The 71,558-nt window shown below is 35.4% G+C and overlaps 5 protein-coding genes and 2 long non-coding RNA genes across 19 annotated transcripts; 4 read left to right on the forward strand and 3 right to left on the reverse strand.

Annotated features, from left to right (window-relative positions):
* Positions 1-12,075: 12,075 nt before the first annotated feature.
* Positions 12,076-13,035, forward strand: LOC149373227 (uncharacterized). Its single transcript, XM_089597784.1, has one exon. It carries the CDS (start codon positions 12,076-12,078, stop codon positions 13,033-13,035), a length of 960 nt encoding a protein of 319 aa, XP_089453910.1.
* Positions 13,036-16,176: 3,141 nt separating this feature from the next.
* On the forward strand, positions 16,177-20,280 carry LOC149373228 (uncharacterized). 3 transcript variants are annotated; one of them, XR_016293433.1, is made up of 5 exons: positions 16,177-16,681; positions 17,104-17,187; positions 18,720-18,870; positions 19,322-19,438; positions 19,888-20,280. It is a non-coding gene; the product is annotated as an uncharacterized LOC149373228 (long non-coding RNA). The 3 variants fall into 3 exon arrangements; XR_016293434.1 differs by having other exon boundaries at positions 17,110-17,187; XR_016293435.1 differs by lacking the exon at positions 17,104-17,187.
* A 5,959-nt stretch (positions 20,281-26,239) lies between these two features.
* LOC149373229 (uncharacterized) lies at positions 26,240-28,398 on the reverse strand. The gene is made up of 2 exons (XR_016293428.1): positions 28,194-28,398; positions 26,240-26,470 (listed from the first exon to the last, which is right to left on the reverse strand). It is a non-coding gene; the product is annotated as an uncharacterized LOC149373229 (long non-coding RNA).
* Positions 28,399-35,842: 7,444 nt separating this feature from the next.
* Positions 35,843-43,697, forward strand: LOC106644278 (popeye domain-containing protein 3). 8 transcript variants are annotated; one of them, XM_089597670.1, is made up of 11 exons: positions 35,843-35,962; positions 37,284-37,497; positions 37,843-37,939; positions 38,159-38,500; positions 38,609-38,994; positions 39,072-39,229; positions 39,403-39,505; positions 39,622-39,762; positions 40,241-40,406; positions 42,892-42,921; positions 43,610-43,697. In XM_089597670.1, exons 4-11 carry the CDS (start codon positions 38,275-38,277, stop codon positions 43,675-43,677), a joined length of 1,278 nt encoding a protein of 425 aa, XP_089453796.1. In that variant the 5' UTR covers positions 35,843-35,962; positions 37,284-37,497; positions 37,843-37,939; positions 38,159-38,274; the 3' UTR covers positions 43,678-43,697. The 8 variants fall into 8 exon arrangements, with proteins under 8 accessions (XP_089453796.1, XP_089453795.1, XP_014215196.2 ...); XM_089597669.1 differs by lacking the exon at positions 43,610-43,697 and having other exon boundaries at positions 42,892-43,064; XM_014359710.2 differs by lacking the exons at positions 42,892-42,921; positions 43,610-43,697 and adding an exon at positions 41,082-42,757 and having other exon boundaries at positions 35,843-36,072.
* Positions 43,698-47,305: 3,608 nt separating this feature from the next.
* LOC106644272 (uncharacterized) lies at positions 47,306-48,621 on the reverse strand. Its single transcript, XM_089597676.1, has 4 exons — positions 48,218-48,621; positions 47,885-48,072; positions 47,502-47,670; positions 47,306-47,397 (listed from the first exon to the last, which is right to left on the reverse strand). The coding sequence occupies exons 1-4, from the start codon at positions 48,290-48,292 to the stop codon at positions 47,347-47,349; spliced, it is 483 nt and encodes a 160-aa protein (XP_089453802.1). The 5' UTR covers positions 48,293-48,621; the 3' UTR covers positions 47,306-47,346.
* PIG-L (phosphatidylinositol glycan anchor biosynthesis class L) lies at positions 48,607-50,702 on the forward strand. Of its 2 annotated transcripts, XM_089597675.1 has the most exons (7): positions 48,607-48,868; positions 48,982-49,027; positions 49,160-49,502; positions 49,570-49,651; positions 49,727-49,923; positions 50,206-50,336; positions 50,408-50,702. In XM_089597675.1, exons 3-7 carry the CDS (start codon positions 49,205-49,207, stop codon positions 50,549-50,551), a joined length of 852 nt encoding a protein of 283 aa, XP_089453801.1. In that variant the 5' UTR covers positions 48,607-48,868; positions 48,982-49,027; positions 49,160-49,204; the 3' UTR covers positions 50,552-50,702. The 2 variants fall into 2 exon arrangements, with proteins under 2 accessions (XP_089453801.1, XP_014215192.1); XM_014359706.2 differs by lacking the exon at positions 48,607-48,868 and having other exon boundaries at positions 48,875-49,027.
* A 163-nt stretch (positions 50,703-50,865) lies between these two features.
* M6 (neuronal membrane glycoprotein M6) lies at positions 50,866-58,757 on the reverse strand. 3 transcript variants are annotated; one of them, XM_089597674.1, is made up of 5 exons: positions 58,522-58,757; positions 58,264-58,422; positions 54,477-54,796; positions 54,024-54,174; positions 50,866-53,936 (listed from the first exon to the last, which is right to left on the reverse strand). In XM_089597674.1, the coding sequence occupies exons 2-5, from the start codon at positions 58,265-58,267 to the stop codon at positions 53,629-53,631; spliced, it is 783 nt and encodes a 260-aa protein (XP_089453800.1). In that variant the 5' UTR covers positions 58,268-58,422; positions 58,522-58,757; the 3' UTR covers positions 50,866-53,628. The 3 variants fall into 3 exon arrangements, with proteins under 3 accessions (XP_089453800.1, XP_089453799.1, XP_014215188.2); XM_089597673.1 differs by having other exon boundaries at positions 58,264-58,757; XM_014359702.2 differs by lacking the exons at positions 58,264-58,422; positions 58,522-58,757 and adding an exon at positions 56,071-56,222.
* Positions 58,758-71,558: the final 12,801 nt, after the last annotated feature.

The raw sequence follows: 71,558 nt of genomic DNA on the forward strand, positions 1-71,558 counted from the left end.
ATTATAGTCTAAAAAAACAAAATAAAAATACATATCAATGTCAAAGCTACAGTTTTATCGTAAAATATGATTTATGAGAAATAATTTGTTAAAAAATATTGGTAGGCGCACGTTTTAAAAACAAAAAATGTACAAGTGTACCGGGTGTGATAGTAGCTTCAAGTTCCTTTTCTTACAAATTTGTTTAAATTTACTATCATGAAAAATTATTATAATAATAACTTGTTATATCTATATTCGGGTTATACTTATACAAATATTCTACTGTAAAAAAAAGGTAAGTAGTCAAATAAGTTTGTGTAATGCGATTTAAAAACTAAGATTAAAAACTAAGTTTATTTAAGTTAAAATGTCACATAAATGCTTTATGTTGTAAAATGTACAAATTGTAGATAACTCAAACATTTGAGTTATTGGTAATTATTTATGCAAAACCAATGCATTTCTTCGATTTTTGTTGCTAAAAATTAGCTAGAGAAATGAAAAAAAAACTTTTTTTAAATAAAAAAAAATTTTGTTTCTACAAGTTGATTAAAAATGGACTACCTAACAATTTTTATGTTATGCATCTTTAGACATTTAAATGAGGAGTGAAAATATCAAAAGAAAGTTTAAATGTAGCTATTTATACATAAACATAATGAACTCTTGTGTGTGGCCTCTAGTACATACTTACCGCGTAAGCGGGAAATATACCTAACGATGAGGCATTGTTAGATAAAAATCCAATTTAAATCATAAATTGCTCGTTTCATATTATTTTAGTACTATGTTGTATGAAATTTTTAAGCCGTGTTCGATTAAAAAATGTGCATTAATGACTGTGCAATGTATGGTCGAATTTTGTGAAAAAAGCTGTTTTTTGAAACTTCGTGAATTTTTTACTCGTAAACGAAGGGTTTTACGGAAAAATGACAAGTCTACTTTTTGTCTTAAAATTGGCCAAAGAATCTAGGAAATCATAATTTAAAAATTTCTTATTTGTTTATAAAAAATTTTTATAACAATTAATTGGCCAAATTTACAGCCAAGCACCTTTGAGAATCGGATTCAGCGCATCAAAATATATTTTTAAAAAATTGGTGCAGCCATGGGACCTCCATCGGCTACGAAAAATACCCTGGCTCCCGGACTATGGGTTGAGAATGGGGAATAACATACCACAGCACATACGGCGTATTCTGTCAACAGTCACATTATACTGATTCTTATAGGATAGATTCTTTTAGGATAAAATATGAATTTAAATAAAAATTTTCTTTATATATTTCTTATATATTTCTATTTATTTATTCATTTATTGAACTAGGTGTATTGGGATACATCTTATGCATAGGGTTATATTTAAAACATACTAGAGGTTTTCTAGGAACTTGGGCACAGACCTAGTTTACCTTACGAACTCAAAGTAATAAGCTCAAATGACAACAACAAAAATCTTGAAAACTCAAAGTAACAAAAATTTTTAAGTATACGTTGAACAACTTAACAACTCTCGACTAGGGTAGAGTATAATATATGCCATGTTACGTTTTATAAAGTTTAAAATAAGTACAAATCCTTTCAGTGGTACCTTTATAACTTAATCACATCCTACTTATCAAACAAACTTATATTCTCCTACTTTTTTTCGTTATAATTAAATGTATGAACCAATGTGTGTATGAACCAAAAGTAATAAAAACAGTTTTTTTTACATTTAATGAGTTTGAAGTTTATTTCAACTGAGCCATTTTAATATAATTTAAGTAGGTATCTTCAAGTATGAGTAACTCTTCAACAATTCTTTGGCATGACCTTTAACACCATACGTTTTTAGCTCAAACAATAGAATTTTGTGGTTGACCGTATGAAAGTCTTTAGCAAAATCTAAAAATGTACCTGCAATTTTTTGAGTTTCATTTATTTTTTTTACTGTGCTATCATTAAAAAAAAAAAAGAAGCATCCTTTAAACCGACATTTCATCTAAATCCAAACTGTCTCTGTTATATCAAGTCATATCTATCGATAAATTTATACAGTTTGGCGTAAAAAAGTTTTTCAAATAATTTTTCAGCATTTGATATGAGTGAGATAGGTCGGCAATTTGCGGCCAGATTACTGTATATGTACATACATTAAAGATGTGATTTAACATACTGTGTCTAGAAATACTCTTTAATACCATGGCACTAAATTCCGTCAATTCCATCAGCTTTGTTTTATAATTGCTTCATTGTTCTTACATTTTCAGTGGCGATGTGGGGTCGATAAACAGTGAATTTTTGTTGTAATTTGGTAAACTTATGAGTAGTATACTTTTTAGTTTTATTTAAGTAGCTGTTGTTATTTGAATGTGTCTCTTTTACAATGATGTCACAACTCCAGAATGTATCCCTAGAAAAAAAATGTTTTAAATTATTTGTCAAAATAACATTAATAATGAACTAAAATGCGTAATAAATAATTTATTAATATTAAAATAATATAACGTCTTGGTACAGTTATTGTTTTATAATCACCAACAATATTTTACACTAACAAGAGGAGTTGACTAACATTCTTGACAATTCTAAGAATATAATTCAAGCCCAGACTTGGCAAGATTCATTGAAAATCGAAGAAGAAAGACGTAAAATCAAATGTCAAAAGAACGACACGTGATGCGATTTTTCGTGTTTCGTTTCCAAATCACAATTAATCTCACTTAAATCAGGCTTTATACATTCTTTAGAGCATCAAGAATGTATATAACTTTTTTTATTTTTTATTTTTTTATTTTTTTTTGCTTTTTTTCATGAACTGCATCAAAAAATTCTTATTCATTTCTCCCATTAGTTTTTATTAGATTTACCAGCTTTCTACTGACCACAAGGCACAGTAAAAATTTTTTTTGTAAATTTACCAGGGAACTGTAAAAATTCACTATATGAAACCATGTACAAATACCACTGATTAAGTAAAATTATAAAAATTTAGTAAATTTTGCAAAATTTTTGTAATTTTACAACATTTAATATTGGAAATAAATGCGACCCATATTAAATGCAGTTGATTTACATATGAGGTTGTAATTATATTTTACAAGTGACGTAGTAATTATGACACCTTGCAATAGTAAGTTTACGTTTCATGTCGTAAAAGTGCTACAGTGTATATGGTATAGTTGTGTGTTGCACAATATAACCGCACATTCCCCGCGAAAAAAAGATGGACTGCGTCAAAGGCGAAGACACGAGGGAGTTCATCTTTTATTTTCCAGTGGAAGGCTTCTTTTAATGGTTCACTAGCTGAGCCAAGTCTCTGTTTCAAATCAATTGTTTCTCGTGTTGGGTAAGTAATTTTTTTTTTTTGTACTATCACATATAAGTTGTAATAAACTGGTGTATTTCAAAGTGAGGTTATGGATTGTTCATAAGGCTTTAATATACTTTTGACAACAAACATTGATACTTCACGAAAACCGATATCTGATTATTAGGTTGATTCAATGTTGATTAAATTCATGATGTTTTCTCGGTTTTTCCCATTAGGCTACGAAAACTGTGCTGTATGACATTGCAAATTTTTAGTAAATTTTTAAAAACAAATTAACCAGTATAAGCTAGTTCGTAATCATCTTGTAATACTTATAGATATCCAAGTTATTTTATATCTGGTTAATGCAGTTACCATGATGATCGACTAACACATACTACGTAGTAAGCAAGTATATCAAAAAAAAGCAAAAAAACGATGCATTTTGAAAAAGAAACAAAAATTTTGGAAAACTAATGAACAATGAAAAATACATCATAGCTGATTCTTGAATTTTCCTCTGCAGCAAAGGTAATAATTTATTTTCATTTAAATTAAGTACAAGGGAAAACGAACTACTATGATCAAACATTCATGTACTATTTCTAACTAATAATTTAATGACCATATTAAATAGTTGTATCGTTTAAAATACCTATTTTGTAATATAATAAAGAGTGAAAATGTAAATATCGCTTAAAAAATTACTTGCCACCTAGTCCGAAGAATGTCAACCGAAATGTATCACTATATAAATATACAATTCAGTTAGAACATCTACTACAGCGCTTGTAAGATGTGCCCTCTATGATTTATAACCTTACTATTTACATCTGTTTTTTACTACTGATGTTGTATAAATACAGTATCCAACGCTATAGCTTAGTACGCAAAAATTACAAGCCACCTCGTAAATTTACAAGCGATATTGTAAGGTTACAATTCTATTTGTAAAAATAACATTCGAACACCTTTCTCTTTGGTATTACAAGTCACGTAGTAAATTTACAAAGTATATTGTAATATAACTATTTTTAAACGGTTTTATTTAGCTCACCCCGTTTGTTTTATTCTTGGGTCAAATTAAGTAATTCAAATTTCACTCTCTTCCTGTCAACCGATTAATCTGAAATTTTGTATACACTTTGGATTTTGGTGACAATACAATTTTGTTTATTCATTATCATTATAAATTCAAGATGGCTGCCGCTACAAAATGGCGGATAATTTATGTTTTATTAATCCCATCAATATGGGTATCAAATGAAAGGGCTCAACAAGCAGAATACAATTTATTATGCTATATGAATACAATTTACTATACTATTTATTGAAATCTAAGATGGCCGCCGCTACCAAATGGCTGATAACAATTTTTTATCAATCCCACCAATATGGGTATCAAATAAAAGGGCTTGACAAGAAGAATACAGTGCACTATACAACCTCAATATTTAAGATGGGCGCAGCCACTAAATGGCGTATAATAATAAGATTTAAATTTAGAAATTGAATCTGTAATTTAGGTATCTGATTAATACAGCCTGAATCCACCACCCAAGTCAAGATTTTGTATCGTGTTGAGGACTGTGTGGCGTTAGGGTGGCTAAAAATGATACGTCGTTAGCGGTACACCACCCAAGTTAAACAGAATTAAACAGAATGCGGAAATAAAAACTAAAAACTAGAAAATAAAAATAGGTAAAAAAACTTTTTAAGTTAAACGGTTTTATGTTGAATATTCATTGCAATGTTTAAAATAAATGTACTAAAAACCAAAAAATAATAAAATAGATACAGTCGTGGGAATTATAAACATATGCATAGACTAGACTAAAATAAAACCGTGGGGCACGTCAATTGTCTACAAATTATCGACTTAATGTGCGATAGAAGAATAGTTTAATTCGTCGTTAGGCAGTTGGCCCGCAGACGGTGAGGAAATTACTATTTTCTTGCTCATGGAAATTCCAATAGTTATACACTCCATGTAAATAAAAGAGATGTTTCAACTAGTTTATCGTTGGACATTCACACTGCTGGCTGGCGAGGAATCGTTTCACTGCTCGTAGTTTGTCTTTAATCGACAGAACATATGATAAAAGTACTACTCGCTCACCACTATGAAACCCTAAAACTCGCTTATAATCGAGCTGGCTAGCTTATTTCCACATTCTAGCCCAACTTATCACACGTCCATCGTTGTCGGTTGAACAACTGCCTAATTATAGTGTAACATTACAAAACAAACATTTTAATCAACGATTGTAGACAATTGACGTGCCCCACGGTTTTATTTTAGTCTAGTCTGTGCATATTTTTATAATTCCCACGACTGTATCTATTTTATTATTTTTTGGTTTTTAGTACATTTATCTTAAACATTGCAATGTATGTTTAACATAAAACCGTTTAACTTAAAAAGTTTTTTCACCTATTTTTTTGTAAATTAACTACATTTGATATGGGTCGAAATTATTTCCAATAATAAATGTTGTAAATTTACAAAAAAAAATTTTACTGTGGGTGTCAAGGAATTGTGTGGCAGACAGCTGCCATATTTTTAAATTTATACATAGTGATTTTACGTACAAATGTAAATGTAGCGATTGTCGCCCAATAGGTACGTGTACGCATAGTACACAATTTACATTAAGTACTTACGGAAGCGTCTAGCGCCATCTGCTTGCAAAGTCGGAAGCATGCATATTTTTCTGTAAACAATGGACAAAACGATCGTGTAGTAGTATCCATGATATGTACTAACAACGCACGTTGTGCTCAACCATGAAAGTTTGCTTGTTATAAATTTACGAGAGTTGGACCTTAAAATAATAAATTAAAGTAGTTTTTTACATTTACGATTAAGGTTTGTATCACTATTGACTAAAAAAAGGTCATTTGACTGTAGTTATATATGCAATAAGTATTATAGATTATGTTCAAATGTTTTAGGGTCATTTTCTGATGCCTTACTCTATTATTTATTAAATTAATCAATTACAACATTTAATGGTAATTACACAAATCTAATATAAAATAATATAAAAATTTTTTTTACTAGTTAAAATTTTATTTCTTTTAGAATTTTAAAAACGAACCCATTTATTGTGGGGAAAATAAAAAAATACTTTGTAAAAGGATACTCTCATAAGCTAATATTGCACAAGCACAACAATGTTGTTTTACGTATTTTATTATCACTTACAGGCACATTCATAACTTTATCAACCATACTTAGTTGTACTGTCTTAATTTTCACAGATATGTACAATAAAACATCAATATTTCAGTAATGTAGGCTGCTTTTAACATTCCTTGAGTTTTTACGAAATTTACCTTTTCTAAATCAGCAGCAAGTCTCAGCAATCAAACATCAATAACACATAATAAGCACCAGGATACGTCTTCAGAAAATGTAAACAACCACTACAATATTTGAAAATACCCTATAAAACTTGATTGCATGTATGATTACACTCAAATGAGCTTTTTTCAGTCGACAGTGATACATACCTTAATCGTATAAGCAAAAAATTGCTTTAATTTGTTAATTTAAGGTCCAATTCTCGTAATTTTATAACAAGCAAACTTTCATGGTTGAGCACAACGTGCGTTGTTAGTACATAATATGGATACTATACTACACGATCGTTTTGTGCATTGTTTATAGAAAAATATGCCTGCTTCCGACTTCGCAAGCAGATGGCGCTTAGGCGCTTCCGTAAGTACTCGCTATTAGCTACGTGCATGTGGGGGCTATCCCCTCTCTCTCTCGTCCCGGTCTGGCGTCTTGCACCGCAAGTCAGTTGCGTTTTGGCTCTCTGCCTAGATTGATCTCCGGTATCTTAGTAGACACCACACTGTACGCCTAAATAAAAAGTATTTTCTGTTATGTTAAACATGACTTTTCTCTCAACCTCCCTTCCTCGAAGAGACATGCTAACGGCAGAAGTGGGACTGCCAAATCGACCCGGACAACCGGATCTTGCCCCTTGGGCACTCATCAGCGCTCGGAGACAGAATATTTTTTCCGAGGATGCAAGGTTTAAGTTGGTAACACCTTGCATGAGCGCTCTCAAAAGTGACTGCCAAACTTGCGGGAAATTCAAATTGGCTATATGGAGCAAGATGCAAAACCCCAGATAACTCGACAACATTTCATACACCATAACTTGATAAATTAATCCTAAGCTATTTAACCCAATAACCCAACGCGCCTAAAAGCAGTATCACAAGCTTTAATGATTAATAAAATACAATAAACAATAACGCAAGCACCAATCCCCACACAACCCGGAGCACTTACTAGTTGCTTTGTTAATTAAAATAATAAATAAAATAACACAAGCGTCAATCCCCACGCAACCCGGAGAACTTACTAGTTGCTTTGTTAATTAAAATAATAAATAAAATAACACAAGCGTCAATCCCCACGCAACCCGGGGCGCTTACTGGCCGCTTTGTTTTTTAATGTAATAAATAAAATAACACAAGCGCCAATCACCACACAACCTGGGGCACTTACTGACTGCTTTGTTTATTAATTAAATAAATCAAATAACACAAGCACCGATCACCACACAACCCGGGGCGCTTACTGGCCGCTATGTTTTTTAATGTAATAAATAAAATAACACAAGCGCCAATCACCACACAACCCAGGGCGCTTACTAGTTGCTTTGTTAATTAAAATAATAAATAAAATAACACTAGCGTCAATCCCCACGCAACCCGGGGCGCTTACTGGCCGCTTTGTTTATTGATTAAATAAATAAAATAACACAAGCACCGATCACCACACAACCCGGAGCACTTACAAGTTGCTTTGTTAATTAAAATAATAAATAAAATAACACAAGCATCAATCCCCACGCAACCCGGGGTGCTTACTGGCCGCTTTGTTTATTGATTAAATAAATAAAATAACACAAGCACCGATCACCACACAACCCGGAGCACTTACAAGTTGCTTTGTTAATTAATTAAATAAATAAAATAACACAAGCACCGATCACCACACAACCCGGGGCGCTTACTGGCCGCTTTGTTTTTTAATGTAATAAATAAAATAACACAAGCGCCAATCACCACACAACCCAGGGCGCTTACTAGTTGCTTTGTTAATTAAAATAATAAACAAAATAACACAAGCGTCAATCCCCACGCAACCCGGGGCGCTTACTGGCCGCTTTGTTTTTTAATGTAATAAATAAACTAACACAAGCGCCCATCACCACAGAACCCGGGGCACTTACTGGCTGCTTTGTTTATTAATTAAATAAATAAAATAACACTAGCACCGATCACCACACAATCCGGGGCACTTACTGGCTGCTTTGTTTATTAATTAAATAAATAAAATAACACAAGCGCCAATCACCACACAACCCGGGGCGCTTACTGGCCGCTTTGTGTTTTAATTAAAAAAAATAAAATAACATTTCGGAATGTTATTCCTTATTTTATTTATTCAATTAATAAACAAAGCGGCCAGTAAGCGCCCCGGGTTGTGTGGTGATTGGCGCTTGTGTTATTTTATTTATTCAATTAATAAACAAAGCGGCCAGTAAGCGCCCCGGGTTGCGTGGGGATTGACGCTTGTGTTATTTTATTTATTATTTTAATTAACAAAGCAACTAGTAAGTGCTCCGGGTTGTGTGGGGATTGGCGCTTGTGTTATTTTAGTTATTGTTTTAATTAACAAAGCAACCAGTAAGCGCTCCGGGTTGTGTGGTGATCGGTACTTGTGTTATTTTATTTTTTTTAATGAAAACACAAAGCGGCCAGTAAGCACCCCGGGTTGCGTGGGGATTGACGCTTGTGTTATTTTATTTATTATTTTAATTAACAAAGCAACTAGTAAGTGCTCCGGGTTGTGTGGGGATTGGCGCTTGTGTTATTTTATTTATTGTTTTAATTAACAAAGCAACCAGTAAGCGCTCCGGGTTGTGTGGTGATCGGTACTTGTGTTATTTTATTTTTTTTAATTAAAACACAAAGCGGCCAGTAATCGCCCCGGGTTGTGTGGGGATTGGCGCTTGTGTTATTTTATTTATTATTTTAATAAACAAAGCGGCCACTAAGCGCCCCAGGTTGTGTGGTGATCGGTACTTGTGTTATTTTATTTTTTTTAATTAAAACACAAAGCGGCCAGTAATCGCCCCGGGTTGTGTGGGGATTGGCGCTTGTGTTATTTTATTTATTATTTTAATAAACAAAGCGGCCAGTAAGCGCCCCAGGTTGTGTGGTGATTGGCGCTTGTGTTATTTTATTTATTACATTAAAAAACAAAGCGGCCAGTAAGCGCCCCGGGTTGCGTGGGGATTGACGCTTGTGTTATTTTATTTATTATTTTAATTAACAAAGCAACTAGTAAGTGCTCCGGGTTGCGTGGGGATTGACGCTTGTGTTATTTTATTTATTATTTTAATTAACAAAGCAACTAGTAAGTGCTCCGGGTTGTGTGGGGATTGGTGCTTGCGTTATTGTTTATTGTATTTCATTAATCATTAAAGCTTGTGATACTGCTTTTAGGCGCGTTGGGTTATTGGGTTAAATAGCTTAGGATTAATTTATCAAGTTATGGTGTATGAAATGTTGTCGAGTTATCTGGGGTTTTGCGTCTTGCTCCATATAGCCAATTTGAATTTCCCGCAAGTTTGGCAGTCACTTTTGAGAGCGCTCATGCAAGGTGCTACCAACTTAAACCTTGCATCTTCAGAAAAAATATTTTGTCTCCGAGCGCTGGCACTCATCCCCACATGCACAAGCTGAAAAAGCGATCGCAGCAATACCTGTGCTAATATGTGAAACTAAACGATATGTTTGTCTTCTGCTAGCAGACTGCTAAGCATTACTATCATCAGAAAGTTATGTGTTTATACTCTGTCTTGACTACATTGCAAACTAATAAAACGTATCTCGTATCACACAGTACACGGACTTGTGTTGAAGTGATACTCAAGCGCTTATAGTGCTTGTAGTACAAATTTTGTCTTTAGTTATTCACATAGGATTGTACCACTTGAGACATTGTATTAATTCTTGATATAATAAAACACAGAACCTTTCGTGTATCTATCGCGGTGCTGTGTTCCTATTCGCTATGCGCCTATGTCAGGTGGCGCCATTGAGTGAGAGAAATTGTCCCTCGCTAAGATCGCCAGAATGCATGGAGTCTTATAGAAAAATTTTTAAATAAATTAAAACGAAGGTCATTAAGAGTGAATGGACCAAATGAATCAGTGATTTGAGTGTGTCTTGTGTTAGTGTACAGTAATAAATTTTGTTTGGTGCTGCCATGTGTACTACAAGATTGGAAAAAATGAAAATATGGATTGCGACTATGAAAACACAGCATATTTGAGTGCATATACATGCTTACACTTGTGTAAAGCTAAAAAAATACAAGTAATCCATGGAAACGTAGTATAAATGTGTAAAAGTTAACCTAACCTGTCATTAGTATTAATTTTTATTGAACACTGTGTTGTGAGAAATAGATAAATGTAAGCAGTATATGTTTCTCAAGCTCCATACAAGTGCAAGCATGTATATAATATACTCCTATATGTTGTGTTAGCACAGTCACAAAACAATTCGTGTTTTTATTTTTTCCAATCTTGTAGTACATATGACAACACCAACCAAAACTTATTACTGTACATTAACATAGTACACACTTAAATCACTGATTCATTTGGTCAATCCATTCTTAATAAACTTTTTTTTAACTTATTAAAAAGTTTTCCTATAAGGCTCCATGCATTCTGGCGATTTTAGCGAGGGACAATTTCTCTCACTCGACGGCGCCACCTGACATAGGCACATAGCGAATAGGTATGTCAAGCACATATCGTGATATCGCGAATATTGCCTTCTGCTGTGCCACACCAATATAGTTCTCGTTTTTCCTTCGGTGGCGCTGCTTCAAAATTGTGCACGTAGCGAATAGGAATGTGGCCCCACCGACCAAAGACACGGGGAACAAACGAAATCAACGCAAGCAACAGCTAGTCCCACGTCAAGTCTTCGCAGCAGCACCACCGTGCAGTGCTGCCACCACCGCACACTCCAACTACTACGTTTCTCTCAGCCACCTAAGTGTGGCGTACTAGCGTGTTCTCGCTAGTAACGCACAATCCTCTACACGAGACACACGCGCTCCTAGTCAGCGACACAATAGTCGCTTGTACATTTGAGACTAATAAAGGTTCCTATTCTTGTAATTACTCCGGCGAGTCATCATTTCTCGCCCTACAAACTCCTCCGGCCTCCTCAACTAAGGATAGCTCCCCAGCTAGTTCCAAATTGGTGACCCCGACGTGATCTTCTTGAACAAGGAGACGCCGCGAGGTAAGCTAGTGCGCGCGACAGAAAAAGAGGCTCAGCAATAGCCTTCAGTGACATTGGTGCCAGTGTGAGTGCGTAGACATTTTTACTCTTTATCCGTCGCTGCCCCGCGAGTGCCGTCCATACACACTCGCGACATAACATTGCATCAGCCCGACGTGGCATTTTCTTCTCTTCCGAGAATCGACCACGTGCTAGACAGTGCATACTTCGAGCGTTTTCCTTTTTTTTTCTGTCTCTCTTGCACGCTACCGTCGCTTAGCCTTTGTCCATCAAACGGTCTTTCCTTTTGGTCCGCGCCCCACTAACTCGAAGAAGCGAACAGTGCGGGCCCATACGTTATCTCCGTCTCATTCTCGCAACAGTTAAGTGCAAGTGATACAGCGAGTGCCAGAGAAAATTCTGCTTGTCTCGACTTTTTCTTTCTTGCTCTGTGCTCCACTATGACAGGCGCAGACAGCGGAGAGCCAAAAGGCGCCTCGGGCTCAGGCCTCAACAACAAAAATGGCCTTGGTGCTAGCGGAAATGACCCAGGCAAACAAATTCCACAAGTCACAGATGATGAATCGGAATACGAAGACGCCGCAAACCCACGTAACAGGAGAAAAACGCCGTCTCTACATCTGCCGCCCTTCTGGAAAATGAACCCCAAGGTGTGGTTTGTGCGCGTTGAATCGGCCTTCAACAATAACGGCATCCGGGCAGACACAGCTAAGTTCGACTACGTCGTCGCGGCTTTGGATGACACGACAGTCCAAGAGATCTCGGATGTTTTGCTCAACCCCCCGAATACAGGCAAGTACGTTTATCCAAAGGAGGAGATATTAAAGCGCCTGACGGATACACAGGATCAGCAGCTACATAAACTGTTCACACAACTCGAGCTTGGCGACAAAAAGCCGTCGCAGTTGCTCCGTCACATGAAAACCCTGGGGGGAGCGGCAGTCTCTGACGAGGCTATTCGAGTCAAGTGGCTCGACTTGTTGCCAGCCTCCGTTGCCCGTCACATCAGGGTCCTGAAGACCTCGCCTCTCAACGAGCTGGCCACTTTGGCGGACGAGCTCATCCTAGACTACCCCACCACAGCAGCCGTCCAACACCAACTTCCACTGGCCCAACAGATAACCCAGCACCAGGCACCACCTGCAGTGGCAGCAGTTCAAGCGCCTACGGTGGAATCGCTATCCGCGGAGATGGCAGCTATGCGTCTCTCCATGGCCCAGCTCCTTTCGCTCACTCGGTCCCAGGGGGAAAATCGACGACGCTCTAGGTCGAGGAGCAGGTCACACAGCAGAGGTCCGGACACCAGCGACTGGTGTTGGTACCACGCTAACTTCGGCGAAGGTGCGAGCAGATGTAAGAAGCCCTGCTCGTACCCAGCCCAGTCCTCGGGAAACCAGTAAGGCCGCCTCCTGTCCAGACGGTGGAGGGCGGCATGACACTGCCCGCGGAAAACCGTCTACACATCTTTGACAGATCATCAAAACTCAAGTTCTTGGTCGACACAGGTTCGGTAATCTCCCTGCTTCCCAAGTCGCAGGTCAAGACCAACCTGCAACGCCGACCCCTCACACTTTCTGCAGCCAACGCTTCGGCCATCGCCACCTATGGCTCGCACAGCCTGCAGCTCGATCTACGCCTCCGTCGGGCCTTTGAGTGGACCTTCACCGTGGCGGACGTCGAGACTCCAATTCTCGGCGCAGACTTCCTGGCCCACTACGACCTTCTGGTGGACCTGCGCAACAAGCTGCTGGTCGATGCAGCCACTCGACTGACGTCCAGAGCTTTCACATTGCCGACATCACTTCACAGTGTGTCAGTCGTCACCACTTCCAACGTACCAGCTGGCGATCTTGGTCGCCGCTACCAACAGCTGCTGGACGAATTCCAGGATATCACCAAGGCAGATGGCTCGGCAGCGGAGCTGCCGGATCTGCCGGTATACCACCAGATTCACACAACTGGCCCTCCAGTCTTCGACCGACCACGCCGACTCACCGGTTCACGTCTCGAAGCAGCCAAAAAGGAGTTCCAACGTCTCCTCGACCAGGATATCATCAGGCCATCGTCCAGCCAGTGGGCGAGCCCATTACATCTAGTGCCAAAGGAAGACGGAAGCTGGCGTGTGACAGGCGATTATAGGCGCCTCAACGCTTGCACCGTACCTGACCGCTACCCGCTGCCCATCGTCGAGGACCTGCTCCAGGAAGCCAAGGGCAACGTTTTTTCTGTTGTAGATCTCAGGAAGGCATTCTACCAGATCCGTATAGCAGACGACGACATCCCGAAGACAGCTGTCACCACGCCTTTTGGGTTGTACGAATTCACCCGGTCTTCGATGGGTCAACGTAATGCGGCACAATCTCTCCAACGCACTGTAGATCATCTTCTTCGAGGCTTGCCTTTCGCAAGAGGTTACCTGGATGATATCCTTATCACTTCCGATAACCACGAACAACACTTCATACATCTGCGACAGCTGTTCGAGGTCCTGCGGGCGGCTAAGTTGCGCATAAACCCGGACAAATGCGTGCTAGGTCATCAACAAGTAATCTACCTGGGGTTCTTGGTTTCGGCGGACGGTTTCAAGCCCCCGCCGCACAAGATCCAAGCTATCACCGATTTTCCTCGCCCGGAAAACTCTACGGAGCTTCGCCGTTTCCTTGGACTTTTCAACTACTACCGACGCTGCGTGCCTATGGCAGCCAGGATTCTAGCGCCTTTGAACGATCTCTTAAAGGAGCTACCGCCCAAGCAGAAGAAGGCCGACCTCACGTGGACTCCGCAAGCAGACGCCGCTTTCACGGCAAGCAAACTCGCCATCGTTGATGCCACGATGTCGTCCTTCCTTCGTGCTGGCGCTCATTTGGCTCTACGCACCGACGCATCGGACTCCGCTATTGGAGCAGCTCTAGAACAACAGGATGATGATGGCAACTGGAAGCCCCTAGCCTTTTTTTCGAGGAAGCTCACCAGTACTGAGAGACGTTACAGCGTCTACGACCGTGAGCTCCTCGCCATCTACTCAGCCATTAAGGACTTCAAGCGTATCCTGGAGGGTAGGGACTTTACGGTCTACACAGACCACAAGCCCCTCATTTACGCAGCCAAACAGCCTTCTGACAAGGCCTCATCTAGACAGGCGCGCCACATGGACTTCATCCTTCAACACAACGCCAACCTCGTTTACGTTAAGGGAGAAGACAACCCAGTCGCCGATGCGCTTTCTCGAATTTTTACTGTCTCTATGCCCACGGAATTGGATGCAGAGACCATCGCCATAGCCCAAGCCACAGACGAAGAGCTGCAGCACCTGGAGGAAAACACTAGCCTGGTCCTGCAGAGTTTGCCCGTCGACGGCCACAACGTCTTCTGCGACACTTCCACAGGAGCAGTAAGGCCTTATCTGCCTACAGCCCTGCGTCGCAAGGCATTCGAGATCCTTCACAATCTTTCTCACCCAAGTGTCAAGGCCACGACACGTCTCGTCGCTTCCAAGTTTGTCTGGCCCGGGATGCGGAAGGAGATCACTCATTGGGCGCAAACCTGTGAAGCCTGTCAACGCGCTAAGGTGCATCGGCATAATCGGTCAGCATTGGGGAACTTCGAGGAGCCAGAAGCGCGCTTCGAACACCTCCATATCGACCTCATCAAATTACCCATCTGTCAGGGGTTCCAGTACTGCCTGACCATCATAGATCGTTTCACCAGATGGCCAGAAGCAATTCCTATCCCTGACCAGCAAGCAACAACGGTGGCCAGAGCCCTCATCGACAGGTGGATTTCCCTGTACGGGACCCCACTCACCATCACTACCGACCAAGGTGCTCAATTTGAGTCAGCATTGTTCACCGAGCTTGCAAAACTCCTGGGTATCTCCAGGATCCGAACGACTCCGTACCATCCCCAATCGAACGGGATGATTGAACGCAACCACCGGACAATCAAAGCGGCCCTTATGTGCCGACCAGATCAGCCATGGCCTCAGACACTGCCACTGGTCCTGCTTGGCTTACGCACCTCTTACAAAGAAGACCTGCAAGCATCTCCAGCCGAGATGCTGTATGGCACTACGCTTCGGGTACCAGGAGAGTTTTTTACAACCCAAAGTCATCCTGACGCATGCCCAACGACCTTCGTTGAGAAACTCCGGAGCCTGACTCAGTCGATGAAGGCAACACCAGCTTCCAGACACACAGCGGAAAACGCACCGTTTTTCCACAAAGATCTCAGGACGTGCTCTCACGTCTTTAAACGCGTGGACTCCATCCGGAAACCTTTGCAGGCACCATACACGGGTCCTCACCAGGTCATCAGGCGAGTAGACGACCGAACATATGTAGTCAATGTTAACGGCAGACATCTCACCGTCTCCACCGACGCCCTAAAACCGGCCTACATGGAAGTAGCCGACTCACCATCCGACGCAGCCGGTACCGAGGTGACGCCTAAACAGACGCCTACCTCGGCTATACCCGCCTCTTCACTACGACCAACGGCGCCAGAGTTCAACATGCGACCGGCGCCTACAGTTTCGCCGCCTCCAGCCCAGTCAAATCCTGCGAAACGGCCTACACCACCCTCATCGTCCACGCGGCTTTCACCGCCTGTACGAGCCACCCCAAAGAAGACGGTATCGTTCAGCTCGCCTCCTGCGAGCTACACTGGAGGGAGAGTGGATGTGGCCCCACCGTCCAAAGACACGGGGAACAAACGAAATCAACGCAAGCAACAGCTAGTCCCACGTCAAGTCTTCGCAGCAGCACCACCGTGCAGTGCTGCCACCACCGCACACTCCAACTACTACGTTTCTCTCAGCCACCTAAGTGTGGCGTACTAGCGTGTTCTCGCTAGTAACGCACAATCCTCTACACGAGACACACGCGCTCCTAGTCAGCGACACAATAGTCGCTTGTACATTTGAGACTAATAAAGGTTCCTATTCTTGTAATTACTCCGGCGAGTCATCATTTCTCGCCCTACAAACTCCTCCGGCCTCCTCAACTAAGGATAGCTCCCCAGCTAGTTCCAAAGGAATACCTATACACGGTAAAATCGCTTAGACATGGCGCAGCCAATCAGAACTGCGCTTCACTGTCCGCCACACCTATTCATTTTAAATCCTCGTTTTATTGAATTCTCAGCGATATGTCTTCTCTGCATGTATCAACTGTTTTTCTTAACTCATTATAGAAACACACACTCAAAATTCTCGTTATGTATGACCATTAGCACTAATGTCATTAGTGATATCTCTCTAGCTTATCACTGACAAAGCTTAGGAAACTATTTTAGAAGTGATACGTGGTATATGTACTTACGTTTTGCTCGTAAAAAGTAGATTTGAAAAATTTTACTTTTAGTGTTCCTACAGTACAATTAACATCTTCTGTTCTACGATCAATCCTAGTATCCAATATTGCTCTTATTTTTCCTTAAACAGTGAATCTTGAAGTAAAATAGACATAAAGATTAAGTGTTTTAGCAAAACCGTACAGCTCTCGGATTTCTTCTACATTAATGTGCAATACATGAAATTTTGAATACGTAATCAGGTTAGTTTTTATTTTCTAAGATAAATATTTACAGTTTATTCATTCACATGGATAATTTATAAAGAACAATTTAAAATATAGTATAATACGAAGTATCCATATAGTCTACAAAGTAATATATGCATAACTCATTGTTTGAATCACTGATTGGCCACCATCTTTGGCTTGGTCAGTAATTGGCTATACGAGCAATAATAGCCCTTACGGCATCAAACGTTTTTTAAAAATTTTATAATTATTTTGTTATGGACGAAAGAGTATCTAAGAAGCTCTCAATAACATTCCGAAAGTTTCTCTTGATAATTTTAAAAATTTCTTCAAGTAGGAAGGTGTAAAAGCAGCTCAAAAACATATTTTATGAATTTTTGTTAGTTTATTATTATTGGTTTGCATTATTCACATTCAGTGCCAAAAGTGGCTCATTATAAAATTAAAATATTTTTAGTATGAATAAAATTTGCAAGAATCATACTTGAATGTCAAGTAAATCATCTTACGAAATTTCAAACCTTGTTGCCAGGTAACTTTTTTCAAAAAGAATCACTTGAAAATTTATGTTTAACGTGGGCTCTTAAAGGAGGCCATTCAATCTTGATAACATTTAATATAATATCTTCCAAATTAAACTCTTAAAACTATAATGTACTCAAAAAATATATATTACCTCTTTTACTGTTTCATGGTTTTGGCTACATTTTCATAGCCCTTTTCAAACTAAATAAATCAAAATAATGTGTGTGTAATTGCACTTGAATTATAAATATAATAAAGTAAAATTGTAAATCTGATTAACAATAAAAAATCATGATTTAAATCATTGCAAGTATTACCAACTAGATTTAGTTATCATTGTAACTTCATCTACAGTTTCTCAAATGTGTCACTGTTATATTCATGTATTAGGATTTAAGGAAAATTATGCCACTCAGCGTTTTTCAACACCTACTTGTGTAGCAGTTGATCATTGATTTTTCAAATAATCATTGTTGTTTATCGTCAAGTGATTCCTCGGTAATTTAATAAGCTTCTAAACCACAAAACTGACAAAAATTGATCGATAATATTAATAATAAAGAACAAAAGATTGAAAACAATTTCACAGCTATAAAGATATACTAAAAGCAAAGTAAATCATTAAAAACTTGAGATCTGCTTAGAACGGCACCCGATATATTGATGACAGTTCTAAGTTATGTTTCTCGTATTGAAGTCATTGCTTGAAATGATTGTAAGAAAATTTTTAAAGTTTTCAACCAGAACAGGTCTTTTTGAACTACTTTTTCATAAGATGTAGTGTTAAAATATGTAAATTTAAAGTCGAATTTCGGCATCAAAATTTAATCATGAATGTATGGGATGTATGGGAGTATCAATAACTCCAACTTTCAACGTTTTCGTAAGAAAGTTGATTTTGGCATGGCCTCCAAGCGTTGAAAAATTATTGTAAAAAGTAAAACGAATTAATTTGAATAGCATTTTTTTTTAATTTATTTTCGTTTCAAACATATTAATGCTTATCTTTTTACTTACAGAAAAATAAGCTTAGGAATAATAACTATCACGAAATTATGGAGAACGTATATTGCGAAATATGTGATCGACCTTTCAAGGATAGAACAACTGCAGACTTTCATATAGTTTCAATCCACGGCTATGGTGGTTTTCCCCCCATCATCACTAGACGTAAGAACTAAGTATTAATCAGACCCTAAGACATAAATCTTGCCTATAAATAAGACCCAAGAACTCCATTTTTTTACTTTTTGAGTTTTAAAATCAGACTAACGTGAGTTCCTTTATTCAAACGAATTGAAAAATAATATTTTAGCTAAACAAATTTAAGTTTGTTTGACTAAAAGTACAATAAAATGATTAATAATCTCTTACATGTTATTTTACATAAATACTCAATAAAGAAAAGATCTGAAAAAAAGAACATTATAAAGTCAAACGTTTTTTTTTTTTAAATTGATGAAACTGAAAATTTAGTGACAAGTTACTAAGAGTTAGTGCATGATATTAATTAATTTTGTAGCAGATTCCTTTGATACGTAATAAAATCAACATTTTCATAAGTACACAGCAACTAATTTGTCCACGATTTGTTTTTTGTCCAAAACAATCAACAATACAGCGGTAAAAATAGCATCAACCAATACTTCGAATGACGGAAGACGGCTGCTTTGCAGTGTATGTGGCTACTTTTTTTCGGACCTTACTAAACTACGTTCACACGGAGGTTGCTCAAAAGGTAACGTTCACAAATTTCAAGCACACCCAGCAATATTTCATTAGTCCTTGTTATGCTACAAGGAGGATTTAGAAACATTTAAAAAGGTGCTGATCACACTCTGTCAAACTATACGCGACTTTAGTATGGTTAATGCCAGGAGTACATAAAAATATGAGTCAAAAATAAGACACTTTCACAAGGATCACACTCATTTTCACACCTATTAGCACTATGGTGTCAGTGACTTGTTAACTTTTGAATTTTCATTTATGTCACACCATCATAACACGACTTGAAGGTCTATTTACTACTTTATGAACTTATTTGTTAGTTTACTCTCAGATGAGTTCTATTTTAAATTTTAGGTAACTTAAGTATTTTTTTCATTTTGAAAAAGTATTTTGATGTAACAAAATATTGTTATTCATTGTATTTGTATTAAACTCGATTTCTTTATCTGGTTTCAGCGAACTGTGCCTAACAACAGAAAGTGACCTTCGAACAGAAAGATGGAAGCTTGTATTCCACGAACATACAAGTTTAAGAAGATTCAATGATAAAATGGAAAGAAACGTAAAAATTAAAATAACAGCAATAGTAAAAAATATGCTACATATAGAAGAATAAACACAGAACATAACGATCTATGTATAACAGTCAAATGGAAAATAATATGATTAGTATAATTGTCACATATAAGTTCATAAAAATGTGTAGAAAAAAACAGTTTTGCAGTAACAAATTGAAGCCTTCTTGTTTTTTTGATTTTCACATCATAATTTTACCAATAACGCCACTTTATTGCCATTTACATTATTCGTAACATCAATATGCTGAAAAATTGTAATAAATCGTCACATATTGTACTTGTTAATAAATAAAATACTACAAAGTACACCACAAAGTATTCAAATCTTTATAAGAGCGCTCTTTTATGAAAATAATGTAGCATCCTCCCTCTCGGCTTTGCCAGAGAGACCTATTGTGTGGAGCACCTTTGTGTTAACAAATGAAAAATGTACTGAGATTATCAAAACTTCAAAGTTTAGCATCGATTGTCAATACTTTTTCATTAAAAAAGTAAATCCAAAAATTATTTCTACTGATAACTTGCTTATAAAACTTTCTAGTCCTTATATAGATTTAAATCGTTTTTTATTTATTTATAATAAATTTTGATTGTTTTTTTTTCCAAATCAAATCTAATTCCTTAAACTACAAAGTAATCGTACCTATGTGATTTAAATAACTTAATTACATATTTAATGAAAAACAAAATCAATTTAACGTGTTATAATATGAGTATAAAAATAGATGTTATTAAAAAACGTTTTAAATTTAGAGACCATGTATATTTTTAACATTTTTTAAATGGTTTATCAGAGTTCTTACAAATCCTGGAGAGCCTTTAAATCCAGAAATCGTCAAGGACTTTTTTTTTTATTCTGGAAACCAAAAAAAAATCATTGAGTTAACTTGGATATTCCGAAAAGACAGTATTATTTTTATTGATTTACATAAGTCGGGTACAAGCGCAAACATAAAACAAAAAAAAATTATGGTAAGTATATCTGTTTGGATCTATACTTCCTGTATCTCAGAAATGCTTGATCCTTAAAACATGCACTTATGGATAATCCTATTGTTTACAATATTTTATGTTATAGTTCATGTATTTTAAATTCATTTCAATCTCTGTGTTGAATCTTGTAAGTCGTTCCCGTTGTGTTTTTATAAGTGATAAGCTCATTATATAAATTTTATTTTTTTGTACTGCAAAATTTGGCCCACAGATTTTTTATAAATTCGTTAGAAAAAAGCCACATGAGATAGTTCATAGTTATTGGAATTTGATGGTCCGATATGACTGTGTACTTAATTATCAGAATTGAACTTATAAAATATATACATAAAAACAATAACTAAGAAAAATGTTTGTAACTCAAATGTTTTCAACAAATGGCGTATATAATCTGAGATTTAAAAACTCAATTATCTCAAAACTTGGGATTATTAAGCCTCTTAACGAGAGGGGCAGTCAACAATATAATTTATTCAATACATTACAGAAAAAAAAACTTAAAAAAAATCCATGTAATCCAAGATTCTTAAAACACCCATTTTTATAAGCTTATTCATGTATACGAATTTAAAAAATCAAAATAACTTAAATTATTACGACCTAAGCTGTCGAACCCCAATACTTTATTTGAAGTTCGTATGAACAATAGATTTACAAAAGTTTAAATTTAAATAGTGAGTGATGTATGCACAAATGTATACATGTAATTCACACATGAATGTACGGTGGGAAAAGGAAGACGCAAACATGCACTGACTAAGGAAAGACATTTTTTAAAGAACCTTTTATCTTCATTTTATTTTAGTGGCCATAAAAAATGCACGCATGTACACTCGGAAATTCAAACCCAGGATTTTTCACGGTTAAAATTGAGTCTTTTGAGCAACGATTCCGCTATAAACGCGAGGACAGAAACCGTCCAGCCGATGTACAAGAAGTAACACACATTATGAAAGATCGATCTGTCGGTGTAGTCAGACTCCTTGGGACTGTGCTTCCACATGCAAGCCCGTTGTTTTCTGTCCCTCTGCACCTTCGAGTTCATGAAAAAGGTGAACAGCGGCTCTATCGTCTCGATGTACGGCGACGCCTTCTCGTAGATGCGGATGAAAACTTGCCCGTGGAACGGCTCCTTGACCATTTTCATCAGCCCATCGCCGGAAGCCGGACCATAGTTTTTCAAAAACGCATCCGACAGATCCATGGGCGCTACGCAAATGACGTTTCTCGTCTTCACCAACTCGTTCAAGCACTTCTCCGAATCTCTCGTCATGACGCTGCGCTCCACTATTTTCTTAATCACGTCGATATCGACGTTGCGAACGCCAGTGTCTGTACATATGGTCATGTTCGAGGCCAAAACGTCCTTGTAAGAGTTCAACTCCTGATGGAGACTTTTTATGTTGGAGTCGGTGACGGTGGAAAACCAATCGACGGATTTGCTCATGCCCAGCCACACCAACACCAGGAATATTGTGCGTTCGGTTGTCGTTTTTGGCTTCGAGTCCGTGCTGCCCAGTATGAGGATGCAAAAAATCCGCAGTGACCCCCAACTTTTTTTTTTAAATCGCAAAAAACGAGTGAGCAGGTGAAACACGCAAACAGTGGCAAGGAGGGTTATCAAAGGGACGATGATTCCGTTGGGTATTTCACTTTTTTTCGAATAACGTATTGGAACGAAAATTCCAAATCTGCGAGTTGAAGTTTCGCCGCCGTTCAATACTTGCCCGTACGATTGGATGACCTTGAAGGGGTAGTACCAAGGTAACATGTTCACTTGGTTGTTCAGCTTTTCGCGCATCGCGGCATACCGAGCGGTCTTGTTGTTTTTCGGTAGATACGTTTCTACGTAGGTTAAACTGAAATTCAATGTTTTCGACAATTCTCTGAATATAAATCCGGGGATCTTGGACAGTTCGACGCCTTGGCCGTTTCTTTTTATCATTTCGAAAACTGGGGGCTGATCGTACGCCAGCACTTTGAACGGGTAACCATGGAAATCGTTTAATTTCGACGGAAAAATATCACAAGCTGATTTTAACGTTCCCGAATCGAATGTTTTCGTGAATGGATTATAATTCAAGTAGTCGATACGTTGATTGTTCATGATTTTTAACGCGCTGATGTTTAGAAATTTCAAAGTCCAAGCGTAAGCTAGTACGTTTTTCAATTCATCACCGAAGATGAGCTTTTCACTTGTGGCTATTATTAAAAATTTAGGCCGAGGTTTGATTGGTAATACTTGCACAATGGCATCCATGGCAGTATAAACATCGTCCAAGTATTTGTCAGCTTCGTTTAAAAAAACAACGTATAACGTTGCTGAGGACAGTTGAGATAAAATGGCATCTAAAGATGAATAAATTGACTCCAAATCAATGGTGTATGTTGGTATTTTACTAGTTAACAACTTGTGATGCATGTCTGTAGTTGATGAAACATTTGTGAACATTACGACGCTATGCGGATCCAGAATGTCTCTTATTATTTTCATCAAATTATTAATACTGTTCTCGTAACATTTTGCAATGATTGGGCACATCATACAAATCAATGCTAATCTTTTTATTGAACACATTTTTGCTGTCGTATGCTCGTTGCTTTTTTAATTTTTACATCTGCAACAAGAACAATCCCATGCAGGTATATACTCACAATTGAAACGTATATTAAACGTGGAAACAAATTTTTACCAAATATAATGGACACTTAATTAATACTTTACATTTACGCGAATACGTGCGTCTACTTCACATTATGAATCTTTTGTATATGGTAGTAATACTCATGAAAACCTGTACAGGTGCACATTTTTACTTAAAGTGATATCGTGTTGGCATTCAAAAAATCACTGAGAGCAACGGAAATTAATGGAACTCTTTTGTCCCTCCCTTAAAAGCTTTTATTTCAATTACTGTTTCGCTTTCATCATTACCACGATGTCGAAGGAATCAAATTGTTTCCTTGTTGAACTTGTGACTTGCTGAATTCAAGTACTTTGAGCGGAAATGAACGGAAGTGGATTGAAAAATTACACGCTTCCAATACGTCATCCTTTGGGAGCACGTATTGAGTTAAACGCCCAGACGAATAACACTGATTAACAAATCATACCCTGACCCTATTTTTACTATAAGTTGCCCATCCGAGAGTTGAAAAAAATGTTCATTTTCAATAATTTTAATCGACAAAATAATGTAATGTCATAGTGTTTCGATAGAATCTATATTTACCTGTTTCTGAGTGAATAATGGAGAGTTATGCAAATGAAATTGAATAAAAAAAATTTTTCCTACCATAAAATGAAAAACAGCAAACGATTTCTTGGTATAAACTTACTCAAACTCATTAACCGATTCTATTTATACTTTACTTTTGAAAAATCATTTGATTTATTAATTTTTGATTAAGAAAAAACACGTTAAATATTTATAAACTAATAATATGCTAATTAATATTTTTTGTGAGAAACATTTTATTTATTTTAGTCAAAAATTATACTTATTCATACTGATCCGATCTTTTTTTGTCAATTTTTTTGTGTAAAAGTTTCTTAAAATATTTATGTGTCCGCAGGCGATAATTGATAATGATTATGTGAAAAATCAATGCTTGGACATTCGGTATATCGGCAGAAGTTTCCGCTTCACCGATCTCCCGATTTCGATAAAATTATTGTTATCATCGATTTACCTAGCTATACTTAAATCCAAAATAACGAGAAAAACCCTCAAGCTACTACTTTGAGGAATCAATCAAGCCCAAATTCAATGCAATTTGTTGCAAATTAGTTGAGAAAAGTTACATTCATGATCATAAAAGAGTGTTTCAATGTACATTATCTCAAAAATGTTACTTTTCTCCAAGAGTGATGCATCGAATGGACTGAAATTTGTACAGGTTATCTCTAAAATAAAAGTACAAATGCGACTCTTCTTATAGTTTTTGTATGTATTGAGTTTCAAATAAGTTTCGCGAATATAGGCTTTGGTTTTTTGTTAATAATAATAATTTTAACGTATAAATCGCAGAAAAAGGGTGTCACCCTCAATAAAACCCATGTTCAAAGGATTTTCCTCGTAGTACCATAATAACATTATTACGAGTAAAGTGAGCTTCTTGGTTTCAAGGGTGTGCCTAGAAAAAATGGGATATTTTTTGACGATTTTCTCATGTACGTCCCCATTAGTTTTTTGTTAAAAAAGTGCCAAAAAATTAGAAAAAATTTTTTCAACCAAAAAACGTAATTTTAAGACTTATTTATAAAAATTTTTAACAACTTTGTTGCGTAGTTTTTCAAGATTCCACCCTCGAAATTCTAATTCAGGAAAGAAAATTATAGTGCTATAAAGGAACCTTGATGGAACCATAGACCTCATAATGTTACGGGAGCCCCCGTGGTGCCTGGACTAAATTTGGAGGTTTTGGAATTAAAAGAATTAAGGTGGCTCATTACGAAATCGAAATACCTTAAGTATCAACGAAACTTGGAGGAATTATACTTGAATATGAACCGAATCACCTCTAAAATTTTAAAGCTGTGTTGCCGGGCAATTTTTTAAAAACAAATCTCTTACAAATTTATGTTTAAATTGGGCTCTTGTGGAAGGCCATACAATATTGATTTAAAATGTTACGATATTTTCCAAAATATACCTCAACTCTTTGTATACAATTAGGAATTAAAAGTAGAAGTCGTAAGCTTCTCAATGATATCGAAAAAATTTGGGTGTCCCACGTAATATTTTTGTATTAGCTATCGAAAAGGTGATTATGTCTGAAAAGACACAGGTTACTTGTGCTATGGCAGCGCCATGATCGGATGTTTGTAGGTCTGATGGTCTGATCGTCTGATGTCACGCAATCAGATAGTACACGTGTGATGAGGCCACCTTAAAAGAATGAAATTCTGAGGTGATAGAGTATGAAGTTATAATTAATTTCTAGATAAAACTTTAACAGTTTCAGGTTTGAAAGCTTTTTTTTTTTGTTACTGAGTTTTGAAGTTATGAAGCTATAGAGTTATGAGGTTAACAATATAGAGAAGGAAAGTTATGGAGTTTAATAAGGTTGTCAAGCATTGGTGCTTATTAGTTTTAGCGGTGTTTCCTGTTTGTTTGATTATGAAAAAAATCAGACATGCTTAATTATATCGGATGTTGATCTCAAATTTGACTTGGTATTTTATGTAGTAAAGTAAGATTAGATTAATGGATAAAAAAAAGCTTTCAGTCATCTTATAGTCTCAGCAAAAGTTTTTAATCACCGATTTACGTACATTTTTATAAACTAGCCATTACATAGTCGTTATTAAGTACTACGTGTACTATAGTAGTAATAAAATAAAACTATCCCATAGGTGTGGTGAAAATATTGTTGTTGCTGTTGTTATTGATGTTGGTGTTGCTCGGCTGCTGACTGCAGGGGAAAAAAAAGCATCGGGGACGAATTCCTTGCATGCCTTGATCCTAAAACAAAAATAAGAAAAATATTAAGCTTACAGGTACAAACATTAGTAGTATAATACTATTTTCACATCTATGAACTTTCCGTTTTTTGCACATATTGGAGTCCTGTTGTGACAAATTAACAACGCCCCTTTAAAATAGAATGCACTAAAAATTTCAGATCCAAATATACATAAGTGGTTCTTGTGAGTTTTATTTTTTTTTTGTTCGGGAATGTTTGATAAATTTTTGGAAATAAATTCTTAAAAAACCTTATAAACAAATCAGAGTTGACTTACAGATAGACTTCGGCATAATTATTTTGTAGATTTTTAAACACATAAAAAAAAATTTCCTTTCCTTACGACAAATAACTTTTAATTCGTTACTCCTAAGCAGATGGGCACAATACATTTCAGATACTAAAGTTAAATGTAAAGTATTTCAGAACAAATATCAAAAAACATTTTTAAATAAATTGAATTTCTTTTTTTCTTTAAAATTGCAATGCATTGTTTTCGTAAGAAAAATTTTGTCAAGCACTGTATTACAAGTAGTAATGTAAGGAAAAATTTTTCAACATAAAAAAGCAATACTTTTTTGCAAAAAATTTGATTTAAAAAAAAATTGTAAAAGTATCCATACCCAAGTGTGTTTACAGAAACACAATCGAGTGCGACTGTACAACCAAAGTTTATTCATGGGAATTACACTATTTCAACGCACATGTGTATCACACGTTTCGTACAAAAGTGCAGTACTGTGAAGGTATATTCTGTCACTGGGAGCGTGTCAACTTTATGAAGCGAAAAGAAAAACGTGCCAGGAAAATAATATCCTGACAAGATGTGAAAAATAAAACGTGGCTCCTCAAAATATTGACGGAACGCCTTAGCGATATAAATCTAGCAAGTCTGTAAGTATAATACATATTATTAACTACCACTGTTAGTCAGCTTTCCTCGTAAAAGGGTCAATTCGCTTCATGCAGCAGTTTGAGACAACGCCACCTGAAGCGGAAAATTTGTCGATACTAACTAACAAGAATACACAGCCCTTATGGACAGTAATCTGTATTATAAGCATTTATTTCCACAAAAACGTATCTTTAATAATAAAAATAAGTATTTTTAGTCCGAAGTAGCATATTAGTACCAAAAAATGCTTGTTTTTATAATTTCATGAAAAAAAATTAAGTATGAGTGAGTGTAATAAATATTACATTCTAATGTGCTGACTTGAAAGTACTTTTGAAAATATACTTAACATCTAAAGAAATTATGTCAGCTATTGAAGATATACATTATTGTTGAAATAAACACTTGTAACAGATGATTGTTCATAGGAGGCTGATGTGTATACTTGTTAGTCTACATATTTCCCCCTGAAGGTGGCGCTATTTGAAATTGTTACTCGAAGCGAATATATCGCGTCAGCAGTTCCCATTTTATATACATATAATGGCATGAAACTCGAACACATATTATTATAAGTTATCAACAAAAATGACAAAAGCTTGGGCAGTATCAATGACCCCCTACATATTGTGAACTTCTGAATTTCCAGAAACATACTTTACGGCCGTTTGTACCGGCAAATTAGTTCTCTTATCTTTACTCTGGTGAACTCTGGACAATAAATGTACTTTTCTACGTACAGTGAGTTGGAAAGAAAAAAAAAACCATAGTTGCCATTTAATATAATAGTTTTACAATGTTTTGATAAATTCATTGAAATGTATTACCGAAGACGATGACGACGAAGAAGTTGACACGGAAGATGAGACACTATCATCGGCCAAAGGGGCCGTTTCTTCATCGGTTCTTTGACCGAAGCTTAGCAATACTTGCACGGAAAAAAGAACAAGGACGATATAGAACGAGACTACTGCGTGGGATCGCATGGTTTTCTCTATTTTTTATTCCCTAGGTAGAAAATCACTTGCAGCAGTCGATACTGTAGAAGTAATCGAAGGATTCACGCGACCAAGTACTTATATATTTGCGCGAAAAAATATGCCGTAAAAGATAAAATAGGTTAATTATGCGTCGCGACGTTAGAATTTTATCTGTTGGATTTGCAATTGAAAAATTGTCTTTTTTCAAAGTGAAAAATCGGTGAACTACTATTTCAAGGTTTCGTTTGCTTAATGCTTGTGCTTGGTATTTTTTTGATAAATTGAAGATAAAACAAATCGTTTTGAGGTCATGTTTTGCATCTCTTTTATAGTTATAGTTACAGTAGTAGATTATACACAACCAATACTTGACGATCTACTTCAAAATTAATTGGCATATACACTTTTTATGTTACTTAATAGACTTTTTGTGTTCATTACAATAAAAGTACAAAATTTTAAAAAACATGACTAAAGACATGTAGAAAACAAAATTTATCCACCGGTTACTTTAGACTAAGATATTTTTTTAATAATAATTTTATTACATTTTTCAGACCCTTTTTATCCATAATACTAACGATTTCAGTTATTGGTGTGATAATTAAAGCTGTTGCAATCAACGTTTTTTAAAAAATTGAATTTTATTCTAGGTACTAGCCAGACCCTGCGATAAATTGAAAAAAATGTCCACATTTTTGAGTGTTAACTTGAAGAAAAAAAAATAATAATAAATTGTTCAATTGGTTCCCTAGTTCTAATATTATATATGTTACCTGGTGGGAGTAAGTTTTGATTATACTCCAATCTTTTCCTACTAATGTGTAACAATCTATGTTGTTGCGATACATTCATATTTATTAACTAAACACAATACAAAAATTTTTTAGAAGGGATTTAAAACAAAACATTTTGTCATTGAGAATTCAAAAAATAGTTAACTTTTTGCAGCTCCTAGCATAATCTTTTAAAATCCAAATTTTTTTCACTAAAAGAAAAAATATCTTTTTTTCATACAAGTTAAACAAAACACTAAATATTGATAATCAAGTGATACGTCCAAATAATTAAAAACAACGTCTTATGGTGGTACTGTCATATTTTTGCATTAATTAAAAAACAAAAACAACGTTTCAGCTGTTTGAACAACGTCACAGCTCTCATCAGGTACAAAAAGCTCTGACTCTTACCAAAGGGATGTAAAATCGTAATGTTTTTTTTACGCGCATCACGATTTTACATCCCTTTCGTAAGGGTCACAGCTTCAAATTTTTAGAGGTGATTCGGTTCATATTCAAGTATAATTCCTCCAAGTTTCGTTGATACTTAAGGTATTTCGATTTCGTAATGAGCAACCTTAAGTAAGACTTTTCTATTAAATTTTACTTTTTATCATACAATTTTAAAAAATGACCGTTTCGGAATTAAAATTTTTCGGAAAAAAGACACCCCTCCCATAGATGTATTTTTTTTTCAATTATCTGCAACCAATGACTCATACCCGCACAACCGTTTCCCTCCCCTGGTTGCAGTTAGTCTATATCTATATGACTGAGGGGCTGTCCACGGGATTCAAAGATTCAAGAAATAATAACGATTCAATTAGAATTTGAATCTTGAAGTACAAAAAAAAATTTAATTTAATTAAATAACCTTTTAAGCAATCAAGCATCGGCGATAAGAAACCCAATAGTTTATCAGTATATTTATTAACAATATCTGCCTTACTGAGTAAGTAGCGGTAATTAAAAACCCAACTGTTTTTTTGGAATTAAATATTAAAATAATCTTTGAGGCGAGTAAGCATCGGCAATTAGAAACCCAATTGTTTTTCACTAGATTTATTAATAAAATAATCTTTTAAACGAGTAAGCATCGGTGATTAGAAACCCAACTGTTTTTCACTGGATTAATTAATAAAATAATCTTTTAAACGAGTAAGCGTCGGCGATTAGAAACCCAACTATTTATTTGACAATTAATTAAAAAAATAATCTTTGAGGCGCGTAAGCATCGGCGATTAGAAACCCAACTGTTTTTCACTAGATTTATTAATAAAATAATCTTTTAAACGAGTAAGCATCGGCGATTAGAAGCCCAACTATTTATTTGACAATTAATTGAAAAAAAAATCTTTGAGGCGCGTAAGCATCGGCAATTAGAAACCCAATTGTTTTTCACTAGATTTATTAATAAAATAATCTTTTAAACGAGTAAGCATCGGTGATTAGAAACCCAACTGTTTTTCACTGGATTAATTAATAAAATAATCTTTTAAACGAGTAAGCGTCGGCGATTAGAAACCCAACTATTTATTTGACAATTAATTAAAAAAATAATCTTTGAGGCGCGTAAGCATCGGCAATTAGAAACCCAACTGTTTTTCACTAGATTTATTAATAAAATAATCTTTTAAACGAGTAAGCATCGGCGATTAGAAGCCCAACTATTTATTTGACAATTAATTGAAAAAAAAATCTTTGAGGCGCGTAAGCATCGGCGATTAGAAACCCAACTGTTTTTCACTGGATTAATTAATAAAATAATCTTTTAAACGAGTAAGCATAGGCGATTAGAAACCCAATTGTTTTTCACTGGATTTATGAATAAAATAATCTTTTAAAAGAGTAAGCATCGGCAATAAAAAACCCAACTGTTTTTCACTGGATTAATTAATAAAATAATCTTTTAAACGAGTAAGCATAAGCGATTAGAAACCCAATTGTTTTTCACTGGATTTATTTATAAAATAATCTTTTATTGATTTAATTATTTAATTTAATTTTATTGATTTAATTATTTTATTGATTTAATTATTCGTGCACTCAAATAGGGTATCTCTTTTGATGAACGTCAAACTAAAATTATTTTTCCAACAAATAATCAGATATTTTGTTTAATAAATTAAAACTGCAGTTTCAATTGACAAATACTGACAAGCAATTCGTGCTTTTCTGAAAATTGTCCAGTACTGCTCGTAAAAAGATATTCCGTATGGTTATCCTGCCAGTGGAATCGGTATCTATTTCAAGAATGTGTGGAATCTGCAACAAAGTCAAACAGATAGTTTGTATACTCGCTCAAGACTCTATCGCTCGGACAACGAAAAATTTATTCGTGACAAGAAAAGACAATTAGGATTCTTTCGTGACAAGCTTATCTTCAGGTATTCACTAATAACACGCATAAATGGAAGAACAAGATAAACAGCATGTCTAGATCTCTATATATTACTGTTGTATAACTCTTTCATATTTCAATTATTTATTTGCGTTGAAGTACAGTATTAATTGTATAAATTATACCAATTAAATCAACCTTGCATATAAAATATAACTCCTATTCTGTTGAAAATTGTCCAAATTAAATTATTCTAATATTTCAACTACTCGCTGTTACATTTAATCATATTTAAAGGTGTAAAAAATAAAATGCATAATTCCACAACAAGGTCAAACACACACTTATTGATATCGACAATAACTTGTATACTAAAGAATTTCTCGTCAAACAATACATTTCATTATTTTCTACCTCTTTATGATGGTAAAATACCTTAAAGCAACCGACTCGGATTATTTGTCCTTGAAAATCATTTCTGCGCTGATCAAAAGTCAGATTAGTTTCCCTGAATCCTTTCTTTTCATCCCAAGTTCCAAAATGACTTTTAATCAATTCTCGATCCCTTGCAATTTGGTAAACTTCGCTAAGCTCTCGAGCATTTATACCCGTAATTTTCTGCACTACGAGAAATAGGCAGTTGAAAGGAATGTAGTTGTTGGAGAAAAATTCATCAGCTTTTGTTTTTTCACTCAAAAAAATCATCCATTGAATGTTGTCCGTTACAAACCACAAGGATATTTCCTAAAAGCGTATCGCACACTCAATTACTGTGATTACAAAAGTAGTATAAAAACGTATTCAAATAAATAAAAACTGCTTAGCAAAAACTATCTTCAGATCGTGAAATCTGAAAAATGCTTCTTGTTTCTTTAATCAAGTTCACGACTACAAACATTTTTTATCAAAACAAAACAACCAAAATTAACATAATGCTAACTTTAAGAAACTGTTTCATCTCTTCGGAATCATTCATCAGCACGATCAAGGTATTCTGCAATTCAGAAGTATCAATTTTCATCTAGAAAAAGAAGTATCAGAGAACGTTAGTGGCATATAAATATTTTAATTAATGATCAGTGATTATTACGAAAATCATTAAATAATTCTAGTATGATTGTCTGTCAAATCATGCATGTATTAGATGAACTAAATGCATAAAAATGATGGTTCTTCCTCGAGTATAAATTTTTATGTTTTACCGAAATGTTAAAGTCAAATATAATAAATTATAAGGCCATCATCACACGTAACAGCGCAATGTATAAAATATTTTTATGCTTGCAGAGCCCAAAGATTTTAATTCAAGGACTATCTTGTGTACAAATATAAAAATAAAGCTGTTTTTCTTCTTATGGACCAAATGATCAAGTATATAATCACTTTCATACGCAGCACAAGACAAACTTGACTTTTTATGCTAATAATTATTTTTACCCCGTCAAATAGTAATGTAATGCGTCTAACTACTTTTATTTTTAAATAAAAGCCACTGTGTACTGATAATGCCTGAAAACGATCTCGGTGATCCTTTTTAAAATGTACAATTAAATAATATTAAATGTTTTGTTCAGAGATTTTTTTTAAGTCAAAAAAATGTATCCAGTTGCTAACTAAAAGTTTTGTTTCATTACCCTTGATTTAAAGACTTCTATCTGATTAAAACATATTTTTACCATCGGCAAATAGATTTTCATGGTATCAATAAGTTTATTAAGCACGTGGTATGGATTGAAAAAAAAAATTGCAAAAATTTGGGTGCGCACAACAGCGCTTGAGCCAGGTATTAGCTGACCTGTCATCCCTAGTAGTTGTTATTACAATCTTCTAAGACCCTAAGTGAGGCTCCTGGCTCAGTTTCCCTATCCTACTTTCTATCTGACCCTACAGTCCCTCAATGTGCTACTTATGATTCTACTTTAGATCTAGGATTAACTCTACCTTATTTCTATTTTTCTTATTCTATCTTACACCTATTTTTTTATTCCACGTTATTTCTAATTATTATTCTAATTATTCTACCTTAAGATCTACTCTTATTGTTCTACCTTACATCTAGTCTTACTACTCTACCTTAAATCTATGATTTTTAATTCTACATTAAAATCTATTTGCTTACTGACTAAGGCTTATAGATTAATTAATTTCTACCCAACACCGCTTAAAAACTACGTCGAAGGTTGGGTCTCGAACCCGGACCTCCTGGCAACTCAATGTCCGATAGCTAAGGCTTTCATACGCACTTAACCACGCAGCTACTGAGCTCTTAATGCCAGGCTTGTTTAATAGAAAATTTCAATCATTAGTTTGGTATAGATAACAAAATGCCTGTAAGTGAGATATTTGTGTATGTGTTAATTGCTTGGCGTATCGGTAAGTATATCTATATGCCCGACCAACTTGACTGTAATCGGTTATACAGATATACTGATATCATGCTAGGCCCACATAGTTATCAAATTTCTCGTTGGAGGGCGCCGTTTTTGCAATGCGATTGAGGCCCAGCTGACACATAATGATGTGCAAACGTAGCCGTGGGTGTTTGCTTAAAATAATTACAACGTATCATCTTATAATATTGCGTGATCAATTTTACAAAAAAATCATCCGTTACAGCACATAGTTAGAACGAAAAAATTTTTTTTCATATTTTACAGCCATTCTAACGAACCATGCGTATCATAGCTCTGCATTGTCTTACTCTCTTGCATGTATAAGCTATTGTCAGTGACATATTGAAAAACCGCCATTAATTAATTGTGAATAAATTACTTACACAGCAATGGGGCATATTAATTATTTTATATGGCTTTTGAGCCATTAGACCACAGTTTGAAATACGCACGTGAGGAATAATTTTCCCCCGGAGGTGCGAGCCAAGTGAGAAAAGGCCGAGCCTCGAGAACAGCTAGTGCTTAATACACTGCAGCCTAAAATCACTATGCTATTGCCGTGTAACCGTGGCCGCGTTATGCTCTACAAAAATATATGCATGTCATCATTTTTATATCCACTTACGACTATGTTATCGATACTAGCACCTCAAGTGGAAAAATTTTGAAAAAAAAGCCTCGTGTTTTCACACCCATTTTTTTGAAGGGGCTAAGTGTTCGATTAACGAATTTTCATCGAAACTGACCAAAATGACTAGATTCTCACATCTCTCTCAACCATCAAATATCGTACGGACAACGAACGAAATTTTTCGTGGAGTTGCCCATAGACGCAGCCACTCCGCTCTCCTCCCCCGCACAAAAGGACGAGAGCTGGCGCGCGAACGTCATCATATCGAGAGAGAGAAAGATACATTGCAAAAAATTGCATGCGTGCGCGCGGGTTTCCATTAAAGGGTCTCCTGAAGGGAGGCCGTGTAAAACAATATGACGCGCGAGGGGAGCGAATGGGGGGCTTAATTAATATACCGCTCGTGTGTGTGTTTATCTTTGAATTGAAAGAACGAACGGAATATTATATGTACCATGTGCGCTTCGTCAGGAGATATAAGTATTTCAATGTATATGAAAAACAACTTTGGGTGCAGAGAATCTCATTTCGTCATTTATTTTTATTCCTTTACTAAAATAACTATGATGAAATATTTGTGATAGGTATATATGAAACATTGAAACTGTACACACGTGTGCGATTGCCTCAGTAAATTTATCTTATCGTAAATGCCGTAGGTAATACGTATAACGACGCATCAAGAGATAGTTTTTCGGTTTCACCCATATAAATAAGAAAAAAATAAAAAAAAAAAAAAAAAATACACAAATACAATGTCGCGTACACACATTTTGGTAAACGAGTGAGAATTAGTGTTATGATGTAAGTTCGGCGTTGGTGCCTTTTTTGTTTTTGTTTCTAGTTATAGATACGTTCCTATCTTTGTTTTTTAAAAAAGTGCCGAACAAGCTACTGCGTTATCTCGCTTGGATACCTAAACGTTGTGTACCTGCATGAAAACCTGTATAAGAGCGAATCCTCGGAAAATCTCCATCAAAATCTAAAAAAACCTACCGAACTAAGGTTGAAATTCGTTTTTCTTGGGTTTTTTGGGGACATTTTACACTGGAATTGGAAAAATGTTATACAGTTTTTTTTTCACAAATAAAATAGTTACCGTTTTTCGAATCTCTGAGAAAATTTTTCACTCAAAAACCGTTGGATGTAGCTGAAAAACTGCCAAGAAAAAGCCGAAAACACCAGAAAAATGGGATCACCGTAGAAGTGTTACCTCAAAACAAATAAAAAGTTTTTCTGTTTTAATTTCAGAAAATTACGAAATCAGATGTTTTAGCGAAATCCTCCATATACATGTAAAAAACGCATCTTTCTCTCTCTCTCTCTCGTTTTAGTTTCAGTCAGTACGAGACTAAAAGCTCAGCGTCGCGCACATCGATTTTGCACCGAGAGAGTCGCAAGTTTTAGTTAAAGAGAGCGGCTCTTCTCTCGTGTGTTGTTGCACATCTGACCCTAAGTACCTACTGATACAAGTAAATAATTGATTCCTTTTTCTCCTTTCTCAATTTAATTTCTATGATATTCATAAGAAAACACGTGTATGTGTAATGTACACATTGCCTGATATTGCGTCGCACACGAGGTAACCGTACTTATTCTACTTCATGACTATTGTTGTTTCATCTAAACTATAAGTACGAACTGTGAATTAAAATAGGTATACGTGTACATAGCTCCGTTTTCCAAAGTACAACCTTATGTCTCGTCAAGCACTTGGTTAGTTGAGTATTTGTGCGCATTTTACTCGTCATATATCAATCAAATGTGTCCGAGTGGACGAGAATCATTTTTCTGCTGCAGGTGTTTGTTTTCGCTTGTGTTTTTGTTGCCTGTGCCGGGTTACTAGGTATATTATCAAATTACCCCTTCGCGAGTGCCATCAAGTATTCATGTGTCTATAAATGATATGAAGAAATTCATTGTACGTAAGTAGGGTTTTTTTTTAATAGAACGAGGCATCAATCACGTTTGACGTGACGAGCTGTCAAATGTCATCCCGACTCGACGAGCTATCTCTTTTTTGTGGGTGCTTTTTTTTTCATTCAACTACAACTTTTTATTTGCTTGGCATTCGACCTTTTTTCTTTTAAGATTGAAGTGTTTAAAACAAATTACTTTGCATTGTATTTACATTTTTCTGTATAACCTTCAAACGATGGACGAAATATATAATAGTTTTCAAGAGCGTCTCTGTTAATCGAGTACTTGGCTTTTGTATTTTTGCAAATTGATGGAACTTTGCTCTGTTTCGTTTAATTAAGTTGATAGTGTACAGTGAAATCGACGCAATTTACTTGCCAAACGCTTCAAAATAGTCAATTAGTGTTAATTCTTGTAATTGTACATAAAAGTAAACAAAGTTTATCGAGCATGAAAGCATAATTGAATGAAAGTAATTAGACTTGCTGATCAGATATAAATAACTTTAGATGACCTGGATTTTCCATTGAATTTTCCACTCCAGGCCAAGTGGTCGTTTTTTGTTGAAATACATTTAAAATGGGGAATAAATAAATGTTAAGCTCTATTGGATTGTCTAATATGGTATGAATTCAATTTAGGGAATCGTGTCACTTTTTGTTCAATGTAACAGTCATTAATAGCGCTTGGAGGAAGTTTGAATTGTTTTGCTCTACATGGCTGGCTTTCTCTTCTTATGCAAATTGCTTCTTGTAGGCGTTGGAAAGTCAGACAGACAGGCACATCCTCCCACTCTTGTTAGTTATTGTATGCTGCACACTAGAAAGATGTTGCATTATGGCTATGTTTTTTTTTTTTTCTCTTTCATCACAGCAAGGAACTGGTCTTTTGAGTTTTATTGGTGTACTGAGGACTAAAGTGGGAAGCAGAAATGATAATGGTGACTACTGCCAAAGGAAGCAACGTCTCTGGACCAGACCTGCTGAAGAATGGTCAGGACAAGTGATCGTCTTGATTTGTTCGACTGCTCAAAAGTGCCATGAATTGACAGCGATGCCATTGTGATAAAGAGGACCGATTTTCATAAGTGAGTTATTTTTCAGTTCAGTTTTATATTTGTCCAATGATTAGATGATTTGTAAACTATACGTTACTATACAGTTTTGTTAAAATTAATTTCTTTCTATAAATTTCAATGTAACTATTTAACACTTCTGTTTAAACTTACTAAAGTGGGCGTTCTAATTTAATGCTACTATTCTGATTTTGAAGCTCACAACGGTTAAAAAAATTTTTTTTTAAGTGAATAGAAGCTAAAATATTACAACTATTAATTTAATAGTAACGTTTAATGAACTTGTTTAGTTAACGGCATTGAAAATCTTTTCCTAGATCATACACACTTAAAATTTCATTCATTGCCAAATCTCAGATCTCGATTGGTTGGTGAGAAGGTTCTCGGGGTGCCTTAGCTTGAATATAGTCATTCAGCAGCGCGTACAAATGAGGAGAGTGACGACTTGACAGAGGTAAATATTTACAAACGTCAATAATTCAACTTCTTAGTATCGGTACCCTGCACCGTACTAGAGCAATCAAAATTCACAACTTCCTCTTTCGCCAGTTTGACGACAGCAATCGAGCCTTGACTTTATTACCTCGTGTGTTAAATAATGCAATTGAAGCCCGGGAGCCGTACTTTGTACCACTGCTTTGTATAATTAATGCGCGTCCCAAACGAACTGCAGGATCGTGTCGTACAGCATCGTAACAGATCACAACCTCCTGAAGCCGTTAAAAAAAGTATAAGGACAGTAGCAGCCGAGCCCAAAACAACAAACACACCGGAGTTGGTGATGCGGGGATGTGGATCTGTTGCGGCCATCTGAGGAGCCGAGACGCCGGCAGTGCTGCTATTTTCGGTAGTGCTGGCTCGCACGGTTACGCTCGCCAACTCAGTTCCCTGATTCTGTTCGCCTTGCTATGCTGCTGCTTCCAGAGCACGGCAATCGTTGCCGAGGTCGCTCCCCAGCCAACAACGCCGGCGACTGTAGAGTGCAAAAATACCACGCGAGCAGGTAGCGATGCCGGTGAGTTTCTTTTTGTTTAATTGTTTTAACATACCCTCCATGAATGTGGTATGTAATGTACGCGAGGTACGTAAGGTCTGAATGGTTTATTAACTTTATTCATTGCAGATTCCCGGTTATTGGGTATCGGCCAGTCAACGCCGTCGTCGTCGTCGGTCGAGCTCAACTTGCCACTAGTGCCTCCAGCCTTTCTCAACGGAGCTCTCACTTGCCAGCCTTATCAGGACATCAAGGTGAACCACTTGTACTTCCAATTGGCCAATGGTTTCTTCCTACTGGCCCACCTGGCACCGGCGAGCGGCCTCCACGGTGTACTCTATTTGCGCTGCACCCTCCTCATAGGCTGTGCCTTCCTCGCGCTCTGGGCCTGGACAGTTGTCTGCTGGTTGGACGCCGTCCTCTGGAACGTTCTGTTTATCGGCATCGGTTTCATACACATCTGCGTGCTTCTCTATCGGCTCAGGCCTATTCGTTTTTCCAAGGAGATCGAAGAGGTGCGGCATTCTCATTCGCAATTCAAAAGTTCTGCAAAAGCCAGTCCATCTTTTTTAACGTTTCAATTTGATTCAAGGTGTACGTCGCTGTCTTTCAACCGCTTCGGGTGTCCCGGCAACAATTCAAAAAAGTACTGAGCTGCATGAAGACCATCAGACCCCTCAAGTATCAAGAGGTTTACGCTCAGGAGAAAGTCACCAAAGTTGATTCGCTTTCTTTGGTGCTCTCGGGGAAGTGCGTGTCGAGTCTTAATTGTGACGTAACTTTACATCGACTGCTCGGAGAATGATGGTGCAGTTTTTTTGGAACTGTCAAGTTGCTTTCTTTTACATCGTGAAATAACTCCGAGCAGTCGACATTAATGTTTAAGTTTGAATGTGAAAACTTATGAGCAATGTTTCATACAGGTTGGTAGTGTCACAAAATGGCAAGGCACTCCATATAGTTTTTCCACATCAATTCTTAGACTCGCCAGAGTGGTTTGGTGTTTCCACAGATGAGTTTATTCAAGTATGTACTTAAAACATGCTTTTATTTTATTTTATTTAATTTTCTTCATTCATAAATAAGAACGTATAAAAATCATGGGGACAAGGTGTTAAACGTTCGCTTGCGTTTTAATACAGGTTTCAATCACTGCTATGGAGGAATCGAGGATTTTATTGTGGCATCGTGACAAGCTAAAACTTAGCATAATAACCGACCAGTTTCTCCAAGCGGTGTTTGATCATATTCTTGGCAGAGACGTGGTGAAAAAACTCATGCAGGTAACTATTTTAAGAACTCGTTCTTTAACCATGTGAGCTCTGGACTCGCAATAAAAGTATAATACATGTACAATTATGTTTGCCGTACTCTCAGAAATTTTTTTTTTTTGTTACGTTTGAGGCAAAAATAAATTTGAACGTTGCTGAGCGGAATTATATCTCTCCGTTAATCCTTACTATCTACCGAAATTCATGTAAGATATTTCTTGAAAGCATAGCGTGTGGTGTGTCATGTTTTTACTCTCGCCTTTTTTTTTTGAAAGATCTTAAAACATTTTTTTTTAAATATTTTTTCTCTCTTTCGCTTTTTCTCTCTCTCTCTCTTTTTTCTAACTTCAATGAACAAATCTTACTAATAATAATAATAATTTCAATGCAGTACATAACTTCACGTAGAAAAAACGCAGCTCTAACACTGCATGCAAAATGGTTAGTAAAAAAATGTCAAACAACTTTGAAAAAAATCACGGAATTTCAGGTGAGCGAAACAATGGCAGCGAGTGCTCACCAGCAACAGAACGGCCAGGTGATTGGGCTGAGTGGTATGACAAACCAGGATCACGACCTTGACGCGAAGATGTTTGTTGTAAAAAAAACCAACGACAGCCAAGGCATAACGGCGCTAATTAGCCGTCAGCTGCAAGGTAAATACATCCAAAAAATTTACATACATTGCATACTGAGCCTGGTTTACGCATGCATTTTTGCATGAGTACATTTATGAAAGTTACATTGTTTTTACTTGAAATGATTGTATCATACCAAAACGATGCTTTTTTTGGAATCGTTGCTGTTATGGTTATTTATTACTTGTTCATGTACTTCCAAGTGAATGATGCATGTGACGTTGATTCTGCTGTTATGGAGTATCTTTTAGCGTGAGAGGCAGTTGTGTACGTTGATTTGTGTTTGAGGACATTTTTTATGTTTTGGATTAATTTTTTCTTACATGGTTTTCTTATGTATTCAGTGTACATAAGTTGACTATTTTTACCTTTAAAAAGATTAATTTTGTACAAAAAGTCCGTAAAATCAATTCACGGAGTCCTCGTATCTAGCGATAACAATTGAAAATAAAGCAAACCAACTTACACAGCTTCCGAGCCATGACGTAAAAAAAAAAAAAAAAAAATAAGAAAACCAAAAAATGTAACGAAACAAATCGTTACAAAACAATCAAAAGCCTGGTACATACTTACATTATATAATTTTTGCACCTCTTTTTTTCTTTTTTTTTGCCTTTGTTTCTTGTTTGCCTCCTCTTGTCTTCTCCGCGGCCTGCCCCACGCACGCAAATTACCACCACCACAATCGACCAGAGGAGCGAGTACCGCTGCTGTACTCGAGCTGCGACGTCCTGAGCAACGCCCTTCATCGCCATCCCGACCTACGGTCGCTGCCTGCTAGTCGTGCGTCCTACCTGCTTCCCCCGTATCCGAACAATGTGCGTTCCTCTCGGTAAAAAAACAACCTGATGGCCACGCTCAAGATTTTTCATTGTGTTGTTACCGTTCAACGTATACCAAAAATCAATATATATACATGTAGAGACATCGCCGTGTGTACATAATATTTATATACGTATGGTTCAATTTAAAAAAATAATATACATTTGATCGTGATGGAGCGAGCTTTGGTGGAAAACGAGAACAGAGAGAAAGAGAAAGATAGAATAGTTGTCGATATGTGCGTGACAAGGTGAGTCATGATTGGATTCTTGTTGTTATTTTTTATATCGTTTAATTGTTTTCCTTCTAAATAGTCATTTTTTTTGTATTTATTCATATACATTTATGTGTAAGTATAACTCAGCGTACATCATGCATAAACTATAGGAGCATAATAGTAATGTAAAAGCAAGTTTGAATATTTTCCATCTTTGTTGTGAAATGTTTTTGATAGTCTTTGTAAAGGAAAATTTTATTCAACAAAAGTTGATTGGCTTGGAGAAAAATTTTATACTGATTTTACAGAAAATTACTTCTTAGGGTTAAATAATGCGTCCTTGAATGATCGCTTACATCATTACTAGTACAAATTTATAAAAAGGTGCTGAGATGTAGTGAAAAAGTTGAAAAATCAACGAATACTTGAGACTATCAAAAATAAATTTTTTCTAGTCCCTAAAATTTGTAAGAGCGTGTTAAGATGTATTTTATAACAAAAAGAAACGTTAATGCAAATTCCACTAGGTTTAGCACGATGGAAAATCTTTGAATTATCAACACAATTTGTTACTTTTGTCAAGCATTATGTACCTTATTTGAATGTATCATATATTTATATGTATAATATTGTATATGCTATTACCATTACTCGTTACTTATTTAACGTTTCGAGGACTGTGCGCAATAATATTAAAATAGCAATGGACCGCATTTTATTTTTTGTTTAAGCTACCGCTGGGTATTATCAAGTCTAGGTTGTGCTTTTTAATATATTTATTTTCCTATCATTCCGCTTGCAATTAATTAATATGTTACTGTATCACCGATATTATGATGGATATTACTTAATGAGAGTGTCAAAGAGTTAAGTTGTGATATTTTGGGAATGACTTATATTTTTTAGTGCAATTGTACTGCGATAATATTTTCGTTTGATTTTGTGAAAAAAAAAAAAAACACCAACAAGTCATTGTAGTTTTATTCACAAAAATGCTTCGACAAAATTTTACTTGTATTTTTTTGTCGTCATTGTACATGTGTTAGTCAATACAAATAGATTTTGTGACGCTTCTACTGTGTCTTGCAAGTCAAAAGAAAAATGTTACTTACAATTTTAATGTTAAAAATTATTTACGTGTAAGGTAAGATACGGAAATAACACGTAACAAGTTACACTAACGTTTGAATCCATAAGAGCAATATTAGTTCAAAATTCGAGAAACAATTTTTTTCTTTTCGACATCGGATTGATTTATTTGTGTGTATTCGAGCAATAATGCTAATTTATATGACAACAATTGTGTAATAAATAATTAGCTAAACTAGAACTGGCCTTTTTATTTTGTTTTGACTTTTGTCGATAAACTTTTAAGTAATCGTAGTTTTTGTAAGATAACAATCGAGCCGTAAGTGTCGGTAAAAGGAATTTTAATCACAGAAATTTGTTTTTTCTTGCACTCAGGTTTACCTAGGATTAAATATTATTACTGTGGTAAGTTCAGCCGACAAAATAATAATATTAATCATCGCAAACATCTTCATCGGCATTTTCAAATCGCTTTCGCCTGAAAAATATTAACCGCAACTTAGAGAGAAGAAAATAGAATAGAACCATTGAATCAACCAAATCATATTCACGCACACATACATTACACACACGAAAGAAAAACTTGAGTAATTCATATTTTGTAATTAGTAAATCATTGTAAAAAAAAAAAAAAATACTTTTTTCTCTAGTAATGTAATGAATGTTGATATTTTACATGTTTCGATGATAACTACATCAGTAGAATAGTAAATGTTGCCACAGTTAATGACATACATTCCACAATAAAAATCATTCACTTTTGCACGTAAATTGATTATTATATCCATATTGACATCTGCATGTCTGCTGGATTTTATTTATTTATTATTTTTTTTTTTCACAAATTATCTCCACGCCTTATGTACGTATAGTTGAAATGTAAAACTCGCGAAAGCAATATACTATTCGATCAACATTACTTAACGATTCATGATTTTTCTTTACAATCTACAGACTCATCGAACCATTCACTCAGTCGGGTCGAAACACGAAACTTGCACACACCCACGAAAAAAAAAAAAATCCATCGAACGAACTCATGATATACATATTCATGCGAGTAAAAATGTTTGTCTAATGTTTGTCTTTGCAGCTGCGGGAGATCCAAATGCTTGGCGCTTGGGGAGGATCGAAGAGACTGATCACGAAACGCCTGTTTGAGGCTTGGAAAAAAAAAAAAAAAAAAAAAAAAAAACAACTTAATCAACCCACGTTCTCCCTGCTCCCTCCCAATACGTTCACATTGTATACCCATACATCAGTACGCATATACATTTAGGAGAAAATAATAATACCTGTTTGTACATCGTGTGAATCATATAGAGGAGACAAAAAAGAATATATATATATATATATAAGTCAGTGACATGTATTATATTCTTAACGAGTCAATAATTCAAAAGTCGTTGGAAGCAAAAATTGTGCGATTAAGTACTACATCCACAGTACTACAATACAAAAATCAAAGGAACAAAAACTCACGCATGCATGATCGTTGCGCAATTGGGGACCGATACCTATGATGTTCACTCGAGACGATGAAGTGGAGCTTCGCCGTGGAACAAAAAATATCGCAATATTAAGCTGCGTACCGAACAATTGTTCACTTCGAATATACATACCAGCTGTCAATCGGCATCGTTTGAATGTTTCGATCGAGTCTCGTTTTGTTATACTTCCACTCCTACACCCTTTGCGCTGCACGCGCGAATAACGTATACGAGACAAGACAATAATTTTTTTTTTTTTTCTGTAATCAACACTCCGACCAATTCGTTCTTTGTTTCAAGACGAATTTAATTCTATTTTTATAATTAGACGTGCATGTAGAAAAAACTAATGTTTCGAAACACCTTGTTTTTCGACATTTCAATGTAGGATCGAAACAGCGTGAACAATTTTAGCTACGACTTGTTATATTCTTATGTGAACGACAAACACGTCAAATGACCGGTTGAACTGTTCAAACGATGTTCATTTCAACTGAGCGACTATTATAAACTAAATTCATAATTCTACACAATTATTAACGGAAAAAACGAGTGTGGCGAGAGTGCGAGAAGGAAACTTTTCCCTCGATATTACCGATCGTATGTGTGTGATACATTGTTAAATACGCGGATTCGCTCAGTACGTGACGATTTCGCAATTGTACTATTATCACTATTATTAAATGATAATTATTAGTTATTACGAAAAAAAAAAAACATGATAACTGCGAAAATTGTTTGTTATGTCGAAACAGATAGAGTTTATCACATTTGAGGGTTGTCGTAAATGATGTACCAGTATATCCATAACATGTCTTGTTTTTTAATCCCTAAAAAGTTGTCTATTTTACAAGTTGCACGATAAAAGTGTTTCGACACGCTGGAAATGGTGCTTCGAACCTCGTCATGGCTAAGTTACGAAATGCCAAATGCTTCATTATTTGTCATTATAAATCGCGATATCGTGTAAAACAAAAGACTATCGTCATTGACAACAAATTTTCACCTAAATATTTTTGCAACCAACTTTTGGTCCCGGTAATCGAAACTTACGATGACGTTTATCCAATACAATGAAAACATTTCGTTTTTACAAATGACTCACTAGATTTGTTAAAAATTTACGTTACATTTTTCACGCAATGATGAAAAAATAGTCGTTTTGAAAAACGCTATACGAAAAATTGTCAGGTCCATACAAAATTAGCTTATTGTCATTCTCAACACTCGGACAACAATAATAATTGAATACGTAATTCATACATCTGACAAAGGTAAAACTAACGAATTGTTATTTGTAATCACTAAAAAAACGTAAAATTGGTACGAGCTGATACCAAACATGAACATCGCGAAGAGCGAAAAATTTAGTGAAGCCATGAAGGCTCGTTCGTGCAATTGTGTTCAGCCACTCGATGGAAGTTAATGTGGACGCTTGCAGTATTTTTTGTGCAGACCTACTGTTTCGAACGTTACTTGAGTACATTGATTTATTGTTTTACAACCTTCACGTTTACGTGACGCTATAGGAAAAACACGAGGACATTAATTATCAGACAAATGTTTTTTGTACAACTGAATGCCTTTATTCATTTAGCTTTGAAGTTTTTTTTTTTCTCACTGCCTCTCGAAGAAAATTCGCATTCGCACACTTTTATCGATTATCAAAAAAAAAAATCTGACTTTTTGGATGATCAAAGCATAGATGTTTGGTTGGATTTTTTTTCCACGGAATTTAATAATATCATTCTATGCGTGCTGTTGTACTGCATTAGAAATTTGTTACTATAGTAAGGATAAATGGTTCTCAAACATCATGACCAGATATTCGTTTGCTTATTTGTTTTGATCAGATAAGTGCTTTGTAACAATAAAATAAAAAAAAAAAATGAAAAAGCAACAGGCCTGCAAAAACGAAATGGTTGTTCCGCTTTTCAGACAGTCATGTATGCCGTATCACTTTGCAGTCTTTGCACGCGCTTCTTTTGTACATATATGTGTGAAAAAATATACATCTTCTTTGCAGACATAATAAAACTCCTTGTTTCAACTTGCTTTCTTCGTCACGGCTACTTTCATTTCTTCGTTTGATACCTCACCATAATACATATTCTACATTTGAATTCAGTGCAGCATGAATGTGGTGAATCTCGCTATGCTTTGTTCTTTCTTTATACAAGATTTTTTTCTTTTTCTAAGGTACATTAACAATATACACCTTTCCGAGATCTGTTGTGTTTCAAAATTAACTATTAAATGAGTATGTATCTTAACTCGCACAAAAAGATTTTATGGATTATATTACAATGATTAGACTTAATAATTCAAGCATGAGCAAAGTGTACTAAAAATGTATCAGCATATCATTGCATGTAAATACATTAATCAATTTTATACCATAAAAATAACACAAAACCTGATTATGCTGTCGATACTTAAACTATAGATAGTTGTCATAACGACAAGTAATTTTTTTTCAAGTCCAACAAAGTGTTAGTAATTATTATTAAGGGTGTCAAGTAGTGATATTTAAATCACTTCCGGTGGTTCACGCCACATCTAAAATCTAGAGTAATAATTTCAAAAAAAATATCTATTAACTGGTTGGAACTCGCCTCTACTTACCGACATAAATACCGACATTTTATAGTACTTTTTTCAGTAATCATTAGCAATTTTAACATGAAGTACGATAATTTCAACAAGTGAAAAATATTAATTTTCTATTCGTGTATGATACATGATATTTCACTTTCAGGTTTCAGTTGAATGAAATAGTGGATTCCATAGCGAAGGAATATCGTTTTTTCTAATTTTATTACGAATTTAAAAATTTCAATATATTACATTCACATGTAAACATTGGAAGAAACATTCAAACCCAAATAGTTGTTTTATAAGTCGTCATTATAGTCTACACAATGAAAATATTGAGTGTGCTGACAAATTTTTCTTGGTGATATAAAAATTGCAATTTTCGAAGTATTAAAAAAAAAGTCACTACTTAAAAATTAAATACATCAAACAAAAATATTAAATTAGTACCAAAGCAATAAGCAGGCATTGAAAATATTAAAATCGAAAAATTTCCAAGCACACTCAACTACTCCCGTTGTTACTTAACACATCTTGGAGTGTTAAAGCTTCTGAGAACTTTGTTACAAAAATCATAAAAACTATAACAAGCGTTCAATGTTTTGTAAGAAAAGAGTAAGATACAAATATTTGCACATAGTTGAATCAAAGTCTATATATAATATATATACAATAAACAAAAATCGTTATTTTTGTAAAAAAAAAAAAAAAAAAGAAGAAGAAGATACCATCGGCACACATCCAGTTACGGCCACGTGATCTTTTGGCGCTTTGTGAGCCCTTCCTCTGCTGAATCCTGAAATAAATGTTTTGTCTTGATGTAAGCGACTCAAACAATTGACGTGCATAACTCATTAAAGCAGCAAAACAATAAAAATCTTAAATACGTGATTGATTTACCTCGTCCTCTTCGACTGTTCGTTTCAAACCATTTTTGGCCAGTGAAGAATTTGTGAGTCGTGTGTTTTCCATCTCTGATGCACAGTCAGACACGACATCAGATGACGATTTTAGCCTTTTACAAGCAGACACATTATCATTCGAGTTGTTGAGACTAGTTATCGTAGATCTGCAATAAAAACCATCAATGAAATTATGCTGGCGTCAAGAAAAAAGAAACTATAAAACAAATACATGGACATATAAACTGTAATAAACTGAATGAATACTTACTATGTAAATGGTAAGCTTTAGAAAACCATTTCTACATGGCTATGGATATCTTTTGTATCCAAAAACAACTCAAAACTACAGAATAAAAAAAAAAAATTCAAAAAACTTACTCATACAGTTTTGTGTCCGCCTCGATGGCCGTAGGAATTTTTCTGTGTAACCTGAGCTCGCTTAGCCTTTTTCCAAAGCACTTGGCTTCGTTGTACTTCCTCTGGGGCAACGGCATTGCCAGCCTTTTGAACATCCCAATCAGATCTGATTTTTTATATTTCTTCAAGTCCAACAAATCGATACACCTCTGCAACAATTAATACAAAACTGTCTCAACTTTTCTTGACAATTCACCTATTATTTTCCATTCCAATAAAAGGAAACGTGAGACACTGTTTATTGTTTTAATATGTAACCCTTTCACTGAACATCATTATGGTGTGCACACCTACCCTATTTAAATGATCCATCAGTGCCGTCTCCGAGAGCGATTCAGGATTCACTAGGTGCCGGATTTCCGGTGACATTTTTCTCTCTCAGCTTGTCCGTCGAATTTTGTTAATGAACTTATTTAACAATTGTGCTTTAATTGTTTGTTCTGTTGTACCTCAAAAACACCGGGAAATGAAATTTGAAAAAAAAAAAAAACTGAGAAATGGGTATACAGCTGAGAACCTATAGATAAAAGGGAAAGAGAGTGGGAGGTGTAATATATTTTTCCAGCTGATTTTGTTTAACTTTTGAACTTGCAAAAATGCATCGCAATCTGATCGCAGTTTTCGGAGCGATATGTGTTTATGTATTATGTGATGGTTTCCGTGTCCTTCCGTTTCCGTCCTTCGTCGGTAACAACACCACATACAAACAATTGGGCGAATTTTCCACGTTCGTGAACGTGCAGCGTCAAATACTCTAGTGTCCAACCAATTTCTGTTAATCCTTAAAAAATGAGCATCCATCGAAATTATTAGATAATTATACATCATGAAAGCCACTATACTAATAGTATATTGAAAACTAAATAATTTATAAAAGCAACGTACAATGAAAAAAATATTTGTGTGTAAACGTACCTTTAAGTTTGTCTCAACCTAACCTATAAGGTGAGTGGGTGGGTGGAAGAGTGGAACGTTGGATTTCCATTGTTTTTCCCCCGAATCTTTTCGGTTCCGTGAAATACCTTAAATGGATAATAAATAATTTTTACACCACGCAGATGAGCCCAGAGTGTGAGGAACAATGCTGGTCATTTGGAAGAACAGGTAGTAGTTTATATTCATTTTATCATCATTGAGCCAAGACTAGTTCATTTTTTTTTTTTTATTGGAATAATAAAGTGAGTAAGAAAAATAATTTGAAAAACTCAAGGCTTCCTTTTCTCTTTTTGCCTGCAGGTGTAGATTGCAAGTAGTTTGACTACAATTGTTAAAACAAAGGACATGATGTCGAGCACAGACGGGCTGTTCGAGAGCATGGGCGACCTCGTCAGCTGGTGCTGGGAATACGCCACGGAGATATCCTGCCAGGTGCTCATAGCGTTGACAGCCTACGTGGGGGTGTGCGTTTTTCTTTACTACCTGATGAAACACGTGGACCACAGGGCCTGGCAATTGCCAGGACCTCCTGCTAGGCTTCTGCTGGTCACTGCTCATCCAGACGACGAGGTCATGTTCTTTGGACCAATGATCTATTGGCTTACCCAATCTAGTCAAGTGTATCTGCTCTGCATGTCCATAGGTAGGTCTTATCATCTTGAGGCAATTTTCGTTTGGGTACTTGTTGATTTTGTTGTTTTCACTTCTAGGTGGCGATATGCAGAGGAAGGAAGAACTCTGGGCATGTGCAAAGAGGCTGGGTATTCCTGAGGCTAATGTTACTATAATGATGTGGGTGTTAAAGAAAATATTTTAATGCAAGGCAATGGATACTGATTATTATTATTATTTTTTTTTTATTCAAAGGTGTACTGAGTTACCTGATAATCCTGCAGTCCAGTGGCCCGAAGAAATAGTCGCTGAGACTGTCTTGCATCACGTGGAAAGTTGTAAAATCGACGCTGTGGTGACCTTCGACAAGCATGGCGTCAGCAAGCACAAAAACCATATCTCTCTCTATTTTGCCATTGCTTCGTTGTGCATTGAAAAGAAAGTACCCACATGTAAGTACACTGGCTGTTCTTGAACGTTTTTGCATGCCAAAATAGTTTTTAATTCAATCACGTAAACAGTGTGATGGAGGTAAACGATCAACTTGATGACCACGCTTTTTGTATACTTTGCTTACGAACGCAACAAACGATGCATGAAAAAAATAGTTGACATAACAATTCATTAGTTATAGTCAACTCGAAAAGATAAAAAAAAAAATTTGGATGATATTTCTGTTTTCAGGAAACAAAAGTCGATTAGAACTACATAGTTAAAAAAAACATTGGTTTCAGATTGTAAATTGTATACACTTGAGTCTGTAAATATATTTCGTAAATATACGCAACTGTTGGACCTGCCCGTCAGCTTACTAACAGCTTCTTACTGGTACCTGATAACTTATCAACATCGACCTTACATTCAAGTACGTAATGATACAATTTTTTACGATTTACGTTGTATGGATAACAAGATTCAACAATGAAATTTTTTTAGAATGCCATGAAGGCCCACGAATCGCAATACGTGTGGTTCCGCAAGTTGTACATGATATTTTCTCGATACACTCTACTCAATACTCTCCACGAAGTCAATTTACTCGATCTCGAGTTGGACCTTCAACTTGATGATGACGACTGATGCTGTACAGACGTGTACATCGACTCACATTGTATATATTTAGATGAATTCATTTGTTTACCAAAATCATTGAAAAAAAAAAAAAAAAAAATTGAATTACTATGTACGATATTCAAAATTAACAAATCTGTTATTCTTTTAAAGATTAATTCAAAAGACGTTTTTTCAATAAAATGATTTTTGTTACAAAAAACATGTACTCTTTTTCCTATTTTATACATGGAATTTCTCTGTCATTATAGTTTACAGCTAAATAATTAATGGATAGAAGAGGAAAATTTAAGGAGCAATTGTGAGGTCAAAGAAATGCAAACTGGAGATAAATTTTCTTTTATTCTCTTACCAACGCTAGCTTACACGTTTGCTTTAGTACTTGCAAATCAAGTGAAAGGTTACAATTTAACGAACAATTGATTTACTTTTTTAAAGCTCAACACCTCTTGGTTAATTGTAACCCTACCTTGGCATACCAATGTTTTCATTTTAAATAGTTAATTTTATTAAATTAGACCATTTTTTTAGAACTACACATCTTAAAGCGAGTCTCGTCTTTGATTGAGCATCAAGTTTAGTAAAATTTGGCACGTCTTTATGTATACTCTATGCAAATGAAACATACTATTTATAATATTGTCACTGGAGGAAATACTTTTTGACGTAAGCTTCTGGCCTGAGATTCGCCCAAGCAACCTTTTGATCAGAATATAACTGTAAATTGCTTTGAAAACTTTGTATAACAAAACGTAAGAAAATGGAACAGAATACATTTTTTTTGTTAATATATTAACTAACTAATACAAGTAAGAAAGATGTTTTTTTGTTGAACACTAAATAGAACGCTCTGAAAAATTCAGTCGATTTTCTCTCAAGACAAAAAACGTTCGTGACTGCATACACCAAAATTTGTATGCATTGATCTTAACAAATTATAAAGTACAAAGTATAAATATTTGTATGAAAAACCATTACAAAGTATTCTGTCGAAGTCTAATACAATCACGTAATAGAATAATTGTATAGCCTATGAGTACTTGAGTGATTCATTTTCATTAAAGACGCAAATTGAGTAGAAAAATAAGAAGAATCGAACTGATTGCTCATGGAATGTCTTGCAAGATCGATCAGCGCTTATTGTGATTGTTTTCCTTAGCGCTTCCTTTTTTTTTTTTTTTTTTTTTCATTTTTAATACTGAACACAGAAAATCACGTATTTTTGCTTTGTGCCGTCAACGCTTTATTTTTTTTTCATGTGCACTCTTTGATTCTCTTCTTGTGTAATTTGTGCAAACTTATTACTTCGGGGCGTGACATTATACTTAATAAAGAACATATTTACGAGCAAGCGAATGATTTTTTTGATGTTTATAGTAGGCCATCAGGTAAACAGCCTTCCATCGAACGACAAGAGTAGTCTTGAAACACTTGTGCAACATTATTTTATCTTAAAATCTAAGATGAACGCATTTGTGTAATACATGTAAATGTATCTACATATATATATTTATATATATAATTTTTTTATTTTTGTACATTGTACGATAAACTTTAGAGTGAATTTAATAGATACAATATATAATTTATAGACACAAGAATCTTTAAGACTCGGAAATCTTGAAAAATCTCATTTTGATTTTATGCGAATCAGTCGACATTTTGTAAATTTAGTTTATCAAAACAAGCAATTTTTTGTACATTTTTAAATTATCTTATTATTCTTTACATAAGTTTTTCGACTTTTCAAAATTTCGAAGCATAACAGCCCTACTGAGAAAAGCATAAAACTAATGTGTACTAACCCAGTGAAATTCTGTAAAAAAATTTTTTACCACAATCAAGTAAATGGTATTGTTTTCCTTCAACATTGGCATACACGAAAATCTTTGGTAACTTTTTTTTTCACGGTATCCACTGTGTTAGTAACAATTGATTTTCATTTTTTCTCAGAAGATATAAAAGTCCTTTATCACTAATCGAGTAATTTAATAATTTTTTCGTTTGGTTTTGCCACTAATAACACCACAATTATAACAAAAATTGCATTTAATGCTACACTGTAAAGAAAATACTCAGTTGGTGTAAAAGAACCTTTTTGTCTTTTTTTATTTATTTAATGTTACCTTAATGTAAGAAAAAAATAAAAAATAACCAGCAGCATTTGAGACACATTCACATGGTGCTATAGACACATATAAAGAATCGCAGATTAATGGACGGCATAGTGTGTTCCCGCAAGATCCTCAGGTCGTTATTCGTTTAAAGTAAGCACTGCAACATTTAGTGATAGTCGATACCACGGATAGCTAAAGAGATATACTATATTAAAGATACTATCCCTCCAGTGTTTCTATGTACCCGATGCAACAGAAGTTACAACATGTTAGTGCCATGTTGGAGAGATCGTACAATCACTAAGTGGCGAGTCGACTTTTCTTCCACCGCGAGCTGACGTGGGCGTATCTGAGCCTAATTATACACCTTTTGAAGTTTTCTCAAGTGCTAAATGAGAAAATACCAATTTAAAGCATAAATTTATATATTTACTGCTTATTCTACAGTTGAGTATTCGTACTGTTTGTAGGCCAAGATTTCTATTGTAAATACTGTTATAATCAGAGAACGCGTATTCCAGCAACGGTACTTGACGATATTTATAAAGGAGTCGATATAGTATTGCTAAAAAATGTACCTGTATGACTTTTTTTAACCGTTCGATTGATTGAGAGTTTTTTGTTTGTGTATGTATGTATCCTAAAATGTTTGTACTCTAATTGCGTACCGAGTCTAAATGGTACTATGGCCATTGAATATAATTATCAATATTATAATCATTGCATTAAAGTGAAAGTCAAAAAAATCTACATCGTAAGTAGGTACTCAGAAATACGCCCAGACCAGTTTCTCGTCGACTCGTTGGCTCTCGCGGGTGAACAGATAGCGCGCTCGCGGGCATGCGTACACAGATAAGGGAAAAAAGATGACCGGGACCGTAATCAATCAGGTGTGCAAGTAATCGAATCTCCAAAACCACCTGATGATTTCTAAAGGGAATTTATGGCGAAGATCTCGCGGGCCGTATCCTAAAACCTGCCCTTGCCGAGGGTATCCATGCGTCCGCCGGACTGCGGGGAGTCGGGTACGCCGGGCTCTTGCAGATACTGCAGCTCCTGGAGCTCCTGAAACTTCTCGTGGTCCCGTATGTGCGCGTAATTCGCCGAAAGACACATCAGGAAGTGCAAGAGGCTCAGGATCACGAGGATCGAAGCTACGGTCGCGAGGATGAACATCACCTCGGCCTTCTCGACGTAGTCCTTGCAAAAGAGCTTCACCTCCTGTGAGCCGCAGATCTCCATGTCCTCGTTTCTCACGTAGTCGGGGAAAAGGAATTCTTGAATGAAAAAAAATTACATGTACATTAATGATTTGTTATCATGGTAGAGATCATGCAATTATTTTTTGTGAATCAAATAATTACTGTATGGTTTCAAATCAATGCAGTCCTCGAAAGCCCGAACTCGAGGATTCATGCAGAAGCCCCAGAAAATCGAGAAGGTCAGAGTGATGATGATCAAAAACGCAAACATCAAGAGCCACAAGATATGCATGATGTAGGCGATGGTCATGAACTGCAACAACAAGGAAACATTTTCAAATTAGCAAAAACCAGAATCGAAAAACTATCGATGTAAAGAACATTAGTTGACTATATTGCTGTTTTTTTTTTCTTCTTTAAAGCTCAATCCGCAAACTAATACCACAAAAAACGAGAATTTCCAGTCGACTCGGTGTGGATCAAAGTAACACAATCCCAAAGCTATGAAATTACAAACGAAATATCATATGGCTCGCTTGATTGGGTAACTTGTCCCATATGGCATCAAGTAAGATCAAGTTGTTTATTCACACAAAGATTCGACTATATACTAACCACGGCACAGGAGATGCGTCCGCCAACGCGGGTCCTCCAGGCCCTGTAGACCTTGGTTCTGGTGGCACCAGTGGCCAGACATCCGACGCAGAGGATCATGAAGCCAAGGGCGGCCATGCTCGCACCTATTACCGAGAAGATCATCTGAAGGGGCTCCAGGCAGTTGAGGCGCAGGTGGAACACCTCGTTCAGCATCAGAGTGCTCAGGGTGGCGCCTCGGAACATGCTGGCGCAGAACACGCCCACGCCTAGGCAGCACATTATCGTCGCTATGAGGGTCGCGTACGGCACCCGGCCCATGCAGTCGTTGCACATGTTACCTGGAACAAGAGAATTTTTCTCATTCATTTCATTGTATTCTTTTTTTTGCGTTCGAGTGTGTAAAATCGAGTTTTTCGCCCAGTACGTGAAATGCCATTTACTACGCACGGGTGTGGAAAAATAATTTTTTATCCTAATAATATTTTGGGTTGCTTTTGTTCATTTTTTTTTACACATAATGTTAAGAATTTGATGAACCTAGACTAAAAAACCAGTAACTACAAATATCCGTCCGAAATTAAAAAACTATCATGAAGTTCCAGAAAAAAAAACTTTTACAAGTTTCATTTACATAATATGTTATCGTGGTAGTGATTGCCCTTTAAAATTTGCATGTAACTTTAAATTATACACGGAGAGACTACTTAAAAAAATGCACACAAGTGAAAACTTTTTTTTTTTTCACAGTTTTTTAATACATTAAAATATTACGCGTTTGAAGTCCCATGTCTCTCGGAAAAAATGAATAAAGATACATCCGAACAACTGGGCTGAGACATATGAGCCGATGTGCAGTACATCTGCAGCAGTAGAAGAGGTAACGCAAGCAGTGAAAAGCAAAAAACGATGTCAACAGCCGTAAGTGCAAGCTTTTCTTGTACCTACTCGACTGCGTTTCAAACGGTCATTGTTCATCCAATTTGAAAGGGGACAATCTGCGCTGAATAAAAATCATATACTTAGTAAAAAAAAAAAACACGTTTTCACAAACCCTTAGATACGTTTTTTTTGTTTTTTGCAACGAAACGTCACCGACGAATGGTGCAGGACAATACCTACTTAAAACACTCCTACAGTTTTCAAGTAATAAAAAAAATTGGAACCTTTGAATGAATAAAACTCGTGAACCAACTAGTTTATAATGGGATAAATGGCGTGGAAAAACCATTTTCACAATGAAATTTTCATAGCTTAAAATACGCTTGCACACATCATATCCACCCAAGCTAGTAAGTATAATTGACGTGTGAATCATATTGCAGAAAATATTCCAGAATCAATCACCAACAAAGTTTTTTTTTTTTTTTTTTGCCGCGAATAATCAAATGTAATCCAAGAGATATAATAAGTATTTCACGTATTTAATAGCAGTCCATTAATTGAATAAGGATTTTTCCTCTGTTCTTCCCTCGAGTTGAGAACCCCTGCTAGCTCTCCAGCTTCATGTAACATCAAGTCACAATAAGTTTCATACATGCAGGTATAATATGGCAAACACTAAAACAGACCACACTTTTTCTAAACTCTGACCCATTTAAACCGAGACACTCACTGTCCTTGTCCGCCAAGTAGTCAGCGTGCAAGCTGTACTCTGAAAATCTATCAGAACTATCACACCTTCTCCTGAGAGGCATCGCACTGATGCTAGAACGTGTGCGCCTTGCCATGATCACAGAACCGACTGACCGCGCGCTACTTCATCCGAGTGTATAGATACCTATGCTACTCATTCATTCACGCATCAGCACTGAGAGTAAAAAAAAAAAAAAAGGTAAAACCACATGAGCAGTCGTGCGTGGACGTGTGGCCACCGACTGAGGAGAGGAAGAGCTTTGGAGCTCGGCCGACTAACTCACATGGCTCGCATCAAAGAGCAAACACAAATAACAGGTTGTTGATAAGATAACGAGTTTAATCTATAATTTTTTTTTTTTTTTTTTTTTCTTCCTCCGTTCGTCAAAACGGATTATCTGCTGCAGTTTGGCTCCCACAGCTTTCTGAACTCCTGGTAGCTTTTAGTACATCTTTGTCCAACTTTAATTTATTCTAACGACAATTATTTATTGACGATTCGAACAATTGATGATTGAACTGCGAGAATCCATCACGTTTTCTTTGTTCAGTTTACTTATTACATGGGGAATCATTGATGATGCGTCAATTGGATGGGCGTGACATCATGGCAGGCGTGGGGATAAATTATTTCGGATTACTGGCTGCGTAAAGGTTGAGTTACACTTGGAAAATAAAAATTACGAGCGTTACGGTTGGATTACCATTTCATATCACCTGTTATTTTGGATACTCTTTTATAAGTATATATCATCATGTACTTTTCAAAAACATGTATGAATCATGTGAAGCATGAAATGTTTTTTAAGGTACCGTCAACGTGTTTAGTGTACTTGGGGCCATTAATCAGCTGTAAGCAAATTAATGACTTTATTCTCAAGAATGCCCATGTGAGAGGTCAACAGTGCAAAAGAGCAACTTAAAATCACTGCTGGAAAGACTGAGACAGATAAGATATGTACCAATCACTGGTACTGGGTATCTACCAAAAATGACCTTGGGCATAAGGGATACAGATTTAGAGATATACTTATTAAAATACCGTATGTAGGTATTTCGTCCCTTAATTTTAACCAAAAATTACTATCGTGATATTTAAACTTTAACTGATCAAAACGTTATACCAACAAAATAATGGATTTTGTTTTAATGAGATAGCAAGAAAGATTAATTGCAAAAATTTCAAGAGAGGCATACTTTAATTAAAAGTTGAAAGTACAAATTTGTAGGTGATAATTGCAAGAAATTTATGAAGGGCAAACAATTTCGGATACAGGTCATGGAATTTAATTTAGAAAATTTGTGTTAATTAATGTGCATTGCTGATAACCATACAATGATGATTGACCTTCTTCTCGGAATAAGTATACTACATAGATGTATGCGAGTTCTAGTTACGTTTACACAAGTAATGAATATGGATGTAAAAATTTGTAAATAATTAGTAAATATTATCAACCAACGCATTTAACATCTTTGACGAACATAGCATTAATGTTATATAATGTTATGAAATTCAGAAATGTAAATTTTGCTAATTGAAAAAGTCAAACCCATCACAATTTACATGGTGAATGTAATTTAAATTATATGATCAATATTTCTACAACCAGATAACTTCTTGCAAATATAGTTACCCAGAAAAAAGGGGACCTCCACCCAAGGGAAGTTTTATTGATCATCCAATTGTATTCTGAATGTTGCTATAGAGATCACCTAAAATATTCATCACAAAAGGGAAGCCATACTTATACCTATCGTTTGTTGGACTGAAACACTTAACATTTACTGCGTTCATACATGAAATTAGGGTAGTTAAACTCTTACAACGGTCAATGCATAAAAAAGTACATTCTAAATTTTCAAAAAATATACAGACCACGTAAAAAAAATATCAGGACAATCACTTACTTATATGTGGGTACAATAAACAGAGACATATAAACAAGATTAACCCCTTATCTCGATCTCTTTGGAAACATAAATAATTAAACTCACTTAGTTTTGAAAAAAATCCACTCTTTAATGATAGTAAACAAACCCATCACGAGTATATATATATATAAATATACATCCTAAAACAAACGAGAGCAAGTGCATCCTACAGGAAAGGGGTGTATTAAGCAAGTGTATAATTATGTACATATTTGCACTAAAAAACATATGGACTCACCCATGGTTGGGCCTCTTTCTTCCTCGTTGTAGGTGTCCGTTGATCAGAACCAGCACCTCGTCTTTTCTTCAAGTAAAAGAGTATCGCGCGGTGTGTATCAGTGTACCTGTAATGTCCTTTTGTGGATGAAGTCTCTCCCCTTCTCCTGATGTCAGAGAGCTACACGTTCATCAGCCGTGTTGAATGAGTGGAAACGGGCGTAAACTCCAAGAAATCGACTTTTCCTAGTATACGTATGTCCGTGCGACTTTCTTTTACCTTTTTCCAAAACAATGATGAGACACGAAGTTACGAGACTTTGAAGTTAGAACGTCCGTGACGTAGACGCGTCCATATGGGTAAGTTTATGCGACTTGCACGGTGTCCAGTGTCCACCAAGGAGATGATGTTGTGCACTGTGTACTGTTCAGCTCGCCTAAAGTAACACTGTCAGTAACCGTCGAACCCACCGATCGAAGTGTATGTACCTACTGCGTCTTGGGCAACTTGGGGGTCTTGTCTCTTGTCTTGCCTCTTGCCTCTTGGTCTTGGGCAGGTGGTGGTGTGTACTGTGTAGTACCTATATCTGATAGGTGTAGTACATAAAAAAGGTACAGGGTACGTTAGATATACACGCGCCAATCCAATGCCATCAATGCACATTGCACGACACCTTCTCTCATGGGCGGTAAATACAGTATAACCTTCCCAAGCGGAAATTTTTTTTGTGATTAAGTTACGAAAAAAAAATAATAACAAATAGTAATATTTTATTAAGTCCAGATTTGAGACTATAATAAAATTTAATAAGTATGCTGAAAAGTATACCGTGCGTTCCTTATGCCATAAAATAATCGTTGGCCATAAGAAGCGGTTGATTTGCAGTTTCTCCCGTATAATTTACGAAAAGGGCTATTTTTTAAAGCTGTTAAGATGTTAAACACACAAAAAATTTATACTAAAAAAAAATTTTTTTCTCTTATCTCACAACTTTATTACCAGAGCAACAAAGTCCTGGAGCTTAATCTCTACATTTTTATTGCCACGAAAACACAAATACATTTTCTACTTATTTAAAAATCTGAAGTAGGATCTTTAAAGATTTCAGAGATTGCTGTGAGGGTACAATGAAAAGCTGATCTCTCACGTAATGGATTCTTTATTTGTCGATTTTGACGCTGCTGTTTCAATCTCGATAAATTTTCTGCCTCAGTTTCTTGACGCTTCAAATTGTATTCATTAGATACATATGAAGTTTTCTTTCCAATATACCCTTTTGCGACTATTGGCATGCTTACGACTTGTGTGACCCCTAAAGGCTATTTTCAGTCAACTTTGTTAAGTTCTAATATATTTGTTGGCAAGGTAGTTCGACGTCCGATGGCCCTAAAAAAGACCGGTGAGCTTCTTAATTTAACTCTTTCTTGACTGAAGTTAACAGCAATTGTGACTGCCTGCATACCTCAGGGTGATCTTCTCTGGCCTGCTGTTGAAAACCCAGACTGATCGGGAGAAAAATTACAAAGTCCGAAGCTTTGGGGCTAGTCGTAGTGCTCATCTTTCCCAACATCTCCCGGTATAACGTCGAAGACGTTAGTGTCTAAAGCACCTTTTTTATTTGCAGATTCAGTTGTTTTGGTGATCTTAGATGGGGAGATTGGTTAGTGATACTTGTCCAGTGGAGACTGTCCAGTTGGCTCAAGTTTTTTTTCCTTCATAGCTGTTATAGCTTTTCCCAGCGCAGACCTTAGAGAGGATCAGTGATTCCTGGTTAAATGCTTAGGGTCGAGAGGGTAATATAGGGTCGACGGTCACTGGGGTTCCCAGCCTTGCGAAGAACAACTCCTCAGGTGACGTCTGCTAGTGAATGGCTGACTTGGTTTAATAGTGCCCGTCTTAAGTTAATATAGTCTTTTAGTCGACGAATCGCTTCCGGAAATGGTAGTAAAAATGTATTTATTGGCAAGGTAGTTTACACTTAGGGGGATCCTAAAAAGAACCGATGAAATTGATGGTTAAGTATAGGGAACGTAAATGCTTACATTGGCCCTGAAAAGCCCCGCCTTATTATTATTCTTGATGATGGAGAGCCAGCTGCGGGTAGCTTGACTCTTACCCTCAATAGTTTCTGGGTATCTAATGTAAATGTAGTTGAAAGTTTGAGAAACTATCTTTTGCGATGTTGGGATCTTTATTGACTCAATGAGTTGCTTCAGGTCTTGTATCGTTTGAGTCAGAGAGCCAATCGTGCCTTTGATGAGACTTTCGTTGGCTTCTTCTTTCATGCCAGGAATAAGTAGTTGGTTAAAACAAAAGCGGAATTCAGCAGCCGTAGTCAAAACACAATAGTCTTAAATCCATCAGCTATTCATTGGAGGCCTCCCATCCCTCTTCCCTTCCTTCTCCAAAGTGCTAAGTACCCATAGTAGTGCCCTTATTAAAGGAGCCGGACGTAGAGCACTATAATATAAAAAAAAAAAAGCTATTCATTGCCCAAGAGCCAGGAATAGTTGGTTGAAACAATTATAAAGTTCACAGCCTTAAAGACGCAATATCCTTAATTCAGCAAAGCTCTGCCCGTGAGTCGGGATTAATTAGTATTACACAATAAGGTTTACGTGTATGTATGATTAAAAAATACGACTGTGATGATTCTGATGTAGTGACGCAAAAAATTGATGACATAGTCGAGGAACAAGAACAAGAAGAACAGGAAGAGCAGGTTATGGTTATAAGTAAACCGTTAGGTGATGAAGAAGGATATCAGATGGATGTTTCAGCATCGAATCGAGAAAAGAAAATTACCTGGACACCAATAATTCATTTTTTTATAGCCTTCTTATACGCCCTATATATGGAATGGCAATGTTATATTATATATAGGTACATAAAAAGTATAAGGTACGAGGAATCAATTCAGGACTTCTATCTCTAAAGTTCAGGTAAATTTTTTTTTAGTTCAGCGTATGATAGGGGTAAATGACCCAATTACTGCGCAGGCACCAATTACTGCGCACTCGACGGTAACTGAAAATAAGAAAAACAGACTGAAAAATTTGTGTGCTTGGATATTGTAACACGTACGGACATTAATAACGTTCAATCCAGAATCATACTTTACATCATGACATTTATAATTGTTTAACTGAGCGACTCTAAACGAATCTAACCTACAAAACTTTGTAGTCGTACGTAGTGATTGGTGCGCAGCAATTGGGTCTAATGCTTCAGCATGAAAACCTTATGGGAGATACCCGCGCAGTAATTGGGGGCGCAGCGACTGGTGCTAATTGTATACCCGTCCGCAGTAATATCAGCAAGTGATTTCAGCACTAAAACAATTATTAAAAATAAAAAAAAAGTTACTTAACAGAAAAATGTTTGTCGTTTTAATCGCACAAGATGCTTCAGATAAAGATCAAGTTAAACTGGTTCAATTGAAGTACATCGACAAACATTGAGAAATGAGAAATTTAGTACAATCAAAAATTTCAGTGCGCAGTAATTGGGTCATTTACCCCTAGTTTTAGTTTTTAGACTTTCAACCCATCAATTCCACGATTACAAAAATCAGGGAATCAAATACACGCGGCGTTCGTCGCTTCCTTGTTTCGTATTTTGTTTTTTGTCTCTTTGTAAAAATGGGTGATTCCAACGTAACTGACTCAGACGATGATGTTTCCGGTTCGTATGCACTTAATCAAGAGAAGTACAGTAATGCAAAAGTCTACATTCAAGTATAAAGTAGGGCTTTTTCTGTTGCAATCATAAAAAAAGAATTGAAAGTCGTTTTGGTAGTCCAATTTACAAAAAAAAAAAAGCAAGGTTAAAATGTCCTTTCCATCCAGTATAATGTCACTTTTCGATTTTTGCACCTATCGTTTAGCTAAAGTCGAGAGTGGGGGTACTAGGGCTCTATCACGACTTTCGATATCTCGCAAAAGTCAGTATTTTTTTTCGATAATTCTTATACTGCGCATGCGCACAACCATAATTTTTAATTTTATGTAAATTATCGAAAAAAATACTGACTTTTGCGAGATATCGAAGGTCGTGATAGAGCCCGTGGCGCTGGCTGCCACTTTTAACTCGTATTCTTACGGAATAGTCCTAAAAATTTTACCAACGGCCACCACATGAACTACTTTTATTCCACTAGATTTAAGAGGGCTCCTTCACGAAAGTCCCCAAACAGAGATATATTATTTCTTGTAAATAAAAGTCTACTGAATTTAATAGTGGTCTAAATTATATTTCGAATGGGTCAAAATTTTGAGAAATCCAAGCTCAAAGTTGTAACTATTAGCACGTGTTCCTATGGGGCAGCGTGAAAAACAATTTGTTTTCGTTTATAATAAACCTAAATTAAATGTCCCAGCAGACTGAATATATACGTTTTGTAGATGAAGTCTTCCTCTGTTATATGCTGTATTAAAAATTGTGGATAAAGGACCATTTTAGCGAGATATTTGTGATGGAAATAAATAAATAGTGTCCGGGAGGTCAGGAGGTCACGTGGGTAGCAGATGTACTTGTTCACCTAATCGCGCGAGTTTTCAAAAAGTTGAGATTCGTATAGCTTGAAGTTTGTATGTACCTAGCATTATTTTTATCGAATAAGGAGTATGGAATTAAATAAATATAAACTTTTGGTACATTTTAACGCTTCTAAATATTTTTATATATTATTTTAACAATCCTGGAAAATATATATTTGCAATAACTATCTAGTTTTTGGCACTTTTTTGTATAGGTACTTGTACGTTACATAGATACTTTTTTATCACATATCTTCCTTATTTCTTCTGTGATAGTATGTATTATGGTCTTCGAAGATGTTACTCGTATTTCATATTTCATCCAAGAATTAACTTTACAAACATACTTTTTCTCATATTTTGTTACATACTTTTTTCTCATGAACTTGCCTTTCCTCCATCCTCTTGAGACTCTATGTGCGTGGTATTTTTTTTTTTTAGGTGGATTAGAAGGACCGTCATCCATTGTTTATCAATTAAATGATGTTAATGACATACAGATACTAAACACTATGAGGCTCTTTTACAGTCAAGCTTGAATCAGATGGCGCCAGGGTACGTCGCTGCTGTCATGGCCGTCTCACTCACACAACATTACTTTTCAGTATTGTATGTATACAGGAAATTAAAGTGTAGTCGTAAAGCGCAATATTTGAAATTTTGAAATGAATAAGGAAGACAAGAAAGAATATTATGGGAGCTTAAAAGTTTCAGAATTGAAAAAGCTTTTAAAAGGGAAAGGAGCAAGAGTCAGTGGAAAAAAAACAGAACTCGTGGACAGGTAAGTGTACATTTTAGGTTATATTTACAAGGCTATTTGTGTATTTGTTTACTAATGATTGGTCTCCCAATTGCTTCGAGCCACTTTTTTTTATCACACTATCAGAAGGAAATGTAAATTTCACTTTCATATCGCAGGATATTACACTGCACTTCATTTTTCCTACTATCTTTAAACGTAAATGCAAACAAAAATTGTCTGCAAACAACAGCAATCATTTACAAAGGTTGTGTCTTCTGCTTTGCTCATCACACAGATAGGCTCACGGACACAAAACACAACTGTAAATTTGACGGTGTGTAAGTGCGACAGCCATGACAGCCGCGACGTACCCTGGCGCCATCTGATTCAAGCTTGACTGTAAAAGAGCCTCATGAGGCTCTTTTACCGTCAAGCTTGAATCAGATGGCGCCAGGGCACGTCGCGGCTGTCATGGCCGTCTCACTCACACAACATTACTTTTCAGTATTGTATGTACATAGGAAATTAAAGTGTAGTGGTAAAGCGCAATATTTGAAATTTTGAAATGAATAAGGAAGACAAGAAAGAATATTATGGGAGCTTAAAAGTTTCAGAATTGAAAAAGCTTTTAAAAGGGAAAGGAGCAAGAGTCAGTGAAAGAAAAGCAGAACTCGTGGACAGGTAAGCCATGACTTGGGAGCGGCAAAAATGTTGGTCTCCCAATTGCTTCGAGCCACTTATTTTTTTTTATCACACTATCAGAAGGAAATTTAAATTTCACTTTTTAATCGCAGGATATTACACTGCACTTCATTTTTCCTACTATCTTTAAACGTAAATGCAAACAAAAATTGTCTGCAAACAACAGCAATCATTTACAAAGGTTATGTCTTCTGCTTTGCTCATTACACAGATAGGCTCACGAACACAATACCAACTGTAAATTTGACGGTGTGTAAGTATGACAGCCGCGACGTGCCCTGGCGCCATCTGATTCAAGCTTGACGGTAAAAGAGCCTCATAGAGGTAGAGAGTAATAGCAGAAAGGCATGCAAACGCGACATATATATACCATATACCTATATATTACATCGCTATACTACACCAACACAGGTGGTGTACCCTCGTATGCACTAGACTGGTCAAAACAATAATTAATTTTTCGTACAAAGTTAAACTACACACATAAATATTATTTTTCCCATTTCATACGTTATTAAAAATATCATAATGATTTTCAGACACATTTGTTTATTAAAAAACAAAACTTTCCTCATACATGTATTACTGTATATCTCAAGATCAGAGAAAAAAAACTTTTTTGGAAAAGGTGCTTTTTTCATTCAAAATTAAAATGTCTCTATGAGTACTGTTTAGTCAGAAAATACTTTTTTTTGCTCTGACCCAACGAACAATCATCTCTGGTAAAATATTTGTTTTCTTTATCTTGTTTATCAAAATGTTTTAGTATTAAATTTAATCCTCAATGAACTTAACAACTTATAGTATCGGGTAGTAATTATTTTAAGATTTTAATCAGAATTTGATTAAATATTTGATCAGTCTATATTGTAAATGCATGTACTTTAATAACAGAACTGGTAGGCTATTCTGCTTGAAAAAAACTCGATTAAAAGTTTGTTCCATATTAATATGTTGTAAAATAAATGTTACAATGTTATAAAAATTAGATTCATTGAATATTTTTATAACAGCATTTATTCATATTTTAAGGGTCCGAGTAAAGTGGGTTACAGCATTTTTAAAGAAAAACTGAAATCTTTGACTTCTCTAATTAAATGATTGGCAAAAAAAACGTTTTTATTGAGTATTTTCAAGTTTTTTGAAAGCATTTCACCCATAATATTAGGAACAATGGTAAGTTTAATACGATAATATTGTATCGATAGGAAGCCTATTTGATTTGAGAGTATAAGTTTTGAGCTTTTTTAAGGTGTTATCGTCCTAACCAGAAAATAATAACGTGTCCTTGTTACATAATAAAATTACATTATAAAATGACGTGAACAGTGTAAAAGATTTGGACAAACGGAACGTAATTTTGTCACGTGATCAACTCAAGCAGTTTCAGATAGCTCTGTATACATAACGAATTAATTTCCTGTGCCATTTTTAACATTTAAAACATCTTCCTTCATCTTTCAAATCCCTCCAGTTTTTTCCACAATATTTCCCTATCCATCGGGTAGAAAGCTGTTTGAGAATACATAAATATTGCCTAAAATTTTTATTTCCTCTGATACTTTATTAATTACACAATAACTTACTGAAAAAATTTGTGATTCATTCATTGGTTTCCTTTCATGGACGTTACCTCTCAAATCATAGCGTGACAGCACGTTATGAATAATAAATAAAATCTACTTATACGAATTGAATAATTATTAAATAAGGGTTATGAATTTATTACTAGGCAGGATAAAACAGTAAAAAAAAATGTCACATGATAGCTGTTTCCGTGCTATTTTATTTCTTCTGTAATGACAAAAGTTCATTTTATGTTTTTGATTAGTGAAGTCAATTTTAAATAAAGCTAATTAATTTAAATTAACGTTTATCATGCATTTTAAAATCGCTTTCTTGTTAATACATTTAGTTACTGTTTTTTCTTGTAATGACCTGATCTATGATTATTTTTTTTACAAAAACCCTTCAAGCGTTGTAGGTTTTTCATGTAACTGCCCTAAAGGAATGTTTGATTTTGATGATAAACTTATTGTAGAACATAAATTGATTGATTATTTATAATTTTTATAGATGACTTTCTATTGATAAAAAAGTTGAATAACATTGGAATGTCAGCAACATTTATTAAAACTAGTAATATTACCCGTGCGCATCGATTTGCTTACACGACTTACAGACAGTTAGGAATTTTATTGGATTTACGATGTTATAATTTGGAAGAAGTTACTTCTATACTTGCAGAAGTAAGTAAACTGTTTGCTGTTATTATCAACTTTTTTTTTTTAACACCTCCATAAGAAGTGAAAGTATGTGTTTATTAATTTTCTTTGTAGGCGAGAGATTATCGGATGTATGATGACTTGCATAACTGGCTAGTGATAGGAAGTAATCTATCAAGTGTAATGGGTACTCTACAAGATGAAACATATGGTTATTCAACAGATTTCGTTGTCGCAGTTCCAACAAGTGTATTTTAAAATAGAAAAATCACAATAAGTTTGGAAAATGAAATACAAATGATAATAAATTGTACGTATATGTTAGGCAGGAATCTATCGACTTTACGATGTGTACAACATTTGGAAGGATAGAGGTACCAACTTGAAGGTATCATTTATGGGTTATTGGAGTAAAAAGACGAATCTTAATTTTACTCTACAAAAGACGAGATTTCAAAGAAGAGCCAATTTGGATGGGATAACGTTTAAAGCCTCTTTTTATGTATAAATTACGTTACAGGTTAAGGATTAATCGTACGTTAAGTGCATAACTGATAATTTGTTTTATTTAGCCCCTATTAAAAGCAACTAATACAACATTGGAGGAATATTACCAAGATTATAACCACATGACCAAAGATACCATCACAAAGTTTAGTTTTTCTATTCTGACTCATCTTGCGGATATGTTTAATTTTAAGTTAGTGCTCGCAGTAACAAATCCAGCAACAATATAGAAAAATAGTTTTTCATGATTAACGTACCGTGATACATATCATTAACTAGATTACAGTGCGTGGTAACTCACAAATGGGAAAAGGGAGATGCAGTCGGTCCTATTACACGATCAGTTTACACAGGTGATAGCGATGTAACGGGTACTTTTGCAATTTTAACCACAAAAAGATTAGACCTGGTTAAATTTCCTGTTAGTTTGTACCCGTTTAGGTAATAAACACATATGATAAAAAAATTGGTTCTTTCGGTAATCAATTGCAGTTACAATTACTTCTAATTCAAATTTCAGAACGTGTTTCATGTTCCGCAGTATTCAACCGAAGAACATAAGAATCCACGAAGTTCTAGGACCTCTCCAACAAAATGTCTGGTACTCCACAGTTGTGCTTCTTTTTTTTTGTAATATTTTTTTTGTTTCGGTCCTGCAATACGAAACCAGTGGGAACAACATCATGAGCCGATGCTCGGATTCCCTTTTGCTACTTGTCGGCGCAATTAGCCAGCAAGGTAAAAAAGCCTCATTATTTGTTTTTTGGTCTTAAATCAAACAATGGCTGTCTTTTTTTTTCTCCATACAGGAACAGATATGACGATGATACGTACGTCTACTCGCATAGCCTTATTTTTTGTAACGAATTTTGGTTTTCTTTTTTACAATTTTTACTCGGCTAGTATTGTATCGATACGTTTGGATGAGCCAATTTTGAAAATTAACGACAGCTTGGTTGAACTTTCGAAGAAAAATTATCCGTTGTCTTCGGAAATATTACCTTATTTTGAACTACTAATCAATGTGAGTGCTCAGGGATTAAAGGAAAATAAATTTAAAGACAAGACCAATCACATGTTCGTACGGTAAAATTTTTACTCTCATGCAGCAACCTGATTGGGAGACTCGTACATTTGCAAATTTAGCTTGGAAAAAATTATCGGAAAAGGAAAAATGGAACGAACCAGCAACGGCCATGCACTTGGTTCAAAAAGGGCACTATGCTTATCACACTCAATCAGATGTGGGATACAAATTCGTTAATCAGTGGTTTAGTAACAGAGAAACTTGTGAGCTTACCGAAGTAAATTTACTGCGACTTACTTACCTTCATCCCGGTTTCCATCCTAACAACTCATTTATCGAAATGACGAGAATCGGGTGAGTTTAAATCAACCTAAATGCAAATATTTATTTGAAGGATTGTAATGAAAATTAAAAAAAAATACTCTTATCAAACAGTTTGACCAAATTCGCCGAAGTTGGACTCCTTAAGCGTCAAATAACACGATGGTCGGTCAAGAGACCACAGTGTTTGAAAAATGTGTTTACCTCAGAAAGCATCAATATATACGAATTCGCTCCACATTTATTCGTTTTAGCGTCTGGAATGGGCATGGCATTAGTGATATTTATTTTAGAATTTATGACGAAACAATTAAACCTTTCACCAATGTAATACAATGTTGTTCTTATAACACGAAATTTAACTAGTATCATACTATTATTTTGTATGTAACTTCCATGTTATATTCAACAATAACGATGTACAAAGGTTACTCAAATATTTCACAAAAAAATCGGAATGATTTTATCTCAATGTTTAAGAACTCGTATGACTTGTTGTTAAATTAAATTTAAAACATTTTAAGTACAACATGAGTTTTCATTCGAGTTTTGCACGAAAATTGTTAACTTTAAATTATCATACGATCATTATTTGGTATAATTCAAACACCTGAATAAGCACTTGCTTGTCATTCCTCAAAACTGCCATTTCTTTATATTTTTTTAGCATTTTTAGTAAATGATCAAGTTTTTTGAAGAAAAAAAAATGTTTGTGGCGAAATATGCTAGCTTGAAACAAACCTGCTAAATAAAGCAAGACAAACTATGGTCGATTCGAACATTCGGTACATCTTATTCGCTCCGTGCAACACAAACAGCGCCACAAATGGGAAAAATTACTATTAGCTCGCAACTTGTCAACAACCCTAAAAAAAAAAATGTATGAAGAGTCATGGGAGAGGCTATAATATATGTTATTCTTATGAGTAAGTACCGCCGTTTTTACCCATGCAGGCGCGGCGCGGCTCCAGACTGCTGCACGGAGCGAATAAGCGTACTGTAACATTAATTAATACAGTTTGCATTAGAGCCAGGGCTTTACAAAAAAATGTTAAATTTTATTATTTATAAAATACTAGCAGCCCCCCTGTCTCGGCTTCGGCCGAGACTCACTGAGTGGACCACCGTAGTGTATTAATAAATACTGTAAAACGTTTTCAGTTAAAAATTTTACATCTATTCTTGACACTTCTCAGAACAAAAATTTTCTTGTTAAAAACATATTTATTCGGAATCCATTTAGTTTATTTGGTCAAATAATAAGCTGTAAAAAGTGAAAAAAATATAATTGTGCTTAAACGTGCGGTGCATTCCTTATAAATAATTTCGAACCATAAAATAATTGTTGGCCTAAAGGGCCGTTGATTTGCATTGATGATTGATTATGTCTTTGAGAAGAAGATCGGGCTGATTGCTGTAACGGACGCATTTCTCGAACAGGAGAAATATCCCTGGCACGTCTACTTATTAGCATCTGCTATTCTCATTTGAGAATTTCGAGTTTTACGATCATCTAAACTTTCGTTCAGTCTTCTAGATGCCACTGATTTTATGGCAGTTGTCTTGCGAGACAATCTCGATTTTTGCATTTTAATGCTAAACTGTAAGTAATCCCCAACGAAATAAAAAGAACAATATAATTTGAAAACAAAAATTAAAGTTAAATAACCAACTTTAAGTATACAAAAAAAAATCATGAGATTGTAGAGAATCGAAAGAAGTTTAAATGTTAAAAAATTTTAATTTGGATTTTAAAAAATCACAAAAAATGTTAAGGATTGAAAATCAGACTTCATCAAAACTTTATATTGTATATATTTTAACTCTACAAATTAAAAAAACAAAACACTTTTTAGTTTTAATACTGAGTAAACAGATAAAAAAACTACCGAATTATAGGATTATTACTTATATAAGGTTTTTTTCATACCATATACGCTCAAGAATGATCAAAATTTCATGAGATGTGTTAAGGGGGCTCCAGCGAGCACTGGTACCAACCCGAAAACTATTCGGTTAGTTGGTATCACTTCTGTGAGTATATATCTATATATACGTGTATATATAAGCGAGCACTATCATCTATATATATGATGTGTCCGTACCTATGGTAAACAAACAGCAGCTTCTGTCACGTACAGAGCGTTTTATTTAGAATTAGTTTTTTTGTGTTATAAAAAATGAAAGAAATCACACATCACTGTAAGAGTCATCAAGACTTTCAGGATGCTGAAATGATTTTGCAACAGCAAAAAAGAAATAAAAAAGTAATTGATGATAACAAACAAAAATTAATTGTATTAAAATGTATTATTAATGATAAGATAATTTATAAAATGGCCAAAGAATCGATATCAATAGAAGTATTAGTAGATGCATATAAAAAAGATCCTACAAATGGCATCACCTCATTATTATCTATGAGTGTAAATAATAAAGTAAGAGTTATTTCAAATAAAAAAATTATTGACGCAATTTTTGATAAAATAAAAAATAATTGCAGTTAAAATTTTTCAATGTTCTATTTTATTTAAAAAAAAAAATATGTGTAAGTAATCCATAGGAGAACACGATTAAAAAAGAGTTACAAATGACATGAAACTTATGTAAGTACTTGCAGTGTAATTCTGAAATATTCAAAAGCGCGCGCCTTACAAACAACAAGATGGCATCCCGTCATGACCCTGCTAATTCAATGACTTGATCAATACTTTACAAAATATCTCAAATATTTCCAGGGTTACCTATATTTTTGAAGGTACCATCTGAAAGCTGAGATGTTTTTCTATAAAACAGTTACAGTCCTGACATGTAACTCCTCAATTATTGTTAGAAAATACCGATGTTTTCACGTTGCTCTATGAGAGGCTATGCATAATGTACGAACTTTGAGAGCAAATATCTCAAAATTTTCCAGGGTTAGAGGGGTAAATCAGGACACCGTTGGAATCAGCGTGTTTTTATCTATCAATTAAGCTACCTGTGACCTCCTAACTCCTCCCGCTGGAGCCCCCTTAAATATCACTCAACATCGACTATGTGCGTGTCGCACTTTATTGAAGCCTACTACGAACTTTCACTTATTGAAGTAACTCCATAAACTCGATTGCAGGAGCGGCTTAGTCAATGTACAGCAACATTGAAAACAACAACTCGCCCTCTAGCGATCAAAAGTTAAAACTCCTTTTCAGAGCTGGTTTGCAGTTAGTTTTTATAAGTAGCATAAAAACATTTCTATTAAAGTTATCGTTAAT

Source organism: Copidosoma floridanum, unplaced genomic scaffold (genome assembly GCF_036245765.1).
Source record: "Copidosoma floridanum isolate Cflo_tuat_1 unplaced genomic scaffold, Cflo_Japanese_pri ptg000035l, whole genome shotgun sequence".
In the NCBI taxonomy this organism is placed as follows: domain Eukaryota; kingdom Metazoa; phylum Arthropoda; class Insecta; order Hymenoptera; family Encyrtidae; genus Copidosoma; species Copidosoma floridanum.

Bases quoted from the DNA above. Each gene is read 5' to 3' on its own strand.
- LOC149373227 (XM_089597784.1), top strand. From the start codon at position 12,076: ATGACAGGCGCAGACAGCGGAGAGCCAAAAGGCGCCTCGGGCTCAGGC.
- LOC106644278 (XM_014359710.2), top strand. From the start codon at position 38,275: ATGTGGATCTGTTGCGGCCATCTGAGGAGCCGAGACGCCGGCAGTGCT. The intron at 38,501-38,608 runs GTGAGTTTCTTT...TATTCATTGCAG, and splicing joins GCGAGCAGGTAGCGATGCCG to ATTCCCGGTTATTGGGTATC. The intron at 39,506-39,621 runs GTATGTACTTAA...GTTTTAATACAG, and splicing joins CCACAGATGAGTTTATTCAA to GTTTCAATCACTGCTATGGA.
- LOC106644272 (XM_089597676.1), bottom strand. From the start codon at position 48,292: ATGTCACCGGAAATCCGGCACCTAGTGAATCCTGAATCGCTCTCGGAG. The intron at 48,073-48,217 runs GTAGGTGTGCAC...TAATTGTTGCAG, and splicing joins TGATGGATCATTTAAATAGG to AGGTGTATCGATTTGTTGGA. The intron at 47,398-47,501 runs GTAAATCAATCA...CATTTATTTCAG, and splicing joins GAACAGTCGAAGAGGACGAG to GATTCAGCAGAGGAAGGGCT.
- PIG-L (XM_089597675.1), top strand. From the start codon at position 49,205: ATGATGTCGAGCACAGACGGGCTGTTCGAGAGCATGGGCGACCTCGTC. The intron at 49,503-49,569 runs GTAGGTCTTATC...TTTCACTTCTAG, and splicing joins TCTGCTCTGCATGTCCATAG to GTGGCGATATGCAGAGGAAG. The intron at 50,337-50,407 runs GTACGTAATGAT...AAATTTTTTTAG, and splicing joins AACATCGACCTTACATTCAA to AATGCCATGAAGGCCCACGA.
- M6 (XM_014359702.2), bottom strand. From the start codon at position 56,185: ATGGCAAGGCGCACACGTTCTAGCATCAGTGCGATGCCTCTCAGGAGA. The intron at 54,797-56,070 runs GTGAGTGTCTCG...CTCTTGTTCCAG, and splicing joins CTACTTGGCGGACAAGGACA to GTAACATGTGCAACGACTGC. The intron at 54,175-54,476 runs GTTAGTATATAG...TTGTTGTTGCAG, and splicing joins GACGCATCTCCTGTGCCGTG to TTCATGACCATCGCCTACAT.